General features: G+C 38.0%; 2 protein-coding genes across 3 annotated transcripts; both read left to right on the top strand.

Annotated features, from left to right (window-relative positions):
* The first annotated feature begins 24,157 nt into the window (after window positions 1-24,157).
* On the top strand, window positions 24,158-58,700 carry angpt4 (angiopoietin 4). 2 transcript variants are annotated; one of them, XM_027004968.2, is made up of 9 exons: window positions 24,158-24,958; window positions 39,908-40,063; window positions 40,348-40,469; window positions 49,753-49,985; window positions 50,973-51,091; window positions 52,825-52,926; window positions 54,737-54,903; window positions 55,310-55,440; window positions 57,035-58,700. In XM_027004968.2, the coding sequence occupies exons 1-9, from the start codon at window positions 24,638-24,640 to the stop codon at window positions 57,193-57,195; spliced, it is 1,512 nt and encodes a 503-aa protein (XP_026860769.2). In that variant the 5' UTR covers window positions 24,158-24,637; the 3' UTR covers window positions 57,196-58,700. The 2 variants fall into 2 exon arrangements, with proteins under 2 accessions (XP_026860769.2, XP_026860770.2); XM_027004969.2 differs by lacking the exon at window positions 57,035-58,700 and adding an exon at window positions 55,707-55,776.
* A 9,965-nt stretch (window positions 58,701-68,665) lies between these two features.
* Window positions 68,666-71,054, top strand: abraa (actin binding Rho activating protein a). The gene is made up of 2 exons (XM_027004998.2): window positions 68,666-69,473; window positions 70,451-71,054. Exons 1-2 carry the CDS (start codon window positions 68,880-68,882, stop codon window positions 70,886-70,888), a joined length of 1,032 nt encoding a protein of 343 aa, XP_026860799.1. The 5' UTR covers window positions 68,666-68,879; the 3' UTR covers window positions 70,889-71,054.
* The last annotated feature ends 1,035 nt before the right edge of the window (window positions 71,055-72,089 follow it).

Below are 72,089 nucleotides of genomic sequence, written 5' to 3'. Positions count from 1 at the left end.
GACTTGAATTAGGAGTCTTTAACTAATATTAGTTATGAAGCACTGTGGTGTCAAATCCTGGTCCAAGAGGACCAGAGTATGGTTTGATGATTGACCTTAACTGCACCTGATTCAACACTGTAAAAGATGAATTAGTGGCCCAGTAGATCTTACATTAATGTTTTAAGTAAAATGTATTTAACAGAAATGTCCATGAATTTGTGGCTATTATTTGTGCTAATGTAAGCGGAAAATGTAACAATAACAATTTTTAACTAATAATCTATTCATAAAAACATAATCCATTTTCAATAGTTTTGAGTAAATATGAATTAATATAAATAAGTTAATTTTCCAAACACACCTTTGTGTGAGTGCTGTCTTGCAGCCCACAGTCCATGCTGCATGTTAAAAGGCTCAGGTTGTGACAGCTCAGTGGTTATGGCACTTCACTTGCACACAGAAGGTTGCTGCTTCGAGCCCCTGAGCAAGGTCCTTAATTTCTTAAATTGTACTCAGTCATAATTGTAAGTTGCTTTGGGTAAAATTTTCAGCTAAATGTTTTGACTTATGAGATGGTCAATGCTATCTATGTAAGGTAAGAAAGCCTGTTAGATTTTTTAAAATCTTAGATAATTTACTCATGAAACCAGCAATTAATTTTTACAATATTAACTTCACTGGCTATTGCTTTACTTAATCAGCTAACATAACATTAGCTATTATTAACTATATGAAAGGTAGCTAACATAAAATTAATGTTAACCTAATCTGGTTAAAGATGGCGCCAAGATGGACCAACCACCTGAAACTCCGTAGCAACCACTTGATAACACCATAGCAACCACCTGAGACTTCATAGCAACTACATAGCAAGACCATATCAACCATTGAAAACACCCTAGCAACCACTTGATAACACCCTAGCAACCACCTAGCAAGGCCATACCAATCACTTGTAACATCTTAGCAACCATCTGGGACTCCATAGCAACCACTTGGTAACACCCTAGCAGCCAAATAGGAACTATGCGGGAATTGCTTAAGCTGCACAATCACTCTGCATGTTCTTCAGAAAATGCATTTTTTTTTCTAGTTATTGTTTTGTGTTGCTCCATGAGGAGGGAAGTGGCCATTTTAGTTTTTTTATGGCTTCTATGCATTCATTGATTTGGGCCCACAACATAGAACAAAAGAATAGAGTAAACTTCAGGGTTTATTCATAATATCAGTTGTATTGTTTTTTTTCTTTTTGTAAGCAAATGCACATAGTTGTGGGCCCATCAAGAAGTTTCCCAACCAGAAGCCCTGGGTAGACAAAACCATCCGTGAGGCTCTGAACTCTCGCACTGCTGCCTACAACATGAGGATCATCAACGGGAACATGGGTCCATGGTGGCTAGCAGGGAAGAGGTGATAAAGAGGTGATACAGTTCAGCATTTAACACTATCATCCCCTCCCTACTCACTACTAAGTTGGAGGATCTAGGACTGCATACATTCCTGTGCGACTGGATCTCCAACTTCCTAATAGACAGACTACAATCAGTACGGGTGGGCAACTGTGTCTCATCCACCCTCACCCTCAGCACTGGAGCTCCTCAGGGTTGTGTCCTAAGTCCCCTGCTCTACTCACTGTTCACCTACAACTGCGTAGCCACTTCCAGCTCCACCATCATTGTCAAGTTCGCTGACGATACTGTCGTTATGGGCCTGATCTCGGACAATGATGAGAGGGCCTACCTGGAGGAGATTAAACACCTGGAAAACTGGTGCCAGGGAAATAATCTCCTCCTAAACATCAGCAAGACAAAGGAGCTGATTATGAACTGCAGCAAGAAGCAGGAGTGGCACTACCAACCTGTGAGGATCAATGGAACCATGGTGGAGAGAGTAGATAGTTTCAGGTACCTTGGAGTTCACATCTCGCAGGACCGGTCCTGGTCCCACCACACCAACTCCCTGGCAAAGAAGGCTCGTCAGTGTCTTTACCACCTCAGACGCCTAAGAGACTTCAGACTGCTCTCCGAGGTACTGCAGAACTTCTACACCTGCACTATCGAGAGCATCCTCATGGGGAACATCACAGTTCAACAGAGCACATCACTCTTATGAAACTTCCTGACCTGCAGACCATCTATTACAAGTGGTGCCAGACCAAGGCCAGGAGGATTGTGAAGGACCCCACAATAGGCTTTTCTCTCTGTTGAGGTCAGGGAAGCGCTTTCGCTCCCTGAAGACCAAGGCAGAGAGACTGAAGAGGAGCTTCTTCCCACAGTCCATTCGGGCCCTGAATCAGGGAAACTGATAAACTGTGAGGACCACAGCCATGCCGTGTTACACCACCATGTAACATAACTATATATATATATTCAATTACCTTGTAACATAAAAACTGTAAATATGTTATTCTACAAAATGGATCTGTACATTCTGTACTTTGTGTACATATATATACACACAACCATATACATTGTACATTGTGTATATAATCATAATATACATATATTGTATATACATTGTTAATATATTTTGTACATATATAGAATATATATATTTCTCTATGCATATATATATATATTTCACATATATAGAATATATATATTTCTCTATGCACCCCTGTTTTCTTTTCCCTCAGTTTGGACAGAGCACTCTCAACCATTTCACTGAGAGTTATACTGTGTATGACTATGTATGTGACAAATAAACCAAACTTGAAACTTGAACTTGAACTTGAACTTGATCTGTTGCAATAAATGTTGGTGCTAATTAGATTTTTAGTTCTATCTCTCCATGTATGTTATGAAATATAGTTTAATTAGCAATATTTTTGTAATGGTATTTGTTGTAACATCAAACATGTCTTATTTGAACATAGGGTTAATTTGTGTAATCTGGGACATTGGGTAATGTGGGTCAGCCAGTGTGTTTATTCCCTGCTCTAACTTCTACTCTAGGTTTAGCATGGATGTCTTAATTAAAATCATATGGCTTCAGGCAACTGATGTCAAGAAGGGGAGTATGTCAATATGTTACAGAAACATGTCAATCAGAAGCTCCCCTGGGAATCGCATGTCATGGTTAGTGACATAGGATTCTGACAGGAATAATGTTAATGATATAAATCGATCATAAATCAGAGAATGTTCATAATTGTTATAAAATTATGTTTATGATCTATTGAAGCAACAAAAAATGAGTTAAAGTGTGGAGAAAAAAAATTTCAAACATTTTTAGTTGTCCAACTTTATCAAAATATGATTGAATGTATGGGACAGCATGCTTTGGATAATTTGGGACAGTCACTTAAGTTCCTTAACAATGGAGAAATTTAAATGTAGGGATTCAGTCACATCACATAATTTAATATAATCCTGCTTGGTTGGAGTATAAAACATTAACATAAAGAGATTTAGCATATGGCCTGAAGTTGTCAGATAGGAGCCAACACGATTACAAGATTACAAATTATGTAGTGTGAACAGTACAATGATATGATAACTCTGAAAGTGATGTAGTTTGTCTGTGACTTAACACAATACTGGTGAGCTGAATGAAGGGTTTACAGTGTTATCCACAAATTAGTTATACTTTTGCGATATTTCAAGTTTCGAAAATCAATGCGCTTTGACTACAATTTTTTTCAGTGTTCCATATTGTAAAAAATGTACTGTTTAAGTTTGCAGGAAAGTGCAGAAGAGGACAAGCTCATGATGGCAGCTGTGATGAGAAGAATTGGAGCTACTTCAAGAGCCCAGATGACATTGGAATTGTTATTAAGGGTGTCCGTGTCATTACAGGACTCAAAGATCTTGCCATAGCTTGTGCTGTTCTGCTTGGCCTGATCTACACATGGAGCCTCAGCTATCCCATGCAGCTGAACAATACATTTGATGTATTTCAAAAATGTTTTTTGGAGCTTGATTTTCATAAGCTCTCAAAGAAAGTGCAGTTCCTAAAGTACAATCTACTGGCATGGAACAGGAATGATTTTATCCAATCCTATATCTAGTGCCATACTTTTCAACTTAGGACAATTTTGTCCTTTTCTCTGTTTAGAAGTTTATAGGAATTTACATTTTTAAATGATTAAAAAAAGCTAAAATCTGAGTTTTTCAAAGCTCCTGAATGAGATAAATAAATCTGCTTTCAATATGAGTTGATTGACATTTTTGTATAAGTTGTTGTAATGAAATTATAATTTCTTGAGTCTTTTAAAAATAACTTTGTTTGTAATGTCAGAAGTAGCATTTAATAACAAACCTTATTATTCATCTCTGAATTTGTGTTTTTTATGTGTGAGAGATGTTTAAATTGTCATGCAGCCCTCCAGAACCACTACACACTGCATGTCCCAGAATCCACCATGGAGATCATCATCCCCAGAGTTTCATCCCCATCATCCCCATTAATTCAACACACCTGTGCTTCATTATATCACCTATTTGTGACAGGCTTCTCATACGCTTTCTCACTGCGAAGTATTACATACTGAGCATTGTATATTTCTTAGCTGTTTATTTGTGTATTGACTTGTTTCCATATTTAGATCTAATATGAGTATTGCCTTGCCCCTGCTATACCTGTTTGCACTAGTCATATTGCCTTTGCTATCTTCTCCAGTCTGATTTGGATTTGCCCTGTTGGATGTATTTGCCCCTCAGACTGATTTTCTTGATTTTTTACCTGGACTATGATACAAATAAACTGTTTGCTTTTTGTCTTGCAGCATGACACTAATTAATATAACAAAATAGAATAGTAAATAATATATGTTTAATTTTTAGTTTTACTGCTATGGCTAAATTTCCTTTAAATTAATACAAAGCATGGTTATATTTAATCAATAAGATTGCTTGTAAACTGTTGCCTTAATTTCATGGAGCAAATATGGGGTATAATTTTTTGCAGTGAACTCAGGTTCGATAGGTGTGTCTGATCAGGACAATAACTAAACTGCTGGACTCTGATGCCCCTTCACCATACCAGTGCATTAGATCATGGACTGTGAATCTGCCCTGAGCCAAAATGGGAAGTGTCATAATGGGAAGATAATAGTGATTTGGTATGGCTTAATAACCCTCACTTCTGCTGAATGGAAAAAACTTCTGGAGTTCCAATCTGTGATGAGTTTTGGGATTATTTATTCTTTACCCCATTTTCTATGATGAGCATAGTCCTTTAACATAGGTCTTGAGTATGACCAAGCTAAATGCTATGGGCCACAGATGGCTTGGCAAACTGGCTGATTTTATATTTATCAAGCATATACCAGGCAAGGTGAATGTAGATGCCAACACATTGTCCTGGTGCCCTCTCACTGTGGACACTGTGTCACTAAGCGTAAAGAGGAACTGACTAAAGAATCTCTCTGCACCATATGGGAGGGTTGCAATGGTGCAAGGAACCAGGAAGCTGCCTGGACTGCAGTACTCAACGATGTCCATGAACATGTCCATGATTTAGCAGAACAAGGTTTAGTAAGTGTGTTCAAACTCTTGTCAGCAATCAACCATGATGAACTGGTTGAAGTTTATAGTTCAGATCCTGTAGTACTAAAGATAAAAGAAAATGTGAAGTACTTACCAGCAACATGAAGCAAGGAGTTAGGGGTGCTACCTGTATAGTACAGTAGAGGCCAGCCAAACATGTAAGAGCTAAGATGAGGAGCATTACTACTAACTCATCTCTTGATCAGATGTCCACTGACTTACTACACCTGGAACCAAGTAAAGGGGGTATGAGTGTATTCTGTATTACTTTACAAAGATGATGATAAAGAAGGACATACCTACTGGTTAAGAATACCCATGAAAATGGAGAAAAGTACTTCCCAATGTCAATCATAGAGGCACCAAACCTAGCTGTTCAAAACTGAGAATTCTGATCCAACGAACACCTAAAAAAACCCAAAGAAAACAATACAGAAAATGAGAACGAACAAGCGAGTGACACCATGCCAGTGCACAGTTCTGCCAAATCTAGTGACTGCTTACATTCAGTCACGTGGTAGGAGGCCAATGTAGCAATTTACCTAAATCAAATCAATCAAATTTATTCAGATAGCACGTTTTACAACAGATGTTGTCACAAAGCAGCTTTACAAGTCCAAGTCCTCAGTGAACAAGCCAAGGGTCACAGTGGTAAAGAAAAGCTCCCTAGAGCATGAGGATGATACTTTGAGAGGAACCAAGATTCAAAGGGGGGATCCATTCTCCCTCCTCTGGCCAACAACAGTAACCACAATAGTAACGATTTTAAGAGAAAAACACATAAATAATAATAACATGAAAAAATAAGCAATTAATGTCTAGTCCGGTTTTCTAGAAGTCCTGATGGCGTGCGCATGTAGGAAAACCCATGCCACAAGAGAAAGACCATCAAGGGCAACAGAGAAGTAGTTGACTGTGGTGGAGGTGTGGTGGGTCCTACCCCACATTAAGTCAACCTTAAGCACATTACCACACATCAGTTTCACTTCACCCAATATTAAAAAGGCAAGTAAGTTTTTTTTAGTAATGTACCATTTTATTTTGTCTGTTTTCCATTGCAATCTGCCATTTAAAACATCAAGATTTATGGCATCTAGTTGACACTTTCATCCAAAGCTACATACAATTATGACTGAGTACAAGTTGAGCACTTGAGGGTTAAGGGCCTTGCTCAGGGGCCCAACGGTGGGGCTTGAGCCAGCAACCTTCCAATTACAAGGCAAGAATCTTAACCACTGAGCTTTTACAAGGCAAGAATCTTAACCACCGAGCTTCTACTGCCTTGTGGCTGTTGTACTAGGTTATTGAGCCTTTTACAGTATGCAGTGCCTGCTGTTACATGTTACCAGTAGGAGGCAGTGTGATCCTTTGCTGCACTGTAGGCACCTACTGTAGCCTTGGGCTACTCTGAGAGGCATTTGTGAATGCAAGCTATGTGGTCTTTCTCATCCCTTTAACCCATCCCTTTTTTTTTCTTTTTTCTTTTTTTTTTTTTACAGGTGAGCACAGTGTTAGAATTGCACTAAAATATGTTTAAACTAGTTAATACTGCATAGACATACATATTTTTAGGTTTATTTGAAGTCTTAACACACAGAGAAACCAGAGTGATAAAATGGCATATTTGTTTCTTTGTAAACTGTTTAGCTCAATTTGTAGTCACTACATTTTGTAAAGGGCAACGTTCAAATGTTTTCAGAAGCTTCATGCTGTTTGTTTAGTAAGTGTTAGTGGCACCTTTAGCAATTTAGCCTCTCCAGTGTTAATCTTCTATTTACTGTGAGATGTAATATTTGGTTGTTGCACATGGAATATTACTCTTTTCAGTCTGAAAATAAGTATGTATGATTTGATATCAGTCAGGGGTATATGTTTTTAAAGTTGGATAGTAGTCTCCATTTATTTATCTTTTATGAGACCATTTGTGGTGAATGAGTATATGATTACAAAATAGAGGCTATTTTTTTAATATTTTGTTTTGACACTTAATTATATTTTGTCATATGTATAACTGAAATATGATTTGTGATATATATATATATATATATATATATTATGGAAGGGGGGTGGGGGCAGGGTAGTAGTAGTTTTGGTGCTGATATAGATCTGAGTGTCATCAGCATAACAGTGAAAATGATGTTCGTGATAGCAGATAATATGACTGAAGAGTAACATACAGATGTTGAAAAGGAGAGGGACAAGGACTGATCCCTAGGGAACACCTTGTGTAACAGCAATAAATAGCAGATTTAGGCATAAATATTAAGTGCAACAAAGTGAAGTTAATCAGTAATATACAATATGAAACAGGTGAGGGCAGTGTCAATAATATCAGCATCTGAAAGGCTGGAGATAAGTATGTCATGATTAACAATATCAGTTGCAGCATTTAGATCTAAAAGCAGAAGAATACTCTGAGCACCAGAACTTACATTTAGCTGATGCTTTTATCCAAAACAACTTACAATTATGACAATTTGAGCAATGAAAGGTTAAGGGCATTGCTCAGGGGCCCAGCAGTGGCAACTTGGTGGGGCTTGAACTAATAACATTTTGATTAGTAGTCAAGTACCTTAACCTTAATAACCGTAAGTGTAAAGGAGACGATTATTAAGACAGGTAGATGAATTTGTTTTACCAATTAAAACTCAGAGATGAGAGCAGGCTCATTGGGCGAGAAAACAGACAGGTTCAACAGCTGATTTAAGAACGATATTACTATAAAGAAGTGTTAGGAAGGATGTTACTATAAAGCGGTATTAATAAAAATGTTACTATAAAGAGGTGTTAAGGGGTTTGAGAAGAAATGTTGTTGGATTTTATAAATTTTGTCTTTGAAAAATATGCAAAAGTTTCAAATATATGAAAGATTTCACATCAACAGTGCAGGGAGGGCTAGCAAAGGGAATTAAAAGTTTGTTAATATTTTATTAATGACTGATGAAATAATCAGTGAATGTACAGTATTTAAAGCAACTCTATATCTAAGCGTGTGATCGGAGAATGCTAATGAACAAGCAGTGAGGCCTGCTCAGGCTTAAGATGGGGAGGAATGGCCAACTGGACTAGTCTTTAGAGGGGCCAGCTGGTCAAGTATATCAAAGATGAAGACATTAAAGAGAGACAGAATCATCAGGACAAGACAGCTGAGAAATAGAGAATAGGAATAGTGAAGCTGAGTTCACAGCAAAAAGCAAAGTAAAATTGGAAGCATATACACAGAGCAACCAACTACGAGGCAATGCGAGCAAAAGTTGCAAAATCAGAGTACCAAAAGAAAATCACAAAACAAAAGCAAAAGTCAGTTGAGAAAAAGTGGGTAGAGGGGTGGATTAAAAACTTGAGTAATTGAGTACTAAGCACTACTTACTTTTTTTGTAATGGTAGTAAATACTTTTATGGTAGTGTAGGGTTATTACTGCTTTCAAATGAACATGGAACATTTAGGATGCAATTTAGCATTGCAGCTGAATATCCCTTGACCTTCGAACCTTAAGAAGTGAATTTCTTTCATGCTCTGACAGTTTAAAATTTGTGTACATGGAGGCTGTCAACCACCAAGTATTCAATTTCAATTAAATTCTAATACCAAGTGTAAAAGCTGAGTGAAACTAGTTCCAAAGTGATGCACTTAGTGGGATCAGATTTTTCTTTGTCTCAAATCTTTGAGCCTGCTTTGGCTCAAGCTTTGCATGGTGCTCAGCCCCATGATGCAGTTGGAAATTTGGAAAATTATTGTATGTTTTACTGATAGACCAAGGCAACCTAGACATTGTAATACCTAGGTATTTTGTAAATAACAAAACAAGCAATACACTTTTCCTCTATTAGAATTTTTGGTCCCAAAGAGACGCCATATGGTGAAGTGAAAATAATACACTCTCTAGTGGTTTTACCATCCATGTAAGAGCAGCATTCTTAAGAAACACACAAATACTAACCATCTCTCTATGGGGTGGCATAGAATGGAGTAAATATAGCTTATTATCAGAGATGCATTTCAAAGTACACACATTTTTGGAGTTATATAATTCTTGTCTTAAATCTTATATAATGTTTTTAATGTATAATTAAGTACAGCACTATATGCCTAGTATCCTTACTCTAAACATGCAAACTGAATCTTATATGTCTCAGGTGTTTACACAGGGCCGGTAACTCTCTCTGATGTTACTACAAATTATATGTATAAAGTGTACGAAAATACATTTCAATGTAGCGATGAAAAGTGATGACAGATACATATGATGAAAAATTGTTATTGCCCTCCTCTCTATTGCTTTTGGGGTTACATTCTGAAAAATGTATCTTCCTTGTCCAAATACAAAGTGTGAAACAACCTCACTGGGGCAATCGCAATTGCACCCCGAAACATATATCAGTCATATGCTGCCCTTCCTAATGTTAAGAAGTGTGTGTGAGGGTGTGGGCATGTGTGTATATGGGTGCATGTGTGTGTGTATGTGTGTATGAGGAGAGTGGGGTGGGGGCTGCAATTTATGCACAAATAGCCTTGTAGTCCATAAATTACAGCTCCCTTGGGAATGGTGTTGTTAGCTGCAGGAAGTTTCCTACTCGTAGGAGGATTAATGAACAAAGCTTGAACACTACACAGACCCCTGTAACCTCAGCAGCTCAGGCCCACTGTGACACACACTCCCCAGAGTCTCTGTTAGGGTCTCTGTTCGACGAACTGCTGAGCCAGGATGAAATTCTACCAAAACTTTACTGATGTTAATTACCCTAGTGTTTACTCAAGTGTATTACCAAAACAAAAAGAAAAGCATAGGCAGAAAAGTTCTTGTGAGCATAGTTCAATGTACCTGTCAACTATGCTTAGCCACTTTGCTGATCTCTGAAATGATATAAAAAGAAAAAACATCAGGTCTGGTCTTTGGTCCAATTGTTTGCTTCATTACCCAATTAAATCTCTGAAATAACACCAAAATAGTAGAATTCAGAAGAAATCTCTTATATCCTGCATTTTTATGGGCAAAGGCCCATAAATGTATGTAATTTATAGAAATGTTAAAAAAAAAATTCTTTCCTGTATATTCTTCAATAAGTAGAAAGGAGTGTTCCAATGGATCATCAAGTCCAGAATGTGACACTTAAATTGAAGAATTGAAGAACTGAAGAACACAACAGCAAAAAAAATCTTACTTGGTGAACCACCAACTGACCTGTCACAGCTTAGCCAGCACCAGCAACATGACCCTTTGAATAATTATTTTCATGGTCAAAACACATAGATTTTCACATTTTAATTCATTTCAAGTCATTTCAAGTAGGTACAAATGTCTAGCTACAGCTGGCAGAATGAAAGGGGTTCTCTCTCATTAAACTTATAACCCCTGGATGATTCCTTTAATCCCTTAAAGACAATCATATTTTATGCTTAAAGGAATGACATATCAACAAATATTCAAAGATTCTGATACTGTCAACTTTACATTTTAGTGTATTTCACTAAAAAAAATGACAATGGAAAAGCAATGTAATTGTGTTCTGTATGAATGAACTCATAAGAATAGGTATAAATTGGAAACCTGACATTTGGCTTTATCGTTACCGTACTTCATAAATTTTCATATAAATGAGGTCATGTTGATATTTACATACATACAAATTTCCACATGCACAGCCTTTCCAAACTGTGTGTATGTGTTTACACATGCATGTGTGAGCATTCATGCATGAGTTTTACTGCCTTTAGCTGTGCTATTCTGAAAAGGCCTAAGCCCTGTTCTATATCGTAGAAGCCAGGAAACATCATCCCCCAAGAGACAGCCAGTCAGAAACTACAGAACGACCATTATATAGAAAGATATACAACGGTGAATTTTACATCACCCAAATACAGGGATGGCCATATGCAGTAAAGAAATGAACTGATTTTCACAGGTCAAAGAGGAATATTTTAAGGAAACTTTGACAGTGAATACAGTAAATACTGACAGTGGTTTATTTGCTGATTTATTGCCAAACTTGAAAGAAACACTAAAGCAATATAACATATCAGCATTGGCTGACATTAGAGTCCTTAAGATAACATGTCAGAAATAAAAAGATTGATCACCTTTTCTAAGAAAACATGTTTATTCTTTCCCTAACCATGCCGAATATCTTTTGATGGTCACTCCTTAAAACCTCAAACACAATTCTAGCTGGCCTAATTTTGAGCTTGCAAATTTAGCCCATAAGACCCAGCAAGGGTTGCGCCAAGTGAAACAAGGCTTATAGTGGCTGTGTTTATGAGATTAGCTGATATCATAGAAACCAACTCCAATCTGGTAAGAAAAACAGAGATAAAATAGGATTTAAGCAGGCCTAAAACTGCTGCCAGTACAGCATGTGGCAATGCTCCTAAGAGGTTTATACATTTTTTTCGAGAAGACCTGAATTGCTGTCTGCAAACACGTGTGGATTATAGAGTTACAGTGTAGAACTGCTATTCATTGATTAAAAAATCCATTAAATGTGAGTAGCCTAAAACATTAGTGTAGAGAACTGAAAAGAAGTTAAGATAGGTGCTGTCATGGTTGTTAGGTCTTAAAAGGTTTACAGTGTCATAGGGTAGAGATATAGAAGGTTTATATTTGGATTCTAGTGATGCTTGACTGGTCAGCAGTTGCTGTGGACTAAAGTGGAACCTTACAGATGCACTGGGGTGGTCTTATTAGATGCTGCCCAGTTTTATGAAGCTCGGTGTGGCAGCTTTGAGATGTTAATAAGTTCCAAGTAAATTAAATAATTATGGTTCCAGATAAATGTTAAGGGCAAAATGTAAAATAAAAATATTATGTAATTACATTTTTTATGATCACAAGTAAAACCATGTCAAGGTTGGCCCCTCTTAGAGTCCCTGTCTCTATGGATTCCCTAAGCGTTACTTCCTTGTTATGGTTCGATTCCTTAGTTTCATTTTCTCCACCCACTATTTGTATCACCTGTGTCTTGTTAATACTTGTTAGACCATGTATTTAAGCCCTGTGATAGTTAAGTCTTGTTGCTGGTTATTGTGTTAATCCTAGCCTCTGTTTGTGTGATTTCTAGCCTTTATGTTAATTCTAGCCATGTTTTCCCAGTCTCTACATGTTGGCTCTATGACCCTGGACTATTCAAATGATTATGATTCTGGATTTGCCCCTAATAAATCTTGCTCTTCTCCACACATGCATCCACTTCCTATCCACTAAACATTGCAAACCATAATTAGGATATGCTTATTTCTAAATTTGTTGGGATGAACATAAAATGATTAAGTTTAAGATTGAGCATGGACTTGGTGGTTGTAGCTACCTGTGAACCAGGGGCTTTCAAAAAGTTGTTTCCTGTCATAGTGAACTAAAGGATAGATCAGTTGTAGCCTATGTTACAATGCATGTTGGTCTTGTATCACTCCATAAATATTTGCTTGCGATTCTTTGTATTATCAAATTATGTGAAGTTTCTAAAATGTCTTAACAGTGAACGTATGAAAAAATTGAAAACAGCTACATTTGGTTAAGGTACTTCTATGACACCCTATTAGATCAGCAAGCAAGCAAGTTCAAGCACCTTTGAATAGAAATGGTGTTCAACCACAGTATGCTGTGCCAGTTTGTGTTTTTCTTGTGAAAAGGAAGCACAGCATAGTCCACTGTTAGTGCTGTTTGTATTTTCATTTGTTTTTATCTACGTTATTACATGAGGGACTGACTCATAGTGCAATCCACACTGAAGGTTTGAATTTGTACTGGGAGGTCTCCAAATAAAGGCTATTCACCTTCTTCAACAGGGACAGGAACATTTAACACATCTGTCTTCTGTTTCTTATCTTCCACATAATCCCATAAAAGCATTCCTGTCAACACATTTTTTTCCACACATTTTCCTCTTTGGACTGTGCTAAGACTGGTGTGATAAAACAATCAGGGTCCTTTGAAGGTATGTTCTCAGTAGGACTCTTAAGGTTCCCTAATGGGGAGTTCATTTTCAATCTCACTTGAGAGTATGCCACAAACAGTAGATTACTAGATTAGACAAATTTGGCAAATACTTTTTTTTAATTCTTTTTTTTTTCTTTTTTTTTCTTTTTTTTTCTTTTTTACCTCCAATGAGCTTCTGCCACCTGGTAAACAATGACAAGAAACCACAAACTGTGACCTAACATCTCCTCTACTTACACAATATAGACCCATCAAAATGTCACCATATCTAAATGATAATAAGCTTGAAGCAAATGGTATATCAGTTGTTCTGAGAAATGTAGTCTGCATTCTTATTTGTTGACCAACTGTGAAATTAACTTTTTGCAATTATTTGGAGGGTTTTTTGTTTTTTAAACAATTCCAGCGCCTACAGTATATACACTTACCAGCCATTTTCATAGAAACACCTATATTTTAGGTACCTTGTGAACCTATGGTTAGCATATATGGCCTGTCTGCTTCTGGTCTGGATATTTTTGGAATACAGACCACTCTCAACCCAGCACTGACACAGACAAATGTAAAAACCACAGCGATAGCGCATTGCCTAATCCAATATGACTGATAAACCCATGCTTGTGTCAGTGTTAATGCCAGGGTAAGAATTATCTGCCACCTGAATTATATCCAGTCAAAAAAGGTCCTGTGGTCAAAACCTGAATAGTGCTGAACGGAGTAGAGAGTGACTGAAGAATCACATATGCCACCAAAGGGGCATGGAATTAAACACTTAATAGACAAAATGGCCAATGAGTGCAGGTGCAAGGTAGGTGTTTATAATAAAATGCCTTGTACATAAGGTACAGTCAGTAAGCAATTGGATTGTATTAACATTTTACTCCAGTACATTAGATATTAAATGAAACAATGACTGTGACATAAAATTGCAGATTGTCAGCTTTAATTCAAAGATATTTTACATCTTTGATATAATTTGTTGTCAACAATGGGCATGCACATGATGTCACAGTTAGTGAAAGTGGCTGAAAGACTGTCTGATAGTGTTAATGTTGTGAGTGAATTCCAAAGAAACACAAAAACATCTAAAATATGAAAGGACTGTGTTGTTACTGTACAAATTGTTCAGAATTAAAGACCACTGAAAGCTACAGAAAACAAACTAGAAAGACAACACAGTTTAAACAACTAGTCAGGTAGCTAACTTTGTAGATTTAGAAGTTAGCTATACTTGCATTAAAGATCTCAATGAACAGAAGAATGTATTTTTTATATGTTCAGTTTAATGGTCACAATGGAGAAGAGGTTGTTTTATCTGCACAAATAATGTTACATACCGTTACTGAGTAGCAATGTTAGCCATGAACAGAGTAGCCTAGTTAGCTTACAGTTTTCCAAATAAAAGTAATAAAATACAAACCTATCCATATATAAACAGATCACTTGTTAACTCCTGGTTTTGCCATTTCCCATAATAAATGCTGCCATGTTTTGCTATTCAATCTGACCAGTATTCAATCAGTAGTCTGTATTGTGCACTTCACCTTTTGACAGCACCTTGGCTTGCTTGGAACTTTGATGGAGGTCATACCAAAAAAGTACCATTTTCTATCCACATCTTTTTCTAAAGGATAACCAAAAAAAGTGAGTAGACTCAAGTCAAGCCAGTACCAGGCCAGCACCATGCGGTGTAAATGCACCATAAGACACATTTTAGCTACATGCTATACAAGTGTCCAGTCTACATACAATAACTGAAGTGCCTTACAGACACATTAAATCACACAGCATTGGTATCCTGGATTGAACGAAAATCAAAAATGCAAAAGTTGTTTTTTCCCTGACTTTAAGAAAATAAAAAAGCTGTGAAATAAATGTGAGGAACAAAAGTTGCTGTATGTTAAGGGCCATTGTTATATAAAAGGACACCGTTTAGTTTGATATTGCAAGTTTGTATAAAAATAAATATTGGCAAGGATTTCTAAAACCCTTGGTCAAACAGGAGAAGGAACAAAGGCAATTGTCTAGCATTTGATGCAGATGCACTCATAACATCTTGAGGTTGGCCATCCTGATGTTTTTGTAGTTAGAAATACAACAAAAAGGCAGAATTGAAGAAGTGCAGTCATATGATACATACCACATTTACTTTTTGCTCTTTAAGAGTGCTCTGTGCCTAATTCATAATTTGATACAGCTTTATTTTATTGTTTAGGTATGAGAAAATGCTACTGAATCATTGCAGGGGACTTTGAATTAATCATTCTTATCATCACAGTTAGACAGTCCAAAGCAGGAAGATGTCATGCCGTGTTGACATTCTTATTTTTGTACGGTTTCGTGTTGCCGTCTGCTTGTGGTTATGGGCTCCCCCCTCATGTGTGTAAGTGTGTGAGTGTTTGTGCAGGTGGAGAACATTACTCAGAGTATGAGCTAGATTTTGGAAATTTTGTTTGTGTGTGAAAGTTAGAGTTGTGTTGAAAGTTACTCACACAAGCATGCTCTGAATCAAAGGTTTTATCCTCCAGATGTATTCCATATATATATATATATATATATATATATATATATATATATATATATATATATATATATATATATATATATATATATATATGCTCATTCAAACATTTAATCTGAGTGATTCATCTGAATCATTCCCTACATGTGGTATCATATCTGTGTACTGTTTTGGAAACATGGATAACACTTCTAAAACTTTAACCAGAAATAGAAAGTTGTGGCATGTGCAGTAAAACTGCTGATGACATAATTTAACAAAAAGAATATTCAGCTCCCTCCCCTTCCCAACCACAAAACTGCCCTAAAAAATGAACCTTTCTAGTCATTAAGATTTTGCTTATCACCACCAGCACTCTGAACAATCTCATAACTTAGAGAGAACCTCAATGCTCTTCTATGACATTATCGGCAGTTTGCAAATAAAGGAAGCAGCTGATTGCAATTGGGAGCCGGCAGTCCCTTGATAGAGGTTCATTACATGCAACAACAATGTTTTAAAGTAGGCCTCAGTGTCCATAAAAGACTCTTTTAAAAAGATTGGCAGGGCTTGGTACCATGATTTAATTTTCTACAGCCTTAAGCCAAATTGAGCAGAAATATATATAAATATCAAAAATGAATTACATGGATCATCAAGCCATATATTGGATGATGGAGTATCAAACCATATTTTGTGAGATGTACTTTTGTGTAGCACATCTAACCAAACACACATAGGGTAACACTTTTGACCCAACACATCTGGCCTAGTGCACTTGACCTAACATACATTTCAACAGGAGACACTTGGCTGTGACGCTGCTTCCTGTTTTTGAAACTGTTTCATGCCAACACCACTGTTTTGGCATACTAGCCCTTACTGCTCTCAAACTGTTTATCAATTATTTCCTTGGACTTAAGTACATTTTACCTGGAAACCGGCAACTTCCACTAGACACCAAAAACTGCTTTATCATCAAAAACTACATCCAAAGAACTACCAAAAACATAAATAACATTAATATTTTTCTTTTTCTATCATGTCTGCTTCCATTCTCCTTCAGTGTGCAGAGTGAAACATGTTTAATTATTCTTCATCCATCATTAGCAATAGTTTTATCTGTCAGAAGTGTAGATTAATTGCTAGTGTGATGGAGAAAACTCTAGCACTAGAGGTGCACATCCAGAACTTAGAAAGTGATAGACCTATCGAGGAATTAGACGTACAAGCTCTGGATGCCTTAGGTGAAGTTAGCATGTCCTCAAGCCCTCTGGCAATACAGTCCTTGCAGTGGGGTGAATAGGTGACGTTACAGTGAAATAGCCAAGCATCGGTTCAGCCATGCGAGCACCACACATCCCCAATTTGTGTGTACAACAGGTTTGCACTACTCAGCGAGGTGCCTGTTGAAAGAGTTCTGATTATAGGGGGCTCTATTTTGTGACATGTGAAATTAGATCGGACTTTAGTGATACCAGCAACAGTAGTTAGCTGTATACCGGGGTCCAGGGTGCCAGACACTGCAGGTAATCTAAAGGTCTTAGGCAAGCACAGGTTCTGTAAGATAGTAATTCACATAGGAGCTAATGATATATGCCTTCGCCAGTCAGAGATTACTAAAAATAATATTGAAGAGGTGTGTCAAGGTGATGTCCCATGCTAAGATCCCATCCTAATGTGGCATGGCAATGTAACATACAGACGGTTATCTTCGCTAAACTGCTGGATGTCCAAGTGGCACTCACAAAACAATGTGGGGTTTACAGATAATTGGAACACATTCGAGGGCAAGCTTTTAGGGTGGGATGTTATCCATTCTACAAGGGAGGGTGCTGCACTCCTTTCCTGTAACATAAGCCATACTCATATGATAGACCTAATTAATCTATGACAATCCAGAGCGGAGGCCAGGCAGCAGATAAAGTGTCTAAACAAACTGTCTGCTGGTCGCTACGTGACAACACCCAAGGTTCATCATATTGACACTGTGTCTGTTCCCAGAGCTAAGCAGAAATACAGAAACCTTAGAAAAACATAACCTAATTAGTATTAAAATAACCTAATTAGTATTAAAATAACTGATTCACAGAACACTACCTGCACCTTTCATCAAAAGCTGGGTTTACTAAATTTTAGATCCCTAATATCTAAAGTACTCATGATAAGTGAAATCCTCATAATAAGTCATAGATTTAATGTACTTTGGCTAACAGAAACCTCAATCAGGCCAAATGAGTACATAGCTTTAAACGAAGTGTGTCCTTCTGACTACAGCTATGTACACCACCCTTGTCTAACTGGCCATGGAGGTGGTATTGCAGTTATTTATACTGACACATTAAGCATAAACCAGAAAGCTGGTTATGATTTTGAGTCCTTTGAAAATATTTTTACTAGCAAAAATATAGTCAGTGATGAAAAGCCCACCCATCTACAGGCTACCAGGACCCTGTTCAGAATGTATTAACGAATTTGCAGATTTTCTCTCTAATCTAGTCACTCTAGTAGAAAGATCCTTTATTGTTGGTGATTTCAATATTCACTTTGATAGTGCCCAAGACCCTCTGAGATCGGCATTTATTTTTATATTATAATCAATTGGTTTCACCCAATGTATAAGAGAACCCATATATTCTGGTGGACATATGCTTGACTTAGTACTGACATATGGTGTAGACAAAGAAAACATCATTATACTATCCCAGTCTGATGCCATCTCAGACCATTCCCTAATTTCATTTGAACTACATATGAGTCACAACATAGTAACCTCACCTAGCTAACATACCAGATGCACAATCATGTCAGCCACTGCACCTACAGTTGTGGCCAAAAGTTGAGACTGACACAAATTTTGGTTTTCACAAAGTTTACTGCCTCAGTTTTTTTTTTTTAGATCCTTTTGTCAGATGTTTATATGGAATAGTGAAGTACAATTATAAGAATTTTTAAAACTTTTTATTGGCAAATACATCCAATTTAAGCAAAAACTTTAAAAAAAAATTAAGCATTTACAGTATTGACCCTTTTTAAAGACTTCTGCAATTTGCCTTGGCATGCTGGATATCATCTTCTGGGTAAAATCTTGACTGATGGCAAGACATTCTTGCCTAATCAGTGCTTGGAGTTGATCACAGTTTCTGTATGTGTCCACCCTCTTGAAGGATTGACCATAGGTTCTCAATAGGATTTAGATCTGGGGAATTTTCTGGCCATGGACCCAAAATTTCAATGTTTGTTCACCAAGCCTCTTGGTTATCACTTTTGGTGGTGGTGCTCTGTCATGCTGGAAAAAGCATAGTTCATCACCAAATTGCTCCTGGAGCATTGGGAGAAGTTGCTCTTGGAGGATGTTTTGAAACTATTCCTTATTCATGGCAGTATTCTTAGGCAAACTAACTCCCTTGGATGAGACCCAAGTGAGCAAACCCACACCCTTGGATGAGAAGCAACCCCACACATGAATGGTCTCAGTATGCCTCACTGTTGGCATAACACAGGACTGTAGCTCAGCAATTAAGATCATACCTGAATCAGAACCAGATACATGAAGTCTTTCAGTCAGGGTTTAGACCTAATCATAGTATGGAGAGAGCAATAATTAAAGTAGTTAATGATCTGTTGTTGGCTTCTGAACAGGGTTATGTGTTGTAGCTTATATTATTTGATCTGAGTGCAACATTTGACACTATAGATCACAACATTTTACTCAAAAATGTTGTTGGGATTAGCAGAATAGCCATTTCCTTGTTTAATCTTATCTAGCGGGTCACTACCAGTTTGTTAACATAAATGAAGACTTCTCAGCATACAACAAGGTTAGCTATGGTGTCCCACAAACATCTGTTCTAGGGCCTTTGCCTTTTTCTTTATATATGCTACCTCTAGATGACTTTTATGTAAACACTGTGCTAGTTGCCACTGCTACGCTTATGATACTCAGCTATATGTCTCAGCCAAACCAGAGGACATATATCGGCTTAGTATTATTGATAAATGCATAATGAATGTCAGACCCTGGATGTTGAGGAACTTTCTCTCACTTAATCCTGACAAAACAGAGGTGCTTCTATTTGGCCAAGAGACAGCTAGGGCCTATCTAATTATGAAATGAACCTCAAATCATCATTAAGTCTCCCAATCACATCTCTAATAGTTACAGATCTCGGAGGTATTATGGATCCCAGTCTCTCATTTGAAGCTCATGTAAATAATATTTCTAGGACCACCTTTCTCCACCTCAGGGACATTTCAAAGATTAGGAACATGCTCTCCTCATATGATACAGAAAGGCTATCACTTCAAGATTGAACTACTGTAATGCCTTAATATCTGGCTGTATGTTTTAGTGCCTGAACACGCTCCAGCTAGTTCAAAATACAGCACCCAGAGTTACTTACTAGAACTAGAACATTTGATCACATAAGTCCTATCTTAGCTACTTTAAATTGGCTCCCCGTAAAATTTCGTATTGATTATAAAATACTTCTAATGACCTACAAAGCACTGAATGGTCTTGCCCCACAGTACCTCAGAGAACTCCTAGTGCATTACAATCCACTACTTCTGCTTAGATCAAAAGGTGCGGGCTCTTTACTATTACCAAAAATAAGAAAATGTACCACAGGGGGCAGAGCCTTTTCCTATAAACCTCCTGCACTATGGAATAACCTTCCTGTAAATGTTTGAGACTTAGACACAGTCTCAATATTTAAGACTAGGCTGAAAACCTATCTGTACTATCAGGCATTTTATTAACTACTTCCCATCTTAGGTAAAGATGTAGATCTGTGGGTCCATGGTCATTGACAGTTATGGTAAACTGGGATGTTATGATGCTGTCACTTCACCTCTCTTTTGTCACTCAAGTTTATTGACTGAGAGCAGTGGAGTGCTGATTTTCCAGGGTGCCCTCATGCCTGTGCTTCTTTCTGGCTTTATCCTTTTAGCTATGTTGCCATAGCAAGATCTGATTGACTGCAGCTTTGCACATTATAGTTAATTAATTTATACACTCTCACACCTGGACATGCCTAATAATCTATTCTCTCTTTCTGCCGAGGTACACCTATCCCTGATGTCATGATGTTACTGAGCCTCAACCCATCATGGCTACTCCCAGCACGCTCTGATGTCCCATGCTGTAGCCCACCACAACTCCACCCCAGCGAACTACTTCTCCATTGCCTTTGATGCATGTTTTCTTGCGGGATGGGTTTTGGAAATGTGCACACCATTGGGAGAAGACTAGGACATCTAGAAAACCAGACTAGACATTAATTGCGTGTTTTTTTCATGTTATTATTATTTATTTATTGTTCTCTTAAAATTGTTGCTATGGTGGTGACCATTGTCAGCCAAAGGAGGATGGACCCCCCTTTGACTCTTGGTTCCTCTCAGTGTTTCTTCCTCATGGTCTAGGGAGTTTTTCCTTGCCACTGTCACCCTTGGCTTACTCATTGGGGGCTTGGACTTGGGCATTTGTAAAGCTGCTATTTGACAACATCTGTTGTAAGAAGTTCTATATAAATAAATTTGATTTGATTTGATTTGTCAAACCATCAACTAGATTTCACAAGAAAATTCTTAATAAATAAAAACAAAACAAAACAAAACAAACACAAAAAAGCTCAGCTCTGATTAGAACATAAGATGAAAAGTTGTGGTTTCTTTTGAGAGAATGACTGAAATTAAAAAGTGATAATAGAAGACATGCAGTACTCAGCATCTGGATTTTATTTAGTCAGTGTTGTATATTTATTTTTATGGAAGTGCAATGCTAAGTGTTTGCTGTAATTGATCACTAGAGATTTTTGTTTGAGCACAAATATACAGATCATTCTTATCCAGCAGAACAATTATCTCAGATATGATGTCATCTCATATGCACCATGGAAGGTGTGCACCAGAACAATGGTTTTGCAACTTCTGAGTTATAAATCTCAGTCAAATGTAGTGTTCATATGCATATGCATATGCATTCCCTTTCATTTTAAGAGCACATAACCTTGACAATCATGGTTTCATGAAAATTGATTTCTTGCTAACAGATTATCGCTGACACACCCACGATAGAGACCACCCCTACATGACACATTCCCACAATTGAGACCAGCCTAAATAACAGTACATTTCCATCATTTGAGACCAGTATGCAACAATCCGATTTTCCTCATGCTTCTCACAGATTTAGATGAGCCAAACAATCAATAGTGTAGAAAGCACAATAGACTTCCAGATAACACATACCTCTGTTATCTAACACCTGATGAATGAAATGAATGCTATTCCAAGGTGTGAGAATACATGCCAAAGACCCGCTTTGTATCATAACATCAAGCAAGTCAACATTGTTACCAGCTCAATCTGAACTGACTTAAGGGCTCTATAAGACACAGCTACCCTTGACTGAAAGAGAACTATGAACAATGGGTGAAAACATGTATGGGATCAATAGCACTACAGTATTTAGCAGGAAAGGTGAACAGCTACTTTATAGATTCACCAACATGGGAGAGGTGGTGGGTGGGGGGCTTCAGTAGTGAGCAAAGCAGAGAATTCTGCCATTTAATCCTTTCTCTCTCCCATGTTTCCCATGAGAATAATTTCATTTGAGGGCAAAGAGTCACTGATCTTGACATCCTTCCCGAAGGATCAGGGCCACGCCACAAACTAAACCCAAAATAAGTATTATGTAAAAATAAACAAATGGGTAAGGGGCATAGTGCATTAGAAAGTCTCATGAAAAAGAGGGAGAGTGATATCATGCTCCATGGGAGATCTGAGTCCTAATAATCTCTTGAAGGTTTTCAAAGCAAGGAGATGTACAAAGAAGATGGCAGATGTACTTGGATCTCACTTTGGGCTTGGTTAGCAATGAATGTAACTAATTAATAATTTGTGATCACGCAAGATTTGTGATTTGATTACACAGTATATTTTATCAAATAAAACAAGTCAAACAAGATTTGATCACCAAAGATGCTAAATATTCAACGAGCAGTGACAATGCTGTCTACAGAAAAGCCCTGATATACCTGGTGTTATGGTATGGTAATACCCAGATGGAGCACAGTCTCATAAGAGAACCCATCATAGATTTGTTAAACAGCCATGCCTGTAAACCCCTCCCTATGGAAATGAACCATGCAACCTGGCCTCACAAAGAATTCCTATGAGATGATACTGTTAATAATTTTTATACATAGTATTTCATCTGCAAAGTTGTAATCGTCATGTGTGCAAAATACCGCAACATTGAGGAGAGTGGAGTTTTTCTCTATTTTTGCAACCAACTCTCATGGAGAACATTACCCCCATTTCCCATCCCAATTCCAAAGAAAGTAGAGTAGAAAATGCCACCAGATGCCAAAATTGCCAGTTTGTCTATGTCTAGCCAGTGATGTGGACATTGGGAACATCCTTGAGTCATATGTGGTTCATGTGGCATGGTGTCTGTCCCACTGTTAATGACCCACACAACCCTACAGCAATAAAAAGACCACAAAAGACTGCACATGCAATCTTGCCTCATGAAAGTGTTTCCAATCTGTCAGATTTAGAGTCAGTGCCTAGTTTACCTATGCACCTTTTATGTTATATTTATGAAGATTGTCTATTTTGTATGCCTTGACAGTTTGTCAAACAGTTAATTTTAAAAGTTTGGCAACCCTATGAACTGCAACTAACTGTGTGCTTTGAATAGTTAGAGTACAAATTAGTATTTCGCTCCTTTTGTAATAATTTTTTGTTCATGATTTCCCTCATTTAAAAAACACAAGGAAAATAAATAACTCTAATCAATATGGAGTAGAACTAAGTCAGATAAGATCACTACTATGCATTATATAAGACTGTGCTATGATGTTACAGATTTCTGGTATGTAAATCAGAATTAGTTTCTGTACAAGTAACATCCAAGACTGTTTATTGTATAAATAACAGTCTTGGATGCATTCAATCTGTGTAAAGTTCTGTAAATATTTTGTAGAAAAAAAACACTCAACTTGCCAGGATCAAGAAAAGATTAAATAAAAGATTGAAGTTGATTGGCAGCAAAAAAGAAGAGAAGACTGTCTATCCTTCAGGCGAGGCAAGCAAGGAAATGCTTTAGTGCAGTGAGCAGAGACAGAGCATGTGCTAATAGACCTCCCTCAGCCTTCTGCCTCTCCTCTCCTCCTCCCCGCACACTCCCTCGCTCCCAGATAAGAGGGCAGAACTCTGTCTTTCTGGTCATTTCAGACACTGCAGGATAGAAAGGAAGGTCTTCTCGCATTTGTGTCATTTTCTTCTCTCTAAAAAAGGCTGCAGCTTAAGAGTCTGGTCCAGAGGGCTTCCTCGTTGGCCTCGCACTCTCCTCCTTGTTCTTTTTCTTTCTCTCGTTCCCTCTCACTTCGGTGCTCTGTGCCTACAGCTACTTGGCAGTGGGGGGGGTGGGATCTGCACTTCAGCCTGGTTCTTCACGTAACACAGGGGCCAAAGAAAGTTTAAAGGAAACAAGACCCTGCTTAGGAAAATAACCACCTCCACTACCGGGAGAGACCCAAGCACAGAGACAACGTTAAAGAAAGGAAGCGGAGGGGAAAATAGAAGAGGAGGGTCAGAAGACAACAGAGCATCTCTTCTCCCATCCACACAGCTATACGCGCTGCCCTCATGGCTGAGTGAGTGGGTGATCCCTTCATCAACAGGTGCCTTTTTCCAGACGCTGTGACCCATCCGTGCTTGTAGCCATGAGGCTGGTGGCACACAGACAGTGGCTGGCACTGCTCCTGTTGCTGTCGGAGGTGTCAGCTCCCGTCTGCTGCGGGAATGGGAGTGGGCAGAGGCGCGGGCAGGGTGAACGGCGGAGGAAGCTGCATCGCGTGCAGCATGGCCAGTGTAGCTACACCTTCATCCTGCCTGAGATGGACAGCTGCAGGACTAGGATGGATCCCTACAAGGGTGGCAAAGTTGTCCAGAGAGATGCGCCCCCCGGGGAGGGAGAGTGGCCGACCCAGCGACTGCAGCATCTAGAGACAGCCATGGAGAACAACACCCAGTGGCTCCAGAAGGTAAGTACCAAAGATGGCACTGGCGCACACCGTTAATTTTAAAGTCACTTTAAATTGCGGGACACAGGTACCCAAAAGCAATGCTTCTTACATGATGGCCTAAAGGGGGTGAATATACTAATTTAAAGTCATATACTTTCCATGGTGGCTTTTGGCTAAGCTTGATATGTGAGCCAAGATTTGAAGAAGGAACTGTGGCCTAAATAGGCAAATGGAATTAGGCTATTCAAAGTGACAACACTGGCAGGCCTAGGCTGATTAAACGAGAGCATAATAAATCAGTATGACAAGTTGAGTGGACTCAATGCTGTGTGAAAGGCATCTAAAATGCCTCTTGTGATTGTTCAAAGCATTCACATCTTTTATTCTTTATGGGCTTTCTTTTATATCAACTTGTCTTATTCCATCTGTAGCTGTGGCATAATGCAGGAAATAAGCATACTTGACGACATCAAAAGGGCTGTGATAAAACTGTGAGAGGGAGATTTGTTTTAGTCAGTTTGATTGTGCTGCCTTTTCTACTATGATCCAAGTGTCTTCATTGGTAATTCTGAAGGCACAGAAATCAAACTAAGGTGTGTTTGCTTTTTTCACTTGACTGTCTTATATGATTTTATATCTATGGTGTCCATTGAAATATGCTAAATACAAGACTTCAGTGTTATTTCAAGGAATTGATATGCTAAGTGATTTGACTGAGGTAATGAATAGATGAATAGGTATTAGTAAGCATGTGTGTGTCTGTGCATGTGTGTGCTTGTGTGAGTGTGTGTGCTTGTGTGAGTGTGTGTGCTTGTGTGTCTCTGTATGATTGTGTGTGTCTGTGTGTGTGTATGTCTGTGTTTGTGTGATGATGTGTGTGAGTGTGTGTGGGGGGGTGTTTGTTTTTAGGGATATGTGCATTTGGCATACCACCCAGGCTGATGAATGAATGTAGGTCATGCAAAGTTTTCAAATGCTTCACCTCAAGATGAAAATTATCCTCAACTCGACTCTTTTGAACAGACAAGATCAAGATTTTAAAGTAAATAAATAAGCAAATCAATGTAAAACCTTATGTTGTTATGTCAATCAGTGATGTAATTACTGCTTTGAGATTTATGCTCTGTTAAAAAGTGGGGGTGTAGCCACCACTGCTTAAATTCTGTTTACAAATAAATTAAATAAATGTATGTCTGTAATCATCAAAGCTATTCATGCAATTATATATTGAAAACATAGAGAGTGACTGTTCTTCATGTGTTTGTTTTTGTTCTAGTTACAGGAATAGAATATTCCCAGGTCCTTGGTGGACTAACCCTAAAAGTGCTGACTCACATTCTGGGTTCTTAAAGAATTTCAGCACATCTGTAAGCAACAGCCATGGAATCAAGCTATCGGACTTAGGGGGGCATTTTGGTAGTGAAATGAGAGAAGCTGTCTTTGATGTGCCACTGATCATTCCTTACCTGATAACCTACAAGATTCAAAAGCAACAAGACATACCATATGGGGGGGGGGGGGCATTGGAAATCTTCCTTATTTTTGCGTAATGGCCTTGGAGCAAAGATCTCTCTGGAAAAGAGCACCTCCGCCATCAAAGGCCAGGGGATTAGCGATTGTACGTCCCATTTGGAGCAGTTTATGATACAGCATAGGCCCCATACCCCTTTGAGTAATAGCTCCACTAGAAGAGACAAAAGGGACTTTTGGTCACTGTTGGTTAAGCTTTCAGTTTGATGCCTTGCTTGGAACAGACTTTAACATTTTTTTTTTCTGTGTGTTAGTTTGTTGGGTTTTTTTTTAGTTGATTCAGTCCAAGAAGTAAATGCTTCTTTAAACTCAGTTACTCTTGGGGTCTATCTGATCACTGTGGACATTTTTGATTCCCGTAAACAAGGTTTCTGGTAACATTTTCACTTTGGATTATATCTACTCTGGTTTAAAGAGATGTACCATGGTCTACATTGTTACTGCATCATTGTTTCCATGCTCATTTCCCTTTATTTACTTGTACAGTATGAAAACAATGTTGCTTTATGACACACATTAAACTGCAGTCAAGTAGTAAACATCATATAAGTGGGTGTTGCTCAGTAATGCTATAAAACCACCTCTTGAAAGAGGGAAAAAAAGATTAATTTATGACTTTTGGTGAAACCTCTCCTATTGTGATAATTTTAATAAACAGGGGTTTTCCTTATGCTACAACACATTAATAGCTCCACCTTGGTTTATGGTTATGGGATTTGTCTCCAGCCTATTTCTTGTCTACATTCTCCCACATGAAGGAGGGATGGACAGAGTGAGAGCTCGGACAAGAATAGGCTTAGAAGTGTCACCTCGGGGCCACCAAGTCTATGACACCTTAGCATTGCCTTTAATGGTCTCATTAAAGGCAGCAGGCACAGGGCTTCCCTCTATGTCTGCCAGGGCCGCCCCATTGATCCCTTGCTGTGTCAGCCCATCCAATCTGAGAAACACATCAAATGTTCCTTCATCATAGTGCTGCCACATGGTGCTGTAAAGAATGTTCACTTGAAGCTCAAAATAAATAGCGTACCCATGGTGGGAACTACATGAAATATGTTTGGGAATTCAACTGAGGGAACTGTGTTATAAGAAAGCACAGAGTCCTCAAAACTATTTTCGGCTTAGAAGTGAGAAACTTTCTCCATTCTATACCCATATGTTTAGGACAAAAGGAAGTGATTGCATAATATGAATGCTTAGATATTAAGTGTTTTAATATACTCTTTGAACTTTTGCTGCTGTGTTTCTTTGCAGAGAGCCTGTCTCACAGCAAGAGCCTCTGTGTGTGTGTGTGTGTGTGTGTGTGTGTGTGTGTGTGCGTGTGTGCAGTAGTCATAGCAGTAGTAGGGTTTCTCTCTTTCTCTCTGATGTGATGCCTCATGTGTGTGCATGAACACATACTTGCTGGGTTTGGCCCTGATCACAGCAGCCAGCTTCAGTTTGTTAAACAAACATTTTGCTCATGTTTATCATTCTTGGGGAAGTGTCTTTGAAAGCACAGGGCTTATGAGGGGAGGGAATGAACATGGCCTAGGTCTTGTTGCCTGCCCCTGACATCAGTCAACAGTAAGAGAGCTCGATCACAGCCAGGACTCCTACACCCCTCCTACACACTGACAGGAGTGCTCTTACATAGTGAAGTACTGAATTGTCTTTTTGGCACTGGTTCAGCTGAAACTGGTCCTAACTAATTTTGACAAGATCAGTTGAAATTTAACCTTATAATGGGGGGCAGCAGTACATACAATAACTTACAAATCTTGAAAAGGATGTTGTAATTACAATTTTGCACTGTTGCAAAGTCATTTCTCACACTGTAGGTTTCTGATGATGCTATATTTTAGAGTTGGGAGAAGATGAACTACATACTATTTAAGTTATATTTTTTTCCCTCGTTGGTAGGTTTATGCTATATATTTGAATTTTATTTATTTGTGTTTTTTAACTATTACTTAGAATTTTCAGCACCACTCATTTAAAATAGCTGGCATACTGAAGAAATGCTTTACAGCATGTACTTGCACAGTTCTATAGGCCCTTGCTGGAGTGGTCTGATTTTACAGCATTCCTTTTATGCTTTTAAGATGATTCATTTATTGGTATGACAGTGGTCCTTTAAAACTTCTGATTAATGATGTATCTAGCCATTCTTACTGTAAGATTCAGGCTATTTCTTGGAATTTTGCAATAATAGTGACTTTCTTCAGTTCTATTTCTGTATTCTGCCTTACATTTTAGAACATATTTTGTTTAGACATTCCAAACTTGAGACTCATAAATTCATACGTTTCATCTCAACTGACATACTCTGCCTTTGTACCTCTGAGAAAGACATTTAATCTTAAAATATTCCAGGACAGCCCCTGTAACTGATTATAGTCTGCTACTAACCAAAATATGCCCTATGGATTTAAGCAAATTCTTATGAGTAGCGAACAGAAAGTAGAAACATTTTACTTCATATATTATATAGATCAGATTAAAACAAATGCTTTCCAGGTAAAACTCAACCTAGTTCTGAAAACTATCCATCAATTTTTGTTTTTAAGACAGAATGCATCACATCACAACATGAATTAATACAGCTTCAGTGTCTAATCTTGTCCGTAATCTGGAGTTTCTTGCAGTTATGTCTATAGGCCAGTTGTGAATTAGGAGAAAGTGAGCATTGTCTGTATGGCTGAACAGGGCTAATTCCAGTCTCTGGGCTTTGTTCTTTGTTATTGTTAAATCAAAAGCATCCTGTTGGCAATTGAGTTTTGTTTGTTCTTGAATCCATTTCCTTAGGTTTTCCAAATTTCCACAACTGGTGTTAAATTCAATTGCAATATATTTGGCTTCGATGCAAGGCAAAGTACAAGTAGGAAATCTGTAGTGAAAATGAAGGGGACCCATCAGACATAACCTCAAACATCTGGCCAGTTTCCGCAGACTGCCAGGAACTGCAGAATAATCTGATCCTGGACCAGTGGCACTGTGTGAGATTGATTTTGTCAATTTCAGCACTGAAGGTCACCATTAGTCCTTATTGGGCAAAGTAATTCTGCATGGCCCTTGCAGATAAAGTTCATATAAAACATTATTTGGACCCTTGAATCACACATATATTATGATCAATGCATTACTGTCTTAGATCTCTTTTTGTCTTAAATACCCAATAATCACTAGAGGCAGTGCATGCCTGTTGTTATTGAGAAACTCCAAATTACATTCAATTTTAAATTGAATTACATGGAAGCAGGAATTCTCAGGCCCTAATAGTTGGTCCATTAGTCTTGAAATCCAAAACATTGCTCAACATTGTGACCATCTGTTGCAACTGTTAATTTTCCAGAAATATGTTTCATCAGTAGTGTCAAAGACCTTAAACATGTTTTCTGATTACAGATAGAAGACAGACTTTAAATCATCTAAAAAGTTTGCCAAAACCACCAACACCCCATTTCACATTACACAATTGTGATATGGGTCAAAACAAATGTTTTAACAAGAGTCCCAGGTGAGAACCTTGTCTTGGACACCTTTGCATCACTGTGAAATAAAGTAAAAGTCACCTCCTGAGCACCAACAGGTCATTGTCCATAGCCTGCAGTGCTTCTGATAGCTTCTCCTCTGCTAATGTTTGGGATCTCTAGCTGAGGAGGCCTGTAACTCTCATCACTATTTGATGCCTCATTTGTCAAGCAGAGTGTGTAAAACATTGAAAATAATAATCTTAACACAAGAACACACTAACAAGCATGCTATCCTTGGAGAGAACCGTCATCATCCATGTTTCATTTTTACATCCTTTGTAACTATACATTTAGGCAAATTTGGAGTTTTAACCTTTCAGTTTTTCTGTCTAATGTTTAATTGTGCTTCTAAAACAAGAAATGTGATTTTGTCACACCCATAGTGTAGGGCTTAAATGGTCACCACCCAGAACCACCCTTTTTATTGACCACTGCCCTGCCTCCAATGGCCTGTGCGGCTATAGGTAAAAAAAAAAAAGTTATATTGCACTTTATCAAGTACGCAATAGATCAAATTAGCTGTTATTATTTGTTATATTTGTGTAAAAGAAGATAAAGAATAGCATTTCCTCTCCCCATGTTTCATTAGCAGTCTGATGTTTTAGAGAAACAAAAGCCAGGCACTATAATAAAATATTTATATCTCTTAGTTATTAATCAAGCTATGCTTACTAATTACCTGACTACTTCTTACTGTGTGACTCTCAGGGATGTACATTCACAATGCAGTGCATACATGCTGATTAGGCCTCATAGGCAGAACAAAAACACAGGAGGACCTATATAGAATTATATTGTATTATTTCATACAAACTTGTGTAATAAATTTGATAAGCTACATTATAAACTTGCTAATAGTCAATATTAACACTTTCTGTCTAACTTTGTCAAGAACTGCATTCACATAAAGTAATTTATAATAGATTAATGTTTACTGCTATCATGAAAATTATGCCATTTCTGTAATGAAACACACTCAAATTGATTATTCTGAAATTTCCCTGATAGAATTCTGGCAATGATAAATTTACAATAACCTACACATCTTACTGGATACAATAGTCCATTGTAACTGTAACTCCTTATAGAAAATCTAAATTTCTAGCACCCATTTTAAGTATCCATGCTAATTACAGCATTTCCTATATATATGATACATCTTCAGGCTGTTCATCACTACTTTAGGCATATGTAATGGGTAAAAAACAAGTAATGTTTTGTGAAAGTTAACATGTCTCAAGTGTTATATACAGTAGTGTTATATGTGTACCTGCCACATCAAATATCAGTGTCACTTTCACTGAAATACAAATACAAATGTAATAAAACACTTTGTAGATACAACCAAGACTATCATGGAGTAAAAAACTGAAAGAACCAATAATTAATTTTTCTATTGTTTTTGAATCAGATAAGATTAAAAACTGTATTTTGCACCTAAATTATTTTTCCCTTAGACCTAACAAGTCTTATTCATTCAGGGAGATATTTCCCACAAAACAAATGAATCTTGAAATTAAACACTGCTTGAGCAGGTCAGTATACTTAGTTTAAATTGGCAATGTACAAGTACTTTTTGGCTGGCCTACTTTAACAAGTTATTACCTACGTAATGAGTGATCATGGCCCTTGCAGTTTTTTACGTTAAAGAAATCCACTGGGCTCATTACATTACATTATCCAAGCAATTATTCCCTTACCAGTGGAATCACCTGCATAGTTTATGTTAGTTACCAATTCAGTCTACTTAACATCAAACAATATACTATCATACATGTCATGCATTTGTAATAAATAACTATGTAAAATTCGTTTACATTGGCAAATCTCACAACTGTCTGCACAGAGTGTGATGTTTTTTGTAAAAAGAAGCAGTAAGAGCACAAAGCAGGAGCTTCATCCATTACTCAGCTCTCTTAGCTCTTGTGTCCACTGCTTCCTGTCTTATGTCTGAACCCTCTTGGTCAATAGTCCCCGGCATGAGCATTACCCCTGAGCTTGTTTGTTTATATTAGCCCAGACGGGGAGGGAGAGGAATCTTGACTCGTGCAGTGCAGCTGTATTCTCCCCTCCTCTGCAGGGTCAGCAGTGAAGCCCTGATTGGTTGCAGCGAGATCTGAATTGCAAAATAAACACAGTAGACTTTCAGAGGAGCAGCACATTTGATAATTATAATTAATGCTGGAATCTGGCTCAATCAAATATAGTCTTAACCCTGCACTTCTGCAGCATTAGAATACAGAGGAGAATATATGGCAGATATGCCTTGCAAGTGACTTAGCTCCTCTGTGCAAACAAAAACATTTTGCAATGCTCTCTTGATTGGGCTCTGTTGATATGTGGGGTGTTTGCTTGTTTGTGTGTCTGTATCCTTACAACCAAGATGATGCATATAATCTGACAATGATCAATTGCAGAAGTAAGAGGTCTTAGCTCAGTCCTGCTGACTTGAAGTTAGTGCAGCTGTCACATACTGGTTCCATCTGGTGCAACAATCAGGTATGGACTTCCCCAAAGCACACCAAAATACTGTATATAACCATGATAGGCAGACTCGTTGTCGTATTTGATAAATTACAGTGCTATGTAATGACTAGCAAGATTTGCAATGAAGACTCAGTTTAGATTAAGGACCTCCCAAAACACATAAAGACACATTTTTAAGAGACAGCTATAATACCTTCAGAGGTAACCCAGTCCTCTATAGGATACACATGGACAACTGGGAGCTATCACAGACTATTAACATGTATGTCACTCATTCTCAAGTTTCATACAGAGATCATGAGATTCATATGTTTGACCCATGTTTAACACCTAAGTAGGGAAGTCCTATGCACTGAAACTAAAACCACTCAGGAGGTACATTTTCTGTGATCCATATAACTTTTCAAGATAATGCTTACTTTCCACTTTTATAACATATTCTTTTCCCCCATTCATAAAATATTGCTATTTTAATCTCTAAAACTTTGTAGTCAGCATTATACACAATTTACCAGCCCCAGTAATATGTTAGCGTAGATGTAAAACCATAAGGACATATACAATTATGTAATTATATAATAATAGTATAAAATGTATAGTTTACAGGAAGCTCTCACCGGGTTTGACGGATAACTTCCCCAACCACAATGCTCAGTGGTAGATTATATTACCAGTTCAGCCTTCAAATAGTTGACATCTTAGTAGACAACCATGTAGTATTTCTTGCAGCATGTAGTTGTATGTAGTTTTTATGTACATGCATACATCCTTGTGCTAATTTCTTTAAAGATACTCAAACTCTGAGGGGGTTCACAAATGTGGCCTTTCGCCTAAGCTGCTCTTCGGCCCATTAATAAATTCTAAAAAGGGGAAATGTTTCTACTGGTGCTTCCTGAGGGAAGACCCTTTCTTTTTTCCAGTCCAGAAAAAAAGAGTGAATGAAACATAGAGACTCTCCAAAGCATCTCTATATGGCTTCAAAGTGAAGACACTTTTTCAGGCTCCTTTGGCTCTCTATACCATATCAAATGAAAACAGATAACAAGACTAATCACATGTAGCCATGCATGTGCATGTAACCATGTTTGTGTCTGAGGTAAAGCTGTGCTGTCAGTTGAAAAGAGTATGGCCCAATTTCTTTAAAAGTCTCCAAAGGTTTCAAATAGCAGGGTTGCTATTTGTAGTCATACGATGTTCTCAGAAGAATGGGAAGTTATTTTCAGTGCATTTAGTACAAGGGTGGGGGTACTTACTGGAATTTTGTATACTCTGAGAAAGTGTGTGAGTGTATGTTTGTGGGTGTATGAGAGATGGTGTATGTTTGTGTACATGTGAATATATACAATCTTGCATGGGTGTGGACTTTCTGTAAACTGTATTAGTGTAGTGTGGTGTTACAGACACACTCAAGCATACACACATCCATACAAACACAAACTCCCCCAAGACTCCTTCTGAAGACCCTTTTATCAGGTGGGAACCAGTACCGAAACAGTGCCTACCACAATGTGTGTGTGTACTCCTGCAATCCATATCTCTCAAACAGGCAAGTGAGTAAGTACATTACTATAGTTGATATGAGGCATTAACAGCACATAATATATTAGCAGAAAACATCAGGGTTGGCAACACTAAGAACTGAGAAGAATTTTCAATGTCATTTTATTTATTTATAAATCTGTAAATAATGTGTGGGAATACTGCTCTAAATCCAATCACAATAAAAGCAATGCTTAAATGCAACAAAAAGTATGGAAGAACTTTTGTATAGGCATTTTAACAGACAGTTGGCAAAAATGAAAGTGGAGGAAACAGATGAGTCCACTACCCTGTAAAAGGAGGGGAGTGAGCAGTCTTGACGACAGTTCCTGATTCTTGACTTTGCCCATCCGGTCTTGATTTGAGCAGGGGATGATGTTTGCTGGCAGGATTGCAGGAATCACCACCCATTCCCCCCCACCCCCCACCAACACACACTAACTTCTTAGCTCAAATGTAATATGTTCAGAGTCCGATCGGGAGGAAGTAGTAATGTAGTAAAAAGCATGCCTTGCCATTGAGCTTTCCCGTACCCAGGGCTGTCACTTCCAATCAGCCAATCTGATTCCATGGCCACAAAGCAAATGCACACAACTGCACGTCATCCCACGCAATTGCACTCATAATCAGTATGCCAAATCATATTACAGGTCAAATTACAAAACATTTTGAAAAGTCCCTTAATGACAGAATGTTCTTTTTCACCCTTCATCAAAACACTGCCAGCTTAATTACATTTTCTTTTCCACCAACAGAGTATATTCTTGTTCTGTAAGAACGCATTTATTCTAACAATGTGAAAAAACTGTTACCATAAAATGGCGTTTCGAAGCCACTACTTAGCTACAGAGCTGGTAATCCTTGCATTCTTTGTAACACTGCTGGCCCGAGTGCCGCAGGGCACGACGCAGACTTTCTCCACGGTGAATGAAGTTTATTAACGTTAACTGCAGACAGCATAGGTGGTACTAACATAAGACATCTATGGTGAATATGATTACACATTAACATTGAACGAAGAACACATACACATTAATGGTGAGTACATAGACTAACGTTATGTCTACAGCGATGTTGACATAAATCGACTTTAACACATAAGTAGCGACATAGCTACTTATGCTACATAGCTATAACGACCAACAAGGGTGCACACACAGACAGGGGTTTAAATAGACAAACTAACACGTAACATTAATTAAACCCTGTTCAAGCGTGTGCAATCCCGGGCGGCATGGTTATAAAACCCCCTGCATGTGGCAGGCCGTACCACGTGACTCGTAGGGGCGGAGCATTCCGTGACATTGTTAGAGACCAAAAGACTTAAATTAGCAAGTTAGTTAGTAGTTAATTTATTTTATTGACTATGGCCACAAGCTATGTGATTGCTACAGCTAGCAGTAGTAATGTTAAAGTTTAAGTTTTCTAGCTACCTTTGTCAGCTTGCTAAGTGATGTCAACTAAATAATAGTTAAGAAGACAAGCAGATGTTGAGCAAATGTGAAATTGCCAGTTATTTTCTGAGTTTCCTTCTATTATTACTATTATTGCAACATCAAAGGAAAAAGAAAATTTATATATATATATATATATATATATATATATATATATATATATATATATATATATATATATATATATATATATATATATATATATATGAGAAATCAGCATAATTCCCTATTCTTTCTTTGGAGGTTGACAATTCTTTGCCCATGTCCCTCCTTTCACTGGACAATGTACCCAGATGACCGTCCATGTCAACAGCCCTGTCTGCACATGACATGACAGTGGTTCAGTTTTTTACTATATTTATGAAAATAATACCCTTTTGCCAAGGTTCTGTAAGGAACTATTCACTTGTCAATAGTGATATCTGTGTACCTATTCCAGAGTTGTATCTTACCTAGGACCTGCATGAATCGTGATTTACAAAATTCACACATCTTTATGTAGATATACACTGTCCATGTCACTGGACAAATTTGCTGAAAAATTAACCATTAATTTGCATATTTATAACTTTGCCAAGTTTTTTGCTGAGACCAAAAGAATGTTTGCAGGATAATGTAGCTGACACTGTTTGTTAGGTTTGGCAGTGTTGTCTTACATGTACATGTTTAGTTCAAGTTATATTTTTTATCATAATCAGGGTACATGTCTCAGCCAATGGTATGATTACAGAATACAGAACAAGAGCAAGAGGATATGTTTGGTTTGCCATGGAAAGAATATATTCTCTCAATTTATTGCACATGCTTTCAGATAACTCTCCACTTCTCCAACTTTATCATGAAACAATAGTTGGATCTAGAACCCAGCCACAAAATCAATAATCCTGCAAGAATCCATTTTTTTGTCACTATGTTTGAAAGAATTTGCTTGAAATTCTCTGACACACTGTCAAACTGAAATCTTATAGATTTGGTTTATGGAACAGTGGGAGTTTTGGAATAGTGGCTCTTGAAGTGAAAAGCCAGAAGATAAAAGTGAATGAGACCTATACACGTGGTTATATTGGTACCACTTCTAGGGAACATTTTCAACACCTACTCTTTTAAAAAATTGCAGCTTCCCTAGCGTGATACTGAAAACATGAAATATTCTATTGGCCCAAAAACAAAGTGAAAGACTCGCATTATTTATAACTGAAATCATGATTGTTACCACATAATTGTTTTTGTAAAATGAACTAGTTAGTTAAACATGTCTTTTCAGTAATAAAATAGCCATGAAGTGTAAACACAGCTGTTAGGTGACATGACGTAAAAACTACAAACCCATTCCACTCTGATTATTTGAGGTAGTGAACTGTCCATAACTGAGGACTACACATATCTGTACAGATGGGGTTTGAAGTCAAAGGAATGTTTTTCTCAGCCTCTGACTGAGACTCCAGTTATTCTTGAACTTCCTGAGCTTCTAAAACAGCACATTAACCTGAAGCCAAGTCCCCCATTTCTGGCAGGAATGTGTCTTTAACATTTCATAAAACATCTGCCATTAGAAAAACCTGTGGAAAATATAGTTTATAAAGATGTAGAAATAATCTGTGACTTTTACTAATATTGGTCAATGGATGGATGTCCAGGGAATCCTTGACAGGAAGGAGAACTCAAACTAAAAATTTGTACATAACCTATAGATAAAATCTGTATTTTTCTATAGTATTTCCCAAATTGTATTTTTTCAGAAGGGTACATATTAAGAAACCCAGTGTATGTTTTACTACTGTTTTAATAGTGGCTGTAAAAATGTTTTACTGGACTGGTTTTATTTGCTATATGTCATTAAACAAAAAACCATACAAATGTTTTATTTATAGTCAACATGCACAGAAGGTACAGTCATGATCTCTGCACAGCTGTCTTCATTCAAGTGACATATAAAATAAAATAAAATTCGGGATGTGAAATCGATGCAAAAACCACAGAACAGACCCTCGACCAAATCAGGCTGCAGGTCTCTGAGTAAAATAGGTTCCAACTTAACATTAGTCATTACCTGTCTGCCACTAAACTTTGTCAGAAATGTATAAATGAGAATGTTTTACAGCTTGTTAGTATTAAATCAAAATAAAAAATTTAAAAAAACAGAAGTCCCCTTTCATTTCTTAATGAAAAAGCCTTTTAGAGGCTGCAAAAGAGGCAAGGATTAAAACTACAAATTGTTGTGCTGGATCTGAGTCAAAGAGGGAAGAGAAGGAAGTTATTGTTTGACTGACTGGAGAGCCGAGGACGGTGTGCTGTGGAAGCGAGGCAGGGGAGACTGGGGCCGGCTGCGAGCCACAGAGATAAAGCCGATACTGGAGGGTATGTAAATGGAGAGCCAGAGAACCAGCAGGGAACTGAGTCTCTGCCCCTCATTCCCCTCCCCTCTGTCTCTGCCTTGGGTCTGGATGCTTTCATAGCTAGTACCAGTTGTTTGGTGTAGGGGTTTGATCAATTTATCCCCACGATCGTCACTTGTATATTCTGTGGAGAGGTATTTAGTTTAGGCCTGATTGATCTTAAAGAGAATGATTAACAGAAAGATGAAATGACTTTTCCTAAATGGGTCAGGTGAGCTAATTTCATGAGAGCCCCCTTTGTTAAGTCTTAAATTATAAATAATTTTATTAATTTATCTAGGCTATGATTATACACTTGTAATAAGTGGCTGTATTTCCTTGTGAATTGCTTTTTTTTAAAGTTCATTGTGTTTTGTACAAACAGTATCTTTGTACCCAATTATGAAGAGAATGTGAGACAACTGAACAGGGATGAAATAAAAAGTGCCCAGAAGTCAAAAGAGAACTTTATTACCCACAAATCCTGAGCAGCCTCTTGATTCTGCCAATCAAGCAGTGATTGATAGGGTGCTACTTAAAAGTGGTCAAGTCGAACCTTGTAGAAAAGTTCATACAGTAGTTAGGCTAGATCTTTGTAATTTTACAATGACTCTCATAATTTTGACCACATTCTTACCTAAAGTAAGTTGATGTAGCATTTGGTGCTTGTTGTCATACTAAATTGATTATATCACAACAAACTTATGTTCTAAGCATGCGTGTAACATTTTTTTCACATATTTTTTACTTAATTTAAGCAATCCAACCAGGCATCTTGAACTATTGAAAAACTGCATTAGAAATAGCAACAGGAGCCATGCTGACCAATATTGCTTTGTATCTGCAAATTATTCCATTATCTTTCAAAATGCATTTAAACAGAAAATTCTACCCACCATACTGCTCCTCTAAAAAGATCCAAAGCAAATTATCAGTGCTTTACTGTCACTGATAGCGTATTTCTTTCAAAAATGGCAGCACATTGTGCTATAATCAGAGTTATGCACGACATCTGGTTTAAGTTAGTGCTAGTTTAGCAACCTTCACTGAATCCAAATCAGCGTTCCCAAGCTCATTCTTTGGGCTTGTCTTGTGTGATTTTAATCCAAGGCAGGAAGCTTGGGTCAATTAACTGGTCAGGGCACACGAAGTCTTGTGGGAGTTAACGACAACATGAGAAATCCCAACCTTTTGGTTTCCCTGTTTATCTAAATATATTTTTCCAAGCCAACCATGTGTTGTATTTGTCACTACTTTAGATGTCCCTTTTTACTCCCAAGGCTGAATCTATGAGAAGGTACACCATTCCTCTCACTTCTGGTTGCTGTGTGGTGTTGATGGACTGTTTCAAATTCAAAAGTTCCCATCCTGAAACTAAGCTGATATAACGATAAGCTTCGTAGCTTTCTCTAGAGGCTAAGCCTGTTTATTGCGATTGTGATAAATTTTCCTTCGTTAGGCCCACTTTTGAGTGGCTCAGGACATGTTTGTTTTGGAGTTAGAGCACATTAGCTCTAAGAGGGTCACCACGGTGCACCTTTGGCTGGCACTGGATCCATCTCTCTTGGGCTTTCTGGGCCACTTGGCTGAGGAACAAGACCGTGTTTGATAATAAACATACCAGTTCCTACTCAGCTTGGCTAAGGAGCGCTGGAGGCTTTAAGAGTGGTTCTGCCAAACTAAATGAAGTTTTAGTTCGGGTTGTCTGAGCAGAGATTGTTCACAGTTCGTTTGCAGCCCTCAAAGACTGGAGTTAAATGGTACTCTTTTAGCACATAACATCTGTTAATGAGCATGCATTGGTAAGCTTCAGGAAATTGGTAATCAGGGATGACTTAATAGTATTCAGCAATGCCAGATGTTTTTGCAGTTTTTTGAAGCTCCAGACTTGACATATCACATTCTCTTAGTAAATTCATTTTGCAGTTTTATTATCTGTGTTACTGCTTTTAATGCTCACCACCTCTCAACAGTCCCCCGAGGGACAGATAGCTACCACCTGTTAGATGAAAGTGTTATTAGCACACTATAATTAAATATCAGTGTTTTCTCTCTTTTTGGCTACAGTTAGAGACCTATATCCAGGAGAACATGAAATCCAAAGTGGTGCATACTCAAGCTAATGTGGTTCACAACCAGACAGCCACTATGCTGGAGATCGGCACCAATCTGCTCACCCAGACTGCTGAGCAAACCAAGAAGCTCAATGTCGTTGAGGCCAAGGTAAAGAAGATTGGCATAAATAACCAAGATTAACATCAATAGTTTTTCCCTAATGTATTGGGTTTTGAATCTGTCTATTATCTGAATATATTCCTTTATTCACTGAATATATTCACTGCTCTCTAGCCTTTAAGTGGTAAACATTTACATCTATTAACCTGAGACATGCTTATTGTTTGATTTGCAGTATGTAAATGTAAACTTTGCTCTTGTGCAGTGCAGTAGAAACTGGCACCACTTCAATTGGTAATGTAACACTTGGGATTTTGTCATGCTTATCAAAGGTAATGAACCAGACATCAAGACTGGAGATTCAGTTGTTAGAGCACTCCTTGTCAACTAACAAACTGGAGAAGGAGCTCCTGCTGCAGATAACAGAGATTTCGAAGCTTCGAGAGAAGAACAGGTGTGGTATTGTCAAAATAATGCTATGTTTGTGTGTGTATGAGTGTGCATGTTTGCAAATGCTGCAGCACTGAAAAACTTGTGCGGCAGAACAGGTCATTTTTCAATATCTAAAAACATGTGGACCCTGTTTAATTTTATTGTTAAATTATGGACCTATATATAAAATAGCTTGCATGTATGTGTGCATGTCTGGGGGGGGTGGGGGGAGGTGAGGTGTAGGCACACTTAGCTGTTTTGAAGATCATGGACCAAAAAGAAGTTTCCCATACTCACCCAGACCTGCAAGATTTGGTGGGGGAAGCAGAAGCAAAGCCTTTGCAATGGAAATTCATCAGGCACTTAATTGATTGTTTGTAATGCTGAATAACTACAGAATAAACACAGTTCATGGAGTAGACCCCAGGCAAGTCTTTGTTGCACACAAGGGGCATAAGGCTTTCCCAGAAATGTCTACATTAAACAGACATTATCTGATATAATTCATCTATGAAGACCAGCTGAAGTTTGTTGTGAGCACTGTTTTGGTTACATTGCAGTGCATACAGGAGAGACTGAGGCTACTGCGTCAGAAACTGGTGCCAACTAAGAGTTCATTCGGATCTCTCATCATTATTTCTAGAGTACGTGTTTGTACAATTAAGAGAGAAAAGCGCTTTGGGGCGCTTAAAGTGCTAGTTTCATGTCTGCAAATACAAAGTCATAATTGCTCCAAAAATTGATGCAGGCTTAACCAGGGTCAACCTTAAATTACCAAGGGAACATTTTTCTTTCTAATAGATGTAACTGAGATGTGATCACCTCAACAGTGCATATACTAGACGTCCTTGCAAGGATTCTTGACGTTATAAAACAATTTGGAATGAATCATGTATTACAAATATATTAGTAACACTATGCGGTGTCATTTAGGTACATAAATGCAGGTCATAAAAGGGTGTTTGGACTATGAGGGGTATCACGACTGTCACATCAGGGTTAATGCCTAGTTGGATTCATGACAGGCTTGATTTGACCTCAGTTCACAGCTGTTTTTAGCTTCTGTCCTGCAGTAGTGTTATATTCTCTTTTTTTCTCTCTCTGTGTGTCTCTTGCTTTCTCTCTCTCACTCTCTCTCTCTCTCCCTATCACACACACACACACACACACACACACACACACACACACACACACACACACAATCACAAGCACAGAGTTCAGTGCAATTATGAAAACTGCTATACAAATATATACAGTACTGCATATTTATACAAAATTAGTTAGTTGTGTCATTGTGACCACTTATCTCAGGGCAAGTGCATTTTACATTTAATCATTTGACAGACAATTATCCAGACACACTTGCAAAAATAGCTCATGTTTGTAAGCTGCATTGAACACAAAGAGTGTATCACAATATTAATAAAAATGTAATAATAAAAATAATAATGATAATAATAAAATAAATTATAATTAAATGAATAAATGGGGGAACATTTTAGCCTGCATGGTTTTAGCCTAAATGACATCCAACTAATGAAAGCTAGCTAAGAGTGCATTCTGATTCCTCTTCGTTATTTCAAGAGCCTGTGTTTTTACAATTAACAAATGAGCTGAACTCAAAGGCCCAGTAATAATTATTCAATATTACCATAGTTAAGTGCAAATTATTACACTGTTGTGTAAATAGGGGCCATCATTTTGAAATGTATGCTCTTGGTTCTCTGTCCAAAAAAAAAAAAAATGTGTTTGGAGAAGAAAAATATAAATTGTACTGTTGTTGCACTGTCCAGTGTCAACCAGATTTTTTGTCTTTTGAGTCTTGGTTCAACTCGTTTTTTCCTCACACTCTTAGAGAGTTTTTCCTTTGACTTACTTACTGAGGGCTTGGACCTTGGCAAAGACCTTCTCTAAAAAGGGCTATATAAATACAATTTGACTGATTGAATTTATAACATAAAGTTTGCAGCATTAGTTTGGCTATTGCTGGAGGGAACTGAACCTCAGTTACCTGTCCCAGGGAGAAGACCTGCACCATGATGTCAGAGTTACAGTCATTGCTGTGTGCATGTGTGGTTGTTTGCATTTCCCACTCAGATAGGGAAGCAATGATGAAATCCACTCTTAGTCTTCTTTTTAGCATCCCCAGTGGACATTAATTCCTATAACATTTTGATGACTTGCTGTACAGTGGTCCTGGAATCCTAGCCTCTTGCTGTTTTACACTGTTCTCAAATATTATATGAGTAATTACCATTACCATCACATCATCCTGGCCTCATATATAAGATATATAATAACTATACATTTAAAACTTACCAATTGTCTTGTAACAACAAGGAAAAATGTCCTCTACAGAAGTTAATTGTTTTTTGGAATAATCTAAACTGACAAAACAAATTATTATTCTAAATCCATACACAACAAAAAGTTTCTGTATTTTCTGCTGTTTAATTCTCATTAATATATCTTTATTGAATGCATTAGCGGAGGTTTGTATTTTCCTTTTTTTTTTCTTTTTTTTTTTCCTGAAATTACAAGGTACAACTAAACAAGAAAAAGTCATCAGATTTCACTTACATTGAGTGTAAACATCAAGGATAAGAACTCTGATGAAATCCATAATGTATTCCAGCCATTTCCAGTTTCATGATAATATTTTTTGTTTGGAAAGTAAACCTCTCCTTGACAACCTTTCCTGGGTCTGTGGCCCACGGGTTGAAAATCATTGCTGTTGGGTATTTATTTATAGGGTGGGATGACAGCAGAGTGTCGCAAAGAGTGAAAACAAGGCTGAAATATTACAGAGAGGGTACAGAGAGCATGGAGTTCAGCTAAAGCAAAAAAAAAAAAAAGGGTATATCAATGTTTCTAAAGGACTGATTCCATCTTATACGGTGACACAATAGTATTGCGCATAACTGACACTGATATTTTATCGTAGTTATTTTAACATTCCGCTGACTCATCATAAGATTGCTGTCCTTTTATTATTGTAATGATGTGTGAAAGCATACCCCATTGTACACTTTGATCCACTGGTTTTTGTTTTTGTTTTCTTTGAAGTGTTTATTGTTTTACTGTTTCTCTCCTGCTGTGCCATCAGAGCTGGCTATAGGAAAGACTAGATGACTTGCTTTTTCATGGATCTGTTTTTGACTTTTTTTTTTTCCACATGCACACATACACACACACACACACACTTCCTGCATGTCACAGTACAGAGGTTATTCCAGTTTTGAGTTTTTGAACAACAGTCAACAATAGTAAAAACCTGCATGACTTACTTAAAATGTGGAGGCAATGGAGAACACAGTTGCTTTATTATGTTTTCATTTATCGTGGCTTGTTGTGTTGTCTACTGTTTGCACATGTTTGGCTAAATGACTAAATGTTCCATATTGCCTAAATGTAAATGGAAACTAAAAAAGGCAGACAATATTTAATAAAATGGAATATCTCTAAAAGGGACCATACTAACATACAATGCATGCAGAACATTTTCAGACTGTGTCATGTTTTACACATTATTGGTATGTTTCAGATGTAATTATACACAGGAAAGGTTGTCCAATATCCTGTGCCAAACAATTCGAGTTTCACACATAGCCCAGCCCACTCACTTCATAACAGAAACCACATCCTCACAAGCTCTACACACAAGGATCAACAGGTAGGCATCTCCCTTTGTCAGTGTTTCACTGAATTAAACCCACAACACCTACAGAAGGTTCACCTACAAAATTACTTCATCACTACCCTTACCTTCTGCAAACATGGATGTAGCAGCCTTAAGTACAAATCCCCTAGCTCCTATCTCAACTGGCCATATATATATATATATATATATATATATATATATATATATATATATATATATGGCCAGTTGAGATAGTTGAGATATATATATATATGGCCAGTTGAGATAGCACTGCCCCCAAAGGCTTGTACGGTAGGCACTAGACATGATGGGAACATCACTTCAGCCGCCTCTCTTCTTACCCTGATGTGCCTATGACTCTGGAACAAGGTAAATCTGGACTCATCAGACCACATGACCTTCTTCCATTGCTCCAGAGTCCAATCTTTATGCTCCCTAGCAAATTGAAGCTGTTTATGCAGGTTAGCCTCACTGACAAGTGGTTTTCTTAAGGCTACACAGCTGTTTAGTCCCAATCCCTTGAGTCCCTTCACATTGTGCATGTGGAAATGCTCTTACTTTCACTATTAAACATATCCCTGAGTTCTACTGTTGTTTTTCTACAATTTGATTTCACCACACGTTTAAGTGATCGCCGATCACGATCATTCAAGATTTTTTTTCCGACCACATTCCTTACTCGGAGATGATGTTTCCCCACTGTCCTTACGCTTTTTAATAATGCGTTGGGCAGTTCTTAACCTGATTTTAGTAGTTTCAGTAATCTTTTTAGATGTTTTCTCTGCTTGATGCATGCCAATAATTTGACCCTTCTAAAACAGATTAACATCTTTTCTATGACCACAAGATGTGTCTTTCGACATGGTTGTTTAACAAATGAGAAGCTACTCACTGCATCAGTTAAGGTTAAATAACTTGTTGCCAGCTGAAACATAATCATCCATGCAGTAATTATCCAATGGGAGGCTCTTACCTATTTGCTTAGTTAAATCCAGGTGGTGACCATCTCAGCCACTTCCTTTTGATTGCTTTATCAAATGCATCCTCAAATGGAGTTGTTAACTCTATAAAATAAACTGTCCACTTATTTTCAAAGTACAACACCACACCCTGCCTTGGCATAGTTAATGCAACACACTAAGGGCCCTATAGGATTTTTTGTTGTTGTTTCTTTCTTTTTTCTTTTTTTTTTTTTACCAACATCTGCTACTAATTTCCAACCTCATCAGTCCATCTACCAATATTTATAGCCTGAGATTACTCCCCAGAACACTGCCCCTTGTTCACAAACCTAATTGCTGTCAATACTTGGGGAAAGAGTTAACTTCTATGTGCTTATTTTCAAATAAACAGGCTATTGAGCTAACTGCCTGGTTGTCTCCATGTATAACTTTCCTGCAACAAACTTTTATACTAATAAAATCTGCTTATCAACCACTACACAAAAATCACAGGCTAGGATCTTCAACTACCCATTGTCCAAGGTTTTGTGGAGTTGGAAGAACATTGTAAGTTGGAAGTACATTTTACACAACTCACATCCATTGCCCTTGCCAAGTGATTCTCCACTAAATTTGAATAATGAAATCTTTCCCCTTTTTCCCATTTGAAGCCACTGATGTGCATGGTGTCTCCTCTTCATGTTAATGAATAAAAGCAGTAATCATTCACCTTCTCTCTGGCAACATGGTCTTATTAAACACATTCCACAAATCATCTCTTCTGCTTTGCAATGGCCCTAACACATCCTCATGCTCCAAAGCACTCGTAGGTAACTGCAATACCACTCATAGATTCCACGTTCTTCCTGTTTTTGTGACTGGCACAGCCGTTTTTATCACAGCATCCTTAGACCCTAAAAAATAAGATAATGAGTTCCCTTAGCATATTAATATTCCCCAAATAAACTTGTCGGAAGTAGCTCTATCACATCTCTCTGTACCATGCCACACTACTTAGACCAATGGCACCCTTATCTTAAACCTTATTCATAATCCTCTCCAGCCTCTCTATGCTGGTGAGCGCAACTGTCTGTGGCCATCTAATATGAGGCAGCAAACCAAACTGGAGGCACCACATTTTCAATTTATCTGGTAAAAATGACCTATCAATATTATTAATAGCCTTCACCATTTCCTTCTTCAGCTCCTCAACTTGTTCTTTATCATTTAATGTTGCACTACACCATCTAGCCAAACTCTTTACTGGTTTCTCCACTACAGAAGGTATCTGTTCTCCTTCCATAAAAAAAAATGTTCCTGCACAAGTTTTTCTTTCACAATCTTCTAGACTTATTAAGCTTAACCTTCATCCTACCTCACTTAAGATTATCATTCATCTTCTTTAGCAACTACTGAGTACATGGCACAGTAGCTGTCAGCATTGTCAGCATTGTCATCCATGTAGGCCCTGAATGGAGGGAGCTGGGTACTGTGCTACAGACTCTCCCTCTCAGAAGCTCTAATTATCACCTCCATCGCTATTGTGAATGCTAACATTGAAATAGTACAGCTGGCCTTTATACCGATTTCCAGTTGCTGTAACATACTCTCCTGTATTAAAACAAAACTTAATAACCTGCCTTAATTAACCTGTCTAGTAATCCTATCTGGTACCTGGACGAATCCAAATGCCTTCCATAAGAGATTTTGCAGTACCGAGCCAAATGCATGTGTAGGTCCCTATCCTCTTTCTTTTCTCTCTGGATTTGATGCCAAATCATGCTGCTATAAGCCAAACAACCTGGAAATTCTGAAACTCCTGCCTTTTGCACTGATGTATCCATTAACTAAATCACTTTTAAATATGTAACCTTTGCAGTCTTTGTGTGATCACCATAAAGGAAATCTTACCCTCTACATTAAGACTCATAGGCCAAAACTGTTCAATACCCCCAGCATCCTTCTCTTTTGGTATAAAATACAATCCTGTCTCTTCTTGACTCTTTTGGATTAATCCCTTTCTTTTACACTATGACCATCATCTTTCATAAGAACTTCAAGATATCAGGGGCACCTTTATACATGCAGTACAGGACTCCATTAAGCTCAGAGCAGAACCTGCCTTTACACTTTTATACCTCACTCCACTTTGGTGGGCTGGCATCCATTTGCTGCTCTGTATCACCCACTGGTAGAATTTATGCTGCCCCAGCTTCTTTGTCCTTTACTTATCAGAATACACTCTATTGAAATGCCTTTTTGAGTTCTCTTTTGGGAACTTTTGAGTTCTTCTTTTCAACTTTTAGCCTCCTAGATTTCTCCTTACTAAGAAATGTCTTCACAAACCTAAATGCATCCCTAAAAGGTACCCTATAAGTCTCCTTCTTGTTTCTACTTTTCCTCAAGATCTCTGCTCTGCTTTATACCACCAACCTATCATTCAGCTCCTTTTGCAGTGTATTGATACCCCTCTCTTTCCTCCTCTACTTGCCTCCACTGCTTTCTAAGTGACCTTAACTCCTAAGTGAGTTTTCTACTTTCTAACTATTTCTACTTTCCATCTTGAATTCATTATGCCTTGCCTCTTTTCCTTTCCCTGCAAAATACCAAATCTTGCCATCCTATATTCATAAATAACCTTTCCTAAGGTACCTTCAAACCGGTCACTAATAGCTTTCAGATCATCATTAACACTCCTTCCAACCATCATGTCTTCTCCACCTGGCCATCTTACCTTTACTCCCAATCCCTTTTTCATTCAGACTTTTAAAATGGATTTAACTATTCTTTATTGACAATCTATACAGTACACCACAATGACAATGTACTGGAATGCTTTGTCATGTTTTGTAAATATATTAAAAATAGAGAACAAATATGTTTGCAACTATTCTTCATTTAGTATTTGCTTCAAGTATCTTTGGCATCAATTACAGCTTTATGTCTTCTTGGGAATGATTCTACAAGCTTGGCACACCTGTCTATTGTAACTACAATTTTTGTTGGCAGAATCATTTAAATAAAGTCAGGTTGGACAGAAAGTCTAAATGCACAGTCATTTTCAGGTTTCTCCAGAGATGCTTTATTGGGTTCAGGTTTATACTTTGGCCAGGCCACTTAAGAATTTTCATACTTTTTCCAAAGCCACACTTTAGAAGTAGTAGTGGCAGTATGTTTCATGTTATTGTCTTATGTTAACCTTTGTCTAATCCTGAGATTTAGATAATCTGAAAAAGGTCATCACCCACAATTGCTCTATATTTTTCTGCATCCATCTTTCCCTCTGTCCTCACTAATCTTCCAGTCCATGCCACTGAAAAACATCTTTAAGACATGATGCTGCCTCCACACTGTTTGACTGTAGGGTTTGTATAAATGAGGTGATGATCACTGCCTGTTTGTTTCAATGCTGCTGGGATCTGTGGCCAAATAGTTGAATATTAATTTCATCAAACCTGAGGATCTTGCTTCTAATTGTCTGAGAGTTGATCTTTTGGCAAACTCAAAGTAGGTTAATTTGCTTTTTAGTTAGGAATTGCTTTTATCTAGCCAGTACTGATCTAAAAGCCCAATTAGTGGAATGCCATTGGGTTCTTGCTTACCTGTCTGACCAAGGCCTTTCGTCCCCAGTTACTCAGTTTGGCTCCATCACTATATCTACAAAGACTGTTGGTGGTTCCACATTTTGGCCATTTTCAATGCTGCAGACATTTTCTTGCATTCTTTCCAAAATATGTGCCTTGACACAATCCTGTCTTGTAGGTATACAGACAATTCTCTCAACCTCATGGCTTGATTTACATACATGATCCACTGTTAGAACCTATATGGAAAGCTGTCTGCCTTTTGTAATTATATCCAATAAATGCAATTAGGTAAAGGTAGACTCCAAAGAAGTTGTAGAATCATTTTAAGGACCACTGACAGATGTAGGGTATCCTAGGGTCATAACAAAATGTTTGAATACTTATTTAAATGCTATATTTCAATCTTTTATTTTTAATTTAAAATGCATTCTATAAACCAAATTTTTCTTTGTCATTGTGAAGTATTGTATGTGGATTTTTGATAAAATCATGCTGGTTGATAAACAGTTCCTTTATTGACCATGAAGACTGCCATTGAGCAAGAGAAGCTTAGATTAGCTGTATAAGCAATTGGGAATAGGGTCCCTTTCCATCCCCAAATTCCTTTTTATTGAAAAGACCTCTGTGCTTTGTGCGTTTTCTAATAGATACATCGATTTAAAACTACATTGCATTCTTGGGGGAAATTATTTCAGTTTAGAAGCCATTTGGGACTCAATTCAAATGAGACTGCTGGATTGGCCCCCAAACTTTGGAACTTTCTACCCCTATTTCATCTTTAAAAAAATAAATAAAATACAGTGAAAAACTTTATACTCAGCCCCTTTACTCACTATCTACCAAATATATGTTTTCTGATAGTTTACTCCTTTAGTTTGTTCTGTCTTTTGCTGCATGTTTGTGCTACTGCATTGTGACCTTGGGTCTTATGAAAGACCCAACATAAAAATAAAAATAAAATAAAATAAATAAGCTAAAGAATTTTAAGTAGCAATTTAAACATGACCTTTAACCATGTGTTTGCATCTGCAGTGTTTCCTCAAATGGATTAGTGTTGCTTTTGAAACAGAATTGGCTAGCTAGCTGCTTATTCCATCTTTGGCCATTTCCTCATAGTCGTTTGGAGAGTAAGGTGCTGGTGCTGGAGACTCAGCAGCGAACAGAGCTGGAGGACATACGGGAAGAGAAGGAGAGGCTGCAAGACCTTGTGGGGAGGCAGTCAGCTGCCATCACAGCTCTGGAGAGGCAGCTACGCACAGCCAGCAGTAACAGTTCTGCCCTACAGAAACAACAGCAACAGCTGATGAAGTCCATTCATGCCCTCATCAGCTTGGTGTCTGCTGGGACAGGTAAACACGAATGCGTACAGACACACATGTGAGTACATATACAGTGCATACCTGTATGTTTTCAAAATGTGGGGTTATATATATGTTTTATTTGTGCTCTGAGTTTAAGGAAACATAGCATAGTTCTGGCGAAAAAAAAAAACATTTGACCTTTTTGGTATTATTTTGTTAGTCCTGATATCTTACCACCTTTTCCATTTGCTTTTCCTTTAAATAAACACACACACCTGCACACGTACACACACACACGCACACACACACACACACACACACACACACTGCATGAGATTACAGCTGGCATTTTTAAATATTTTAATCATATATAAAGTGATTGAGAGAATTAGAGGATTAGGTAGTGCCCCCTACAGGACCCCCTGAACATTTGGCAATTGTCAGGACTGCCCACAGTAAAGAAATGTAGTATCATTAGATAGATCACATGGAGGTCCCCATTTAATTTTCATTAGGAAAAATTATGATAGGAAAAATGTTTTAAAATAATTATGAAGCAGCTACAAATGCAGTGATTCAGATGAGTGAAACATAAAGAGTGCATGTTTGGTCTGAGCAAAGAAATACATTAGATAGTTTAACAATAAGCTCTTTCTTTTGATATTTTTGTCTTCTCAATTAAACATACTCTCATTCACAGACACTTAGACACATACACACACACATGGGGAGCTCAGCTAACATGAGGCAGAGTACATATCAGCTTACAGATTCCCTTTGGCAGTCCATGAGAAAATTTTTAATTTTCCTATGTGAAAAATGATCTTTAAAAGATTCCAAAAACAAAGATATCTTGCCTGAACAATGTGCAACCATCATGGGATATGACCTGTTCATGTAGAGTTAATGACAATAATTAAAATCACTTCTGTTGCCATGAGACAATGCTACTGGGATATGAGGACTATGTTAGTTTGCCATCTAAGAATTCTTGATTCAGCATAAACTTGACAGAATAAATATCTTCCCTTGCAGTGTCAGACTTCACACCAAGTGAAAGGAAGTTCAGAGACTGTGCTGAAGCCTATAGGTCTGGTCTCAACACCAGTGGAGTCTATCACATTTATGTTGGAGACATGATGGAACCCACAAAGGTACAGCCTTTCAACCAGGTCATTGAATTAGTCAGAAAGATAGAATGTGATGGACCCTGAGGAGCTTTAGAAAATGACATGATTCTTTATAACCCCCCAGTTCGTTCTTTTCCTGCAGCTCACCTGGTAGTGCAGGTAAAGCAAAGTGCTTCCAATGTGATTCCCAGGGAGAACACATCCTGATATATAGATGAGTCTTTGCCAAATGCTGTAATGGTTCTTTAAGAGATGAAGAGGACAAGAATGTGCTTAGCACTCTTTGACCTAGGACCATAACCTGCAGTTATTTGAATTGGTGAGGCCTTGAAAAGTGTTTGACTACTTAACAAGTATGGACTTGTTAAGAAGGGTGTATGGAAAGTCATGATAAATTAAAGCGTTTAGCCAAGAGAAGCTGTGCATTGCAGTGATTTTTTTCAAGGTAATGGCGTGAAAAAATCACGCCTTACCCATCGCAAATCAACACACAGCTTCAAGTAGCTTTTTGCGTTTATAAAACAGAGACAAAAATAATGTGATCAAATACACCAGTGCCCAATAAATCATTTAATGTATTAAATAATGTATTAATAACAATATTCATAATAAACACTTCTTCCACCAGGCAATTCTTTCCACTAACTAGTTTTCATTGCTGAGTAACACAAGGGAAAGGATTATACTACTCAATGGAATATTGCATTAATACAGAATTCAGCCATTGTGAGGTGGTCATAGGTGTGTATATCGAAGATTTTACAACAGCTTTCAACACTGCTCAGCCAAGCAGATTTTTATAATGTAAAATATATTAGAATATAAAATCATTGTGACAGAATAATGTTTGACAACCCTTTATGGTCCTTTGCTGCTAGAGGCTATTATTCAGAGCATAATGACTCCTACAAGATGGCTGTGGATCCACCACCAAGTTTAACATGCATGCAAGATTTGTGCTTTTTATAACAGGTTAGGTGTCTATGTGTCCTTCCTCGGATGCAAGCAGTTTAAGAACAGTGAGCCTGCCATGAACTCCAGTTTTGTGAAGCCCACAATACGCAATTCATGTTGTTGAAGTTCCTCAGCTGCTCTATGGCCGTTTTTGAGATTGTGGTTTAGTGGTCATTAGTAGCTATCCTGTTTGGCAACCAGGCATGCTTGTCAGTGAGATACTGTTCCACTTTGCTGATGCATTCTTACCATATTTGTTAAATGCTGCCATGATGATTGAGACTTTTCTCATTTTCACCTTAAAGAACTTCACCATTTTTTAACACTGACTGACCTGTTATATGGAATGCTGTTGGTTGTTAAATCTCCATAACCAATTGTCAGAACACTTTTATTGCTGATGTAGAATGTTATTCGGCAATCTAATATAAGTCACTTGCATAACTACCTCTGTTTCTTCTGTTTGATTTGAAAAAAAAAAACCTCATTTACCTGATGCTTTTATACAAAGCAACTTGCAATTATGAGTAAAGGGCCTTGCTCAGGGGCCCAACAGTAGCAACAGTGCTTGAACCAGCAACAATCCAATTATAATTCAAGTACCTTAACCACTGAGCTACCACTGTCCCAACTCACATGAGAATCCACTTGTTCGGTCATTTTTCTTATTATTCATGAATGTAAGCTTTCCAACCCAAATAATCAGTTATCCAAGATGCCATACCAGTATCTATAGATAATTTATTTAGACTGCATTTGAAGTGTGGAGAGAGATCAGTCAGTGAGATGCACTGTCACCACAGGTCTTCTGTGACATGGAAACCAGCGGAGGAGGCTGGACAGTATTTCAACGCAGGATCAACGGCACAGTAGATTTCCAAAGAAGCTGGAAAGAGTACAAAATGGTGAGTACACACACTCATGCATGTACACGCATACCTAATTGGACACACTCAACACACATGTGCACACACACAGAGTTTTTTTAAGTCTTTCAACAACTAGCAGCCTAGTGAAAGGTTGCTCAGGCAACATTGGCTCTGGTTTACTCAGGATCCATTAATCTATTAAGCCATTATAATTGGTCATAGCTGAATGAAGGAGATGCTACGTCCTTGTGCTGTGTAGGTTCACAGGACAATATGAACATGGCTAGATAATATTTATACAGAACATGGGCAGTTACTAAATGTTTTCTTAATTATTCAGTGGAAGAGTTTGGCTTCATTCTCATGAAATAAGCTAACAAATCAGCAAAAGAATGAAACATGGAGTGTAAAACAACATCTGACAGTACGACGTCACTGCCAACATTTGTACTCTTTTTATAAGGACCGTGGCCTGTACTATGTGAAGGCTCTAGACATGCTAGACATGCTACAAAAGTTTATGTAGACACCAACATGTTTGGGGTTTTTTATGTGCTACGTATAGCCCGTTCGAGCATCCCTGTCTTCATGGTTTCTCTGTCTCATGTCTGTTTCGTTTCAGTCCCGTTGTCCCAGTCTGTGTTGCATTTTTGTTTTCCTCATCCTTTTGTGCCTCCAGTCATCTCTCTTCATTTGTTATCTTTTGTTGTATCTCCTCAGCCTCCCTCCTGGCCCTTTTGTCATCCTCAGTCTGTTTCTGTTAAGGGTTCTGCTCCTGCTTCCACTGCTGCATCCATTCTTGGTTCTTGTTTTGTTTTGTCTGCTCCTGTTGCCCCTGTTCCCACGTCTGTTCCCTTGTCTGCTTCTGTTGTGTCAGGTGTCTGTGTGTTCTGTTTCTTTTGCTCCTGTGCCTGCTTCTCATCATGTCCAGTGTTCTGCTCCTGTTTCTGGTCTGTCTGTTCCTGTGTCTCATCTGGTTCCTGTCCCTTCTCCTCGGCTTGTCCATTCTGTTCCTGTCGGTGTCTTGTCCTATTCCTGTTCTTGGTCGGTTCTGTTTATTTTTTGCACACTTCCGTGCAGTGTGCTTTGGCGGGGGGGGTACTGTCACTATTGGCCCCTCCTAGTGTCCCTGTCTCCATGGTTTCCATGTCCGTGTCTTTGTTTAACTTTACTTCCTTGTTGTGGTTTTTGTTCCTTAGTTTCGTTTTCTCTGCCTCTCATGAGTTGCACCTGTGTCTAGTTAAGTCTTATTAGTATATCTATTTAAACCCTGCCTTTTTGCCTGTGCATTTGCTGGTTATTGTATTCCATGCCTTGTTTGTGATTCCTAGCCTGTGTGTTCATCCTATCTTAATTCCTTGATTGTGATTCTTCTCTGCACATGCATCCAACTCATAACCGCTCAATGTTACACTATGTTTTCACTTTTCAAGGAAGTGTTTGAAATTGTCAATACTTTTCCATAAACCACAGGATAAACATTATGTGTACAATTTAGAAGCATATATAAACCTTAATATGTATGAACCTTAATGTGCCACATCATAACCATTAAATAAATATCTACAAATATTTACATTTACAGCATGTGGCAGATACCCTTGTACAGATTTTATAGTCTCAGTCAAATACCTACTGGCTACATACTAGTTGGTCAAACGTAGCCTGATGCAGAATGGATTTTGATTAGTTATCTTAGGTATATACATCTAATAATAATTTTCTTAGATATCACACAGTTCAGTGTTTTGTTTTGTTTTTTTTTTTACAAATTCTTAAAACTAAATCTGTTATCACATGGTGGTATGGTGAATTTAGCCACTGACTGGAGCCCATCTTTCCTCAGGGCTTTGGGGATCCAGATGGAGAGCACTGGGTGGGGAATGAGGTAGTGCACCTGATCACCAGGCAGACCCAGTACTCCCTCCGAGTAGAACTGAAGGACTGGGAGGGGAATGCTCCATATTCTCTGTACGACACCTTCCAGTTGGCCAATGAAAAGCAACAGTACAGGTAAAAAAAAAATACAAATACAAATAGGGGGAAAAATACTTTAAGGTCTTGAAAGTTTTGAGGATCTATTAGTTATGCAAATTTGCATTCATTCATTGAGAGACTCAAATGTTTAGATTGGTACTTTAAGATGCTCTTTGTGGTATCAAGCCCTAGTTGTACTTCTTTGTGTGCTGCTTTGATTTTATACCATTACATAGTGGGCTGCAATTCAAGTTCTATTTGGACATTCAATTAGACATTTGGACATTCAATTTGGACATTCAATTTTTTTCAGTTATCCACTTCTGTACAAATACGGCGAGCTTCATCTTTTTTGAAGAATGGGATCTTGATGTGTATGGGTGTGTGTGTGTGGCCACAGTGAGATCTTTAGTGACCTCTGTGCTGATTTCCTCCTGTTCAGACTTCTGTTGAGGGGTTACAGTGGCACGGCAGGGCAGCAGAGCAGCCTGGCCTCTCATGGCACCAGTTTCAGCACCCGTGACTCAGACAACGACAACTGTCTCTGCAAGTGTGCACTAATGCTGACTGGAGGTGAGGCCCTGTTTCTTTTGCATATGCAAATTACTACTGAGAGAGTATATTGTGTATTGTGTAACAGTGTATATGTCCTGATAAAAGTACAGGTAAAAGTACAAATAAAATGAATGTCACACCCTTGTTCAGGATTTATAATGATTATTATCAAACACTCATAGAATAATGTAAATAATAAAGTAATTTTTTAAAAAGGCACCAGTTGGCCTCTGCCTGGCAATGGTGGCCCTCCATGTGGCCTATTGTTTATGTTTCATTTTCAGGTTTTATTCCATGCCACACAGGTGGTGTTGTCTATTTACATAGGTGACAGCTTTATCCAAAGCAACTTACAATTATGACTGAATACATCTTGAGCAATTGAGGCTTATGGGTCTTACTCAGTGGCAACTTGGCACTGGTGAGGCTTGAACCACCAACCTTCTGACTACAGGTTAAGTACCTTAACTACTGAGTCATAACTACCCACATTCTCCACACCGATGTCAGTCAGTGACGATGTTACATTGGCTTTCTTTAGTTGTGGTTAGTGCACTTTCATGTTCGGGTTTGATTTATTTGTTTCAATAAGCTCTTCAGTTGGAGACTCTCGTTTGCTTCTTTTCTTTTCCTACATATTCTACACCAGTGACACTGGCTAGTAAAAAAAAAAAGTTTAATCCAGGTCTGCTGGCCTTGTAAGATTTAATCTAAAGCACATTATACCCCTGTCTACACCTTCTCATTCTCAAGTCCCCCTAGACCCCATTATTTACGTAGCTTAGCACCCTAATCAAAAAATTTAAAAGCCATCTCTCAGCACAGTCTGATCTTACTCTTCCACCCAGAGTTTAAAACTGCAATATCATTTAAAAACAAGTTCCACACTTTCAGACTTCTCTATGCTCGTACACACATCTCCCTCTGTCCAAACAGTTTATTCAATACCAGTGTTCAACCATTGATCCCTCACCTCTAGTGGACTCCAAAATAAACTGGCTTTTAATTGTGATCCTGAACGTTATTTAATTTAATTGCCGCAAAACCAGCTGGAGACCTCAAAGTGCCCCTCTCTGTTTGTATAGCTATTCATAAGCAAATGTTGAAAAGCCCTGCCCTAAATCCTCCACAACTGCCATCCCTTTCCAATCTAAACATGTGTAGAGTGAAGAGATATTAATTCAGTCATGGTTAGTTCAGTGTCTCTCTGGGGAGCAAGAGCAGTCTGCTTCTTTTAGGAAGAATCACAGTTTGCTTAAAATGGCTATGAGATACCTCTTGCCCAGCGGGGACTCATATCATTCAAAACACTTGCAGCCTGTTGAGATGGAGAGAGCCTGCCCAGAAACAGAGACAAAAGAGACACTGTGGAGGGGCAGGCGGAAGAGGCAGAGGTGTTATTCTGAGGTATCATTTGTGCTTGAACAAGCCCCCACATGTTAGTACCTACAGAGAAATGCTACTATGTTCACTTCCACACAAGCACCAATGGATAAACCCCCTCGTCCAGAAATCCAAGTGGACAGCATGGATCATATTTATCAACCTGAGAAACATATCATGAGGTTATTTTCTCATAGATAAGTGCTTACCACGATTCTTCTCTGCGCAGGTTGGTGGTTTGATGCCTGTGGCCTATCCAACCTGAATGGCATGTACTACACGGTGGGTCACAACATCCGGAAGCTCAACGGTATTAAATGGCACCACTTTCGAGGCCCCAGCTACTCACTGAAGTCCACGACTATGATGATCCGGCCGACCGACTTCTAATGCAGCGTGCCCATGATCACAGCGTGGCGGTCTGGCCGTCAGGGATAGCCGAAAGCTGAAAATCAATGTTCCGTAACAGAACTCTGGACCAATATGGTTGTGATAAGCATTTGGAAAGTGAAGTCTTTTGTAACAAAGAGTCTGTTACTTACTGGACAACTGATCTTCTGTAAAGCAGAAAGTTACAGAAAGCATAGTTATCAGACTGATATTAAGAACTTATAGCTCTTGTTCTCTCTCTCTCTCTCTCTCTCTCTCTCTCTCTCTCTGTCTGTCTGTCTGTCTCTCTCTCTCTCTCTTTCTCTCTCTCTCTCTCTCTCTCTCTCTCTCTCTCTCTCTCTCTCTCTCTCTCTCTCTCCTATCTGATGATCTTACCCAAAATGTGAGAAATTCCCCTCTGCTCATATGGTGTCTTTGTGAGCTCAGCAAAAGCTGTTGTTACGACAACATCAACAGAAAAATAAATCATGCAACATTGAACTCTTTGAGACATGAAGAATATTACTGATGCCACATGTACTTTCTTAAGGATGATGGAGGTGAACTGAGCATATGGGATTCAAGTGATTAGAGACAATCTGTAGAAATTATGATGACCACTTTATTTTAGAAACTGTCATGCTCAAATGGTGGTATGGACATGATAAAAAATGTAAGAAGGATCCCCATGTATTGTTTTCATGATTTCATGATTTGTCATTTACAGATCCTAGTGGATATACATTTTTATACACTTTTTTTGTTTAATCAGTGTTTATATTAACTGGATGCAGTACATCTCTTTCTTTTAGAATCTTGCTAGAATTATATAAATCACTTGTTTGCCCCTTTGTGTGTGTGTGTGTGTGTGTGTGCGTGCGCGTGTGCGAAAGAGAGAGAGAGAGAGAGAGAGAGAGAGAGAGAGACACTTCCAGTTACTTGGTTTATGCTCATCATTTTTGCTCATCTTTCTGTGTGAATGTGAATTTTAATGCCTCTTAAGAATAGTTTTTTCCTGGTTTCACCATCACAGTGTAAAAACTGCCAGTTGAACAATTTGTGAAAATGCACTTTAAATGAATAGTCTACTGTTTCTGATGAAATATCTTATTCAGTCATAATCATGACATGAACTATTAATGCAGTTATGTGAGATGAGTTATGGTAATAGTTACAATAGTTAAAATTATTCCAGTTTTGTCAATAACCTTGAAAGACGGTCATCAGCTCAACAGCTGCAGTACTTCATAAGTGTTTCACAGCCTGCACTGTTTTCCACAGTATTCTGAAGGTCTGACTGAGGCACATTCAAAATCACTAAAGCATCTCACATCACATTGCTCACTGCCCTAGCCTCCCACATTCAAACTAAATACTTCTGGACGTGTCAAAAAAACAGAAGTGTTCTCTTTTTACCTTCTTGTCTTCTTCCCTACATTAATTGTTTTCCAGTGTCAAATATTGATTTTGCTTTTGTTGCTAAATGATTGGGTCTGAGCTATACAGTAAAACATTTCTTATATAAATGTGTGTCTTTTTGTTCTGTGCCACAGCCTTTGTCTTTAGCTGCCACAAAATTCCTCTTGGACATATTTGAGCCAGGTTGATCGCTTTTCTCTCTAAAATCAACTACACTCACAGATAAATGCTCTTTAACGTCATGCTTTTAAGTACCATTGCCACTTGTGATTAACTGCCCTCATGATGTAATCTCATGCCTTTGTTATCACTGAGTGAAATGCAGTAAATCACATCGTGCACTTAGATCTCATCTTGGCAGGGCTTGCGTCACGTTGATTCCGTAATATGCTCAAGCAAACTTGGACGCTACCAGAACCAAGTATCCTGTGATGTGTTCCAACATGTGTGTTGATTGGATGGAGAACCCTCATATGGAAACGCTTGCGTCTGAATGATTATAACTGTCTAAAGTCATATTTGACGCTGTTGAGGCTGATTTTGCAACGCATTATAAAATGTAACAAAATTGTGTTGTCATTGAACACATCATCTTGAAAATATCATTACAATTGAACAGCTCTTTGCATTAAAATGCAATCTGACATTTGCAACGTTGTCAACACAGAGGTCCAGTTGCTAGATTAGTGTGCTAATAGAATGATATAAATCACTTGTTTGCTCTGTCTCTGTGTGTGTGTGCACGTGTGTGTGTGTGCATGTGCGTGCACGTGTGTGCGTGCAAGCACTGGGTTGTTATGAAACTGTATGTTGTACATGAGTTGTTATTCTGCATCACTGCCGCACAAACTGCACATTAAATTAAAGCTTATACTGAAATGAACTCTGTCACCATGATCTGAGTGCAAATCCCAGCTGTGCCATGTGCCATCACCATAGGTGGTAATTTCATGAGCATACCTCTTATTTAAATCAGTATTCATTCAGATCCTTTCTCTAATAATCGGAGAGCCTATGTTACAAAGTACTTTAGTAAATGTTATAAAATAATTTCAGTACTCTGTTACCCAGTTGGCTGAGTTGGTTTGTTAGGTTTCTTACTTGTGTCTTTTGAGGGAGTTTCCTTTCTATTGTCACCCTCAGTTTATTCTGATGGAGGGGTGCTGGGCCCTTAAAATATTTGAAGTGAACTGAAGTGGAGGGAAAGATGGTGACATACCTTACTTTATCTCCATGGTTGAGTTGAATGATTTATGCTTTCCTAGAATTTGAAAATTTGTACATGGAAGGCATGGTGTCAGGTGATAAAGGACACACTTTCTGGTCTGGAAAGTTCAGCAGTGATTAATTAATTTATATGTTTTTAGTAATTTTATTGTTGTTTTCTAGGGTTGCTGTTATATCAGTCAGCAGTCCTTGGAGTCAGTCGATCAGCTCAGCTCACTAAAATGAGAAGACATGAATATACTATGTGATGACTCATCACTTAACTTTTGTTCATAAAATAAGATTATATACTCATAAAGATGGAGATTTCTGTGTCCATAGCATTAAAACATCAGTTAAACTATTAGCTCCTGCAACCATAGTGCTCTATTTGATCATTTATTCTCTGTCTCCCTCTAGTGGACAGACCTGTGACATTCCTTTTGTAAGGGATGAGACCCATAGAAACAAATTCAAAATCAGAGTGTAAAATAAAGTTATTTTTTGTAGGTCTGCAGGTTTGGGATTGTTTTGGGATTAACAACCAATTGTAAGATTGTCACTATAAATGTGTAAAAGTATATATAACTTTTATGTGAAAGCTTATACTTGATAAATTCTGTACCAATTTCCTTTGCAGGTCATCAAGTAGAGTGAGTTGAATTGGTGTCTTCAGGGATCTTGCCTATGCTCTCTTTCTTTCATGCATTTCTCTCTCTCGCTCTCTCTCTCTCTCTGACCTAAATTCTGCCTTTTTTACTCTCCCCCTTAGCGCATGCTCTTGTTCCTCTGGAGAAACTATAAGGGAAATCTAGGCTATCATGTCTGAACTATTTCCAACTACAAATCAGATAACCTCTGAAAGATTCTCACCCTAAATGCTTCCCTCCTAGATAGAATGCCCTACCTAAACTCTCAATACAAAACTATCTGTGCAATCTGTGCATGTATGTATCCTACAGCTATGATTAGATCCTTCCCAATACACTTCCCCTTTTTATGTTACTGTTAATGTTTTTCAGCACATACACAGATACACAGTAATACCAGGAGGGGGCAGTAGTTGAAATTGCATTATTAGTTAGGTCAACACCGAATAGTTACATAATGACCTGCATAGACTAGATGCAAAACTAACGGGGTAACAGCATTAAGCCATGTTGTGCATTTAGCTATGTGACTGCATAGATATGCTTGATTTGGTAATACATTTGTGTTTTAGCTAAAGTGCTGTGTGATAGAAGTACATTGCAACATGCAAAGTTCAGCTGGCAAACACACTATCACTTTTGTCCCCATTAATATATGACCTGACAAGAGGGGGGGGGGGGGGGTGTTCAGTTGTGCACCCTGTCAGGCTTTACTTGCACAAAGCTTTAAATCTACCTATCAGCTACAAGCCTGGACATGCCAGATCCATCTCAAATATGCTAGAATGTTGAAGAAATAGAGAACTGCATGATAACTTAATCAAGACTTCTCCAGTCCTGGTATCTCCCCATTAAGCCATAAGCCAGGCTGGGGTGACTGTGCTGCAAAATTCGACTTGCTCTAAATGTGGAATGAATGCATTATTTTTCACATTCTTCAATACCTTGACTGATAGCTTTTCACATATTTTTGGCATGTATGCATGGTGTGTATGTCCTGTCGTATAGAATGATGTGAATCACACACATCTTTGAATTACACAAGGGTAGGAGTTTTGTGCCTGACTGAAGCTGAAGACATCACCAAGGCTTTATTTATACCTGGGACTTTATTAATCTTGGGACTTGCAGATTCATATTAAGTCATTCTGAAAACTTTGAAATACAGTACATCTGTGCAAAAACATAGACAGTTTGCACAATGTGCAGCTATTACCTATCTCTTGTTCACTGAACAAGCGAGTAAGTAACACAGATTGTAAGTATAGTAGCTGACAATGAAACTAAAGATTTTGCGGCTTTTTTGTGGCAAAATTTGTGGCTTTTCTTAAACTGGGAGCTCGATTATGGCCTGTAGCTAATGCGGTATTGCTGCCACCAGAGGATTGGTCCAGAAGACTGATGCAACATGTGATAACTCAATCACAATTTGTACGCATCACACACACACATACACACACACATACACATATATACACACACACAAGCCTACATGAACAATTAAATAGTTCTATATTTCTAATTTAATCAATTAAATTCTAATTTAATTGATTCATTGATGTCAAATAAATGAAATCATATAAACCCCATACATCAGATAACAGATTATATTATTCCCAAGAAGTCCTACTACAAGACTCTGAAGCACTATGAATATACTATCAAAATAATTTCTCCGAAATGCAATGCCTTGCATTTCTTACCACTCCAATGATGCGTGCTGCATGAAGTAATACTAGCCCTGTGACTGTTTTTAAACATAGCATTTGTTTCCCTCACCTTTTATTGCCTGTTTCCAAAATGCCTGTCCAAGGGGTTATGAGATACAGTATAGGAGGCTGTTATGGGTAAAAAGATAAATCTTTAAGATGAGCAAGCATCTCCCCAGGGTCATGACTCTGATATGCTCTCACCCTCTCAGTTCTGTGCATGGAAGAACCTGTTCATGCACTTGTATAACATTTGGTACAGCTACTATATCTGAGACATCCAAGCATCTGTGAATTATTTTATCTTATTGCATCTTAATAAGACTAGACACAAAAGCAAACATACGAACAAAAAGAATTAAAACCTTCTTTAAGAAGCAGGTAATTGCTTTGGTTGTCAATGCTTCAAAATGTATTAATTGCAGGTTGTGATTGAGCAGGAATTCATCAATAAAATTAATTTTATTTACACAAAATGGCTGCAGCAACCACAGACCAAATAAAATTTTTTTTTTGAAGGGCTATACCAGAAAGAAGGTCAAATTAATGTGTGCATAATAAAGACAGAAGGCATGTTTAAGAAAACTCCTGCATCTGATTCCTGCAGTGTCACGTTAGGTATGTACACGCCAGGGTCCAATCAGTCATTTCAGTCTATTTGGTGGGGATCGGAGATATGCACTTCAAAGCTGATTGCATGTATTGATTTGAGTTGCGGCAAACGCGTGCGAGAGCAAACGAGATGGCAGGGAGAGTAGAAAGAGGGGAGGGGAGGGAGAGAGTAGAAAGAGGGGAGGGAGGAGAGAGAATGAGAATACGGAGAACAAGAAGAGCGCAGCACGAGGAAGATGGCGAGATGAAAGGTGGCGGAGGGAGAGACAGAAGTTCGGCCTATTTTCTGAAGCAGGTGCTGGTGTCGTGTCGACAGAACGGCTGAGGACTGGAAGGATCAGCGGCGTGTGAGTCACACCAAAATGACTCACAGACTACGCCAGTCTCTCTCGTTAACGCGCCTAGCCAAACACACACGCACACACACACACACACACACACACACACACACACACACGTAGAAAATCATTTCACATTCATTATTACAAACCTATGCATGGAGTATGTACAAATACAAATACACATGTGGAAGAGAGAGAGAGATGCTCACAATGGCAACATCTTTTTCATTTTTGCCATTTGTTGTTAGTTACAGCCCAGTTGGATAGGGAGGGCTAATTTGGGTCACCATGATTCACTGAATAAGGCATAGCACTGATCTGAGAAATTTCTGAGTGAACTTCTAAAGGTCATGTAAATACCTGCATGGAAAACTGGATCTGTAAATTTAGAGTTAAAATCTCGAACCTGTTTAAATAAACCAAAATGCTGTCATAGAAAATGTGTCTAGTATGGGCTGATTTGAAAAGCAAGAAAAGTAGAGTTTGTTGTTAGATTTCATTCCTATGATTCAACTCCTTTCACTTGTAATGCTCAGATAAGGCTCATGCTGAAGGCTGGTAGACTACGCCAGGCTACAACATTTGCATCAAACCTTGCAAACAGATTGTCTTATAGGATTAGCCTCACTTTATTCAAAAGTAGAGTCACATAATTTACTGAGCAATACTGTACCTCTCTGTGTCCTCCAGTAGAAAAGTCACAATGAAACCCACTGAATACCAGCACTGCATCCCTTGTTATTTATTTCCTTTATTTTAGTTAGTGTTTCCTTTGATGATACACCACCAAAAATACACACAATTAAATACTACAAAATGTTTCTAAGGTATCTTCATTTTTAATGCATATATTCAGTTACATGAAAATACCAAAATAATACATGAGGTATCTTAAATGGACTTTAGCATTCTCTAAATATCTATATATATATATATATATATATATATATATATATATATATATATATATATATATGTAGCAACATGTCCTTTTATTTTTCCATGTGTGTAACTCTAAAGATATCTGGATGAAATAAAATCAAACTAAACATTTTGCTGCTTGTTCAAAGCCCAGACATAGATGGATACAACCATGAAGAGTACAAAGTAACAGAAAGCAGCACAAAAGCATGGTACAATCCAATATATCAGAAAAGGTCAGGTGTCATGATGTCAATAAAGGGTGACATTGTGTTTCAGACTGCATGCCAACCTATGGTGGTTGGACTGGGTGGAGACTGTTTCTAAAGCTGGTGGTGGTCAGAGCTTTGAAGCTGTAGTTGCCAAGTCACAGGAGAGAGAACTGTATATGGTCAGGTGTGTGCTAGTAGTTTAACTGCTCACACTATAACCGGAAACATTAGCATGACAGCTAATCTTTCTCTTGGATTCCTCTTATATGTGTCATTATATTTATTTAACTACTAAATATGTAGCCTACATCGTGTCATCATTATTTTGTAGCAACATATTAGCTATATCACAGCTTTATTTAAGAGTTTACAATACTCACTATGTCATCATTATGTCTGTCACATTATTTATGCTACAGTATTATTTGTTTATTATTTATCTATCAGGGACAATGCACATTGATCAACATAAAGTAAATGCCACAGCATCACCCAACTGGCTAATGTTCAGCTGTAGTCCCTGAGGCCTGATGCATGATACTTATAGATATGCTTTTAAAAGAGAAACATTTAGATATTAAATTCACTATCAACTTCTGTCTCATTAATAAAAGTCTCAAAAAGTTATTAAATTCTCTACCAATTTCTGTTTGGTTATAAAAAGACTAGATTGGTTATTAAATGATTTGCCTATGTGACCCACGATATCATGTCTTAGCTACAGGACATTCATGAATCACCAAATATAGAGCATGAACACAAATATGCTTGTTGACTCATATGTGCTCAGTCTATTTTTAAATATGAGATATCCAGAGAGAGACAGAGTTAGGTGGGCAGTTGTAGTGACAACCCACAAAGAGTCTCATACCAAAGCTACTGCAAAGCAAGACAAAAATACTGTATAGTGGTCTTAGTGTCAAAGGCAGATATTTGTAGGTCAGGAGGAGTAATTTTAAATAATCTGGAAGGACTATTGTTGGGGCTCTAATGTCAATTAAAAGAAAATTGCTAATTAGTCATGGTAAGCCTCTGAAATCATAGCCATGTTGGTTAAGGAAAATATCAACAATGAGATCCACAACTTGAATCACATTAGTGATACCACTATAGGAAGGGGGCTTAATACTAGCCTAATCTTATACATCTCTTGTGCAAAATAAATAGCCTTAAGACCATTTACAATGAGATTTTGTCTGAGCAAAGTCAAAATTAAAGGAATACACATGAGTCATAACAGCCTAGAATAATAAGGTGGTCTCTCAGGTCTGGTATACAGAAGTGGTGAGCGATGGTGATAAAACTGATTTACTTTGGTGTGATAACATTTATGAGTAACTCAGAAGTACTCCAGAAATGTTGGATCTTCATGACAGTACCCTGTGTTTCCTGCAGCTGGATTAATGCTGAATAACTTTAAGCTAATGCCCCTTAAATTTGTATTCCCTTTAAAATATATTTTGCGCAGTGACTGAAAGGAAGAGGTTCACAAAAGCTTTATGGCCATGTTTGTCAAGCCTATCAGTGTCAGCACTACGGATTAAAATATATTTGTAGTAAAATTGTTAAAAATGTATTTTTCTACGAAATGTCAACTGTGCCACGTTTATTATCTCGGCATCATGTGGCATAAAATATAACCACAAACAGTTTTAGATTCTGTCATTAGGAACATAATATGTTTTTTAATAAAACAAGCATATGATTATTCAAATTGAGTTATGTAATAATGAATAAAATATGTATTTATATACTTGAAGAAAAGACCACATATTAGTTTAGAGGAAACAATAATATTTTCAGAAGTATTCTTTCAAAAAATGGTGGGGTCAAAATCAGCCAATTTCAAAAAATGGTGGGGACATGTCCCCAGCATCCCCAGCATAAATTACGCCTATGCATGCTATGATTGGATGGAAGGGACTGAATTCATTTGCCCCCGGACATGACTAAATAAATGTGCTTGATGAAAAAGTACCTTGGCCTGAATTGCCATCCAATTTCAGTCATCTAGAGTTCGGAGATCTCAATTGTAAAGCTTATTAGACACACTAATCATGATAATATTAACACATTTTCTCTCTATACCCATAATTTGGTGGAGAACTGTCTACATGCAGAAGTGTGGATGTCTGTTCAGCTGCTTTGGTAATAGTAACTATAGGGTGATTTCACTGTGGAAGTGAAATAGGTTTCCACTGATTTTCATTCAAGAAAACCTAAAACAATTCCTGAACATCTTTTTGAGAATAAGGTTATAAAGTCAAACCTCACACAAATAAATTATGCACTCCTGTTACAGTCTTGCACATTATCCTACTTGCTGCTAGAGTACTGTATTAAACCAGCACTGTACTCTGAACTGTTCTGGCTGCTACCGGTGACTATGTTCAGGGTAGCATGTCACTGATTCCTATGCACAACTCGCTTTACATATGCCCAGTACTGTGTACTGGACTAAATAATTGCACTGTCTACTCATTTTGTATTTGTCCTGTCCTGTATTTATTATTGTTTATTTAATGTTTATTTAATGACGTTTTTGCACTATATTGGACTGTTTGTACTTGTGTAGCATGTTGTCTGTTGCACTGTTGTTTTGTGTTGCACCATGGTCCTGGAGGAACATTGTTTTGTTTTTGTTCTGTACTTGTATATAGCTGAAATGACAATAAAACCTTTTTGAACTTTGAACTATAATGCATTCTCTTCAAGCATCAAAAGGACTAAGGTCATTGGTGACACAGCACTACTACAAATCAAGTGATGACTGCTCATTCAACACAATTCTGTTACTTATTTCTACCAGTTGCAATAGGCTGTTAATTTACCATAATATCCCCACAAGTTATATAACATTTGAATCACTTAAGTGAAAAGCACTAATATTGTATACAAGCAGTAAAGGATGTGTAAACATGGTTTGTATGAAGCACTATATCCCTATAATTGTTTTTAAGTGTTTGCATTCATTCACACACACACACACACACACACACACACACACACACACACACATTCACTGTAAAGTTATGTGATTCTCATTCTGTCACACTTTCTGCACACATTCTAACATACTTATAATTATGTAAGTTGTTCTGAATATGAGCAAATGCCAAATGTAACGCTGTTTGTGTGTGTGTGTGTGTTCTTATTAGTGCTACCAGTATGCCCATATGGGACATGCATCCAAGGACTGTGCTCTTTTAAAATCGAGTGTGTAAATTTCTTCCTCTTTGTGAATTATTTTGAATATTTTGAAATAACTTGGAAACTCAGTAGGCTTCTTTGTCAAATATCTTTTAATCCATTTTACAAGAATGTGAGGTTGATATTGCTCTGGCTAGTCTGAGAAGTTTTAAATACACACAAGATTCAACCTACGGTGCTATGTGAGTGCATCTGGCTGACAGTGTCAGAACTGATGTAAGTAATGCTTTCATTCATTCTGCATTACACTCCTCCGTGCATGAGTCACCCCAAAGGGGAGGCAAGCAAGAGCATCTGGAATGGCAGTCCATTTATTTCTGTCGCCACACCACACTGCCTCAAGGAGATAAAACAAGCAATTTTTGTTGGACAAAAACACTTGTGAAAAACAGAATGTTCTTTTCTCCTAGATGTGAGTCTGACTGATAATTTTTTGGTATGGTTATTAAAAAGCAATGAGAATAATACAGTAGATGATATTCCACTTATTAAGTGTAAAACAGAATTGGGGAAACATTCAATACACTACACCAGATCACTTGTTCACTGCCAAACAATTCTTGTGGAACCAACATGTGCAGTTCAACATGTTAAATAGACCAATAGCTATAGAAGTGATTTCCTTTAGCTTTCATTTAACGTATTTTATTGAATTTGACTATATTTTTCATCCTAGTGTGAAAACACTACTGAGTCATTTTACCGTTTGTTAAGTTATGAAGTTACTATTATGCTTCATGCTTACTCTCATAATCCTTTACTTAATATTTTAGGGCTTCAGTCTCACAAATGATACGTCTTAAATGATGTATTATATCGTCTGTGTACTGTAAACAGAGCAGACTTGTTGTAGAGTCCTCTGTTCATCCCAGATTTTCTGCACACGATTCTTCTCCCTAAAATAGGCCCAGCTTACGCTTTCAGAACAGGCCTGTGTATCAGTCAGAGGAAGCTAGAACATGCACAAAATGCAACAGCCAAAATGCAAAAATAGCCCTTCACACAGAGTGCTGGCAAGCTCCACAAAGCATTCTTTGGCAATACATAAGGCAGTGCTTGGAGAGGCCTTTTAATCTGTGACCAAAGTTATCTCTGTGATGTGCTGTGTATTTATATATACATTACACAAGCCTGTAACTTGCAAGTGACTCCTAAATGAAGACATGCAACCTTTTCTCTTGTGGTATGAGATTTTTATTTGATTACAAAGCTAGACAGGAGTGAGGCAACACTTCTTGGCATGGCCACCTGTCACCCCTTTGCCCCCACAGAGGAAAAATTCTGCTAATATTTCAGGGGTCTCGGTGGTCACCATGTGCATAATAGGAATGCCACACCTCCCATCTGTGGGGAGGTACTTCCTCTTTCGTGTCATATTAAAAGCTCAGTGTCCCGCTAAGAACTTCCATACAGAGTGCATTGACCATGAGTTTGACTACCACTCAGAGTCAGCCCTTCAGCCGAGCTGTAAGGAAGATCAGGGTGGCTTCCATGGTGGCCAGCCTGGCCAAGAGCTGGCAAACCTGGGCCAATGAGCACACTAACAAACAAGACACCATCCCAACAGGATGGATTCCTGACTCCATCATTGAGCAAGCCAAAGAGAAGGATAATGTGAGGAATGAGACCAAGTTCCTGGTCACACCACGCATCGCCATAAACGCCGAAGATGGCAGCAGCAGTAGGATCAAGACATGCATGATGAGCAAGACCATCACACCAAAGAGCAGAGAGTGCAGCCATAATCTGGTGAGTTCCAACAAAGAGAAGATCCATTCCAATCAGCTGGCACCCGAGGAGCCTAGAAACTGCCTGGGGAATAAATCTCCCACCAGAAGGCGCCACTGTGTCGGCAAGGTTACAGCTGTAACAACGGCCCTGAGAAAGACAGAAGAGAGGGAAATGTCTCGCAGCAGTAGTATAGAAACTGAGGACAGCGGACTTGGAGAAGATGTGTCTTTAAGTGACAACAGTGATCAAAGTGAGCCTGAAGAAAATAAACTAATTAGCAAAGCCAAGGTATGTGATGCGTATCAACCAAACCTCCTTGTTTACAGTGTTAGTCCACTCTTCATGAACATGTCCACAGTTTTTTTAATAGGGAAAACAAATAATTTTTTTAATTGATGACAGTTTCAAAGCAAAGAGAGTGAATGTCATTCATTACTGAGCAGCTAACTGTTCTCAGAATCCTCACTGTTTAAACCCCCCCTCTCCCTCACCATACACGTACACATACTTGTGTATCTCATTAATATTTTCCCCTCTAGACGACACTGCAGTATTCTGAATATTTACTTGCAGTGGAAGATATGCAAATAGAATACAGTACATGGTTTATCTATCTGACCTTCAAACAGAGCCGCATGGCTCCCTGAACTATCACAGCAGTGTCACTCTGCTATTTGTCTCATTGTTCTGGCTGTTGGCCTCCAGTCTCCAGATTAACATGACACATTCCCACTGCACAGGACACTGCCTAGAATAAGAGCCTTTTAGGATATCACATAAAATACCAAGCAGTTCGAGTCTCACACATGCAAAAAGAGAACAGTACATTGTGAGCTTTTGGCAAATGATGAGCTGACTCACTCTGTTCATAAACAAGACTTAATTGAGACACTGTGCCTTTTAATCCCCTAGCTAACAACTTTGGAAGATAGAAAAATCCATCCCTGACAAATTAGCACAACAAGAAGTTAAATCTTTTTTACCTGATTGTACATCTTCTGCATCGTAAAAGTTTGGTGGTGAACTACCATATATTAATCCAAATTAACATGTCAGAAATGTTTTCATTAGTTTGGCTACTTTCAGAATACATGGGTTGTAAAATGTAAGTCACATACTTTCAGAATACATGGGTAATACGTAAGTCACATACCTTCAAAATAAGTGGGTAAATATTCCTTGAGTAAATTCAAACCTGTGTTGCTTGTTCAAATGAAAATAATGTTCAAGATCATAGTTCAGTTTTAGCACTCTCTACTTTGCAGATAAAGGTTAGCACAATGGATGACCTGAAGAACAAATGGAAGAAGTTTGCAGAAGCGCACGCTGAGGGTCAGAAACTTAACCCTTTTAGTGAGGACTTTGACTACAAACATGCCATGGCCACTCGACTCCACAAGGGTGATGCAGGCTACGGTCGCCCCAAAGAGGGCTCCAGAACGGCTCAGCGAGCAGATCGCGCCCAGAAGCACATCCGCCGCGAGATGGATGAGATGTGCTTCATCATCCGTGACATGGGCATGAGAGACAAACAAGGAAGCATTTACGTGACTTTTGGTCACCTGTTCGACCGTTACGTCAAGATCTCTGATAAGGTGGTGGGAATTCTGCTGCGCTGCCGCAAGCACAAGATGGTGGACTTTGAGGGCGAGATGCTATGGCAGGGCCGGGACGATGATGTCAAAATCACCTTGCTGGTGTAATGTTCTGGGATATTGACAAAACTAGCACATTGAACTGTAGTCAGACGTTAAGCAACTAAACCAATCAAGGTGAGATTCACAAACACTGAGCATGCTTTGAATTATGCAAAGTACCAATTTAACCAAGGTATCCTAATAAGTGTATCCATAAACTGAAATAAGTTCATTGTCTCCCACCATCTTGTATTTATTATTAACAATGATAGCAACTTTAAGAATTCCTTTATCGTTCTGTCAAGTGAGTATAAACCAATAGTTAAAAGTAGCAGTTTATGCAAGAATTGCACATACAGGGCTAGTTGAGCTGGTTACTTAGGAACACAATTTCAAAGGTGAATAATTATAACAAAACACTAGTTGGTGTAAACATGTTTACACCTATTACAAACATATGCTCATTTACAATGTCTGCAGTAGAAATACTGTACAAACAAATTTGAAAATATTAATACAATTAGCATCAGAATACAGTTTTTACATACATAGTTGGTCAATTCTCCCAGGTATACAAGGGAGGAGTGACTGTCATATTGGTCTTACACCAAACTCTAGGCCTGCCAAGACTATTAACCATACCAGCCTCAACATCTAAAAATATTCAATGCATTATGACCTTGTTGGACATGTGCTGGTTTATGTGAAATTGTTCTACATTTTTTATTGGTTGTTGTTAGCCTTGAATTCAAACATGTTGTGTTCAAATTAATTTAATTAATTATTTATTTGTTTTCATAATCTTTTCATTATTGAATTTTTCAGAGATGGTAAGTGTGAATACATCTTTCAAAGGGAAAGCATAGTATTCTTCTAACAGAAGCATTTATTGTAAATAATTGGGATTCAGCAGTTTTTGTTCGATGGGTATGCATAATTCTTTGTATCTAGGTTAAAATCTAAGTCTTATTGGATAATGATGCCTCTTTTTGCTTGTTCTTTAAACATATTTTGAAAATTCTCATTCAAGTTAGAAATGAATTTGTAAGCCAGTCTGCCAGCAGGATAAACACTATAATATGTGTGGTTTACATAAAACAAATTGCATCTAAAAATTGTCATTACATTTTTCTGAATGTTGGCTTTGTCTACATTCAGCCCAACATTCAACACAGTAATATTAGATTTTCAGGGCATTTGCCTAAAACGTCTCTAACCACCATTGTGCTGGCAGTCTTGAAATACACTGTGTAGACAAAAAGATTAT

The sequence above is a fragment of the Electrophorus electricus genome, chromosome 3, assembly GCF_013358815.1.
Source record: "Electrophorus electricus isolate fEleEle1 chromosome 3, fEleEle1.pri, whole genome shotgun sequence".
NCBI lineage: Eukaryota > Metazoa > Chordata > Actinopteri > Gymnotiformes > Gymnotidae > Electrophorus > Electrophorus electricus.
This window is presented reverse-complemented; position numbering and strand designations above follow the sequence as displayed.

Excerpts from the sequence above, each read along its gene's own strand:
- angpt4 (XM_027004968.2), top strand. The coding sequence starts at position 24,638 with ATGAGGCTGGTGGCACACAGACAGTGGCTGGCACTGCTCCTGTTGCTG. Across the intron at positions 24,959-39,907 it reads ACACCCAGTGGCTCCAGAAG|TTAGAGACCTATATCCAGGA; the intron begins GTAAGTACCAAA and ends TTTTGGCTACAG. Across the intron at positions 40,470-49,752 it reads AAGCTTCGAGAGAAGAACAG|TCGTTTGGAGAGTAAGGTGC; the intron begins GTGTGGTATTGT and ends ATTTCCTCATAG.
- abraa (XM_027004998.2), top strand. The coding sequence starts at position 68,880 with ATGAGTTTGACTACCACTCAGAGTCAGCCCTTCAGCCGAGCTGTAAGG. Across the intron at positions 69,474-70,450 it reads AACTAATTAGCAAAGCCAAG|ATAAAGGTTAGCACAATGGA; the intron begins GTATGTGATGCG and ends TCTACTTTGCAG.